Source organism: Bidens hawaiensis, unplaced genomic scaffold (assembly GCF_021521415.1).
Source record: "Bidens hawaiensis isolate Kalapana, Puna unplaced genomic scaffold, B.hawaiensis_p1.1 tig00020931_1, whole genome shotgun sequence".
NCBI classification, from domain to species: domain Eukaryota; kingdom Viridiplantae; phylum Streptophyta; class Magnoliopsida; order Asterales; family Asteraceae; genus Bidens; species Bidens hawaiensis.
In genome coordinates, this window is record NW_027493235.1 from 51,779 (window position 1) to 123,867 (window position 72,089).

The window sequence follows — 72,089 nt, forward strand, 5'->3', positions numbered from 1 at the left end:
AAAACTACAAGTCCAGGCGAAAACTTTGAGTAAACATCAAGATAAGCGAAAACTATCAAGTTGTTGGGTTGAAAGCAAATATTAAGAAGCAGAGGGAAAACTACCTTTAGTATGCGGAAACGGTTGGTATACATAAGCAGTTTTATTCATTTTGTGTGCTGGCCTTGTAATCTTTCGTAGCCAATTTCTCTGTAATCGCTTTTTGAGTAGCAACAAAAGCCAAAACTTTCATTTAGTGTGTATGTTCATTTCATGCTTGTGTGCTGAACAACGACCAACCCAGCCGACCACCACTGTTGGTTCGTTGTTAACCACTAGGCTACTTCACGGTTGACCAAGCTAGCCAACAAGGACCAAGCCAATTTTTTTTCAATGTTAGGACTTAGGAGAGTTTCACGAATCATTGTTTAATCGTTAATTATTACGGTATTTGATTTTAATTATATATTTTTCTATGTTTATTGTTATAACATTAAGTCTCGTTTAAAAAAATTAGTTTATATATTTCGTTACTCGTTAAGGCCATGGGCCTCTTTTTTCCGGCTCAGCCGAGGTATTTAAATTCTCGAAGACGGCCCTGAATGTAATGAGCCGTGATTTTCCCTTTTTTATTTCTCACGAAACCCATCAACCCAAATTATATGTGTTTATGAGGTTGGTGCGGATGGTTTTTTTTTCGCTTATTTTGCATTTCCTTTTCACTTAAGCGGGTTTTTCTTTTCTTTTTCCCTATCTTAATAAAAGGGAATTATATGCACCTTAAAAAGGCTTTTAAGAAAAAGTTGGTAGGGGTTGTGGGTAGTTGTAAAGATACATTACAAACACTACCCGGCCCTGACGATACACAAAGACTGATTTTTCGACAGCTGCAGAACTGCATGACAGCGACGTTAATATCTTATTCACCTGAGACCTCTAACACGCATTGTGACATACTTGGGTCGGGTTTTTTTGGTACCAAAAACCTTATTAGGTACTATCTTTTTGTTGTTGTCTGGTTCATTGTTGTTTGGTTCATCGAAGGTGGTGACCAGGAGGAGTTGGACGGCAAAGTGAGATGGTGACCGGTGGTGGTATGATTGTTAGGCTGAGGGGTGTGGGGCTTCAACGGGGGCGCTAGAGCCCCTCCGCTCGCGCCCCCAGGCGCTAACACCACACCACCGGGGCGCTAACGGGGGCGCTAACGGAAAAAAAAAGAGAGGCGTGAGCTGGTTAGCGGCTGAAGAGAGTGAGAATCTTGCATTGGTTTAGAAAAGAGCCGTTGGGCTCTTAAATATTAAAAAAAAAATATTTTCCTATATAATTATACTCTATTTCACCCATTTTTATACCAAAACTTCAAACCTTTACCCAAAATCAATTCATCTTCTCAACTTTTTTTTTAAAAAAAATGGCTGGAAATTGGTTCCCAAACCTTGATTCAGATTATCTTGACGACGATTTATGGTCGTCACCGCACCAACCGATGTTTTATTCGGAGCCGCAAGAATCATCCGGCTTTCAACCATCCAACACACAACCGTCTCCTAGAGACTTCAGTAACTTAAATCCGGTCGATCAAATGCTAATGGAAAAGCAAAAGGAACGTATCCGAAAGAGGTTGATCGAATAAGACCAAGCCGAAGAATAAGAAGAATGTTTTTTTAGTACTTTAATTTTTATTTTATTTTTAGATATTAATGTGTGTTTTTTAATAATTTATGAGTTTTTTTAATAATACGTTGTTTGAATATATTTATAAAAAAATAAAAATAAAATCGCTGGAGCCCCTCCACACCAGGGCCAGGGGCTCCAACGAGGGCTCCAACACCCCCCTTATCCAGTTTCTCTCTCTGCCACACGTCATAATATTATTGGTTGGAGCCCCATTAAAGCCCCCACACCCCTCAGCCTTAGTTGGGTGTAAATTGTTTAGTTTTTGGTATTATTTTACTATTTTAATTAGTTTATTGCCTGAACTGTGGTACCTAGCGCAAGCTTTTGTATTTCCGTGTCTTGACCATTAAATATGCTTATTGGGACTAGTTACGAGCTTATATTGGCGACTCAAGATGATTGGGGTTGACACGCATACGTTTCAGAGCTTAAACGAGTAAAAAGAAAACAGATATCTTGAACTGCCTTCCCTCACGACACGTGGGCCATGTAAGATAGGTCCCTAGCAACACACGAGGGATCCCAGAATGTAAACCGACAATTTTGTTCTTCGTGCCATGCGAAACACCAGAAGGAGATCCCTCACGACACACGAGGGACCTAAAAATCGGAAAAAAAAATAATCTATTTCATTTCAACAGATAAACCTAATAGGCCCCCATTCAAATTCTCTCTTATTCCAACAGTCATAGAGGACCAAGAAGGTGATTTTGCACCATCCCGGAGTTCTCAGATCGTTAATTCACTAATGGTTTCAACCTTCCAACCCGTAGGCGAGCTACTCATCATGCAAAGGCAAGACTAAACCATTTGTGACCACTTTAGGTGTTGGGGTTTTTAGTGGTGGATCCATGAATTTTTTTCAGGTGGTGCACTACTTTTAGATGTTTCAATTTCATGGAATCATACATAAAAATTTATGGCCGTTTCGATGGTTCGGGTCGGTTCATTACATAATAAAATTATGATAAAATAATAAAAAAAAGGCACCATCATTCGAAATTAGAAAAACACATAATATAAATACAATGATTTTTGTAATTGTGGTATAGAGGGGAGAGAGTCGTAAAAATTTTTTTTGAAAAAAAGTGGTGCAAAACGGATTTGAACATGTGACCTTTAGTTAACCAACTCAAAGACTCATCCACTAGGTCAACAACTTATATTCCAATAAAAGTCGTTCCCTCTTAATTTATAAGGTGGTCCACCCTATTATTTTCTATATACTAATACACTATTATTTCGAAACCCGGATGGCTCCTGAGAATCACCCATTTCATAGGTGGATCCGCCCATGGGGGTTTTACGCAAACTGATTCTTTGTTGTGATTTCTATCTATGGTTGGATTTAGTTTTGATTAATTGTTTGGTTAGTTGAATCTTTACATTTATTTTATTTGATTAAACAGTTGTTTCTCCGTGATTTTTATTTACCATCAATTACTTAGTTTGAGTTCATCAACATTTAGGATTAAGTTCTCATAAACATCGACCAGTTATCATTAATCATTAATAAGTGTTAAAGTTTTATATTAACGAATTGACAATTAGGTAGACCGTTTTCAGTTGTGTTAAATCTTCGGATTATGTTCTGTGAATCATCACAACCAAATTACAGTGTATAGTAATTATTTATCAAACTTAATTCATGAGCCATTCTTATGTAACTAGCCAATTGATAGAAGTTATAATAAGTCAATTTATTATATAACCTAAACCTAAAGTGTTGTTACGTTTCTCTAATAGTTTTACAACTAAAAGCAATTTGTTATTTCTTAATCCTTTTAAAATAAAACAATTTATAAACTGCGTGACATTGTTTATCCGCCCTAGTTTAATTAATTATTAAGCAATGAACTTGATTAGCACTTTCCAATAGATTATTTGTGGATTCAACACTACCTTACTTGCCCTTGCTGGTAAAAGTAATTTTTATAAACTTTTTTGACTGACCTTTCGACATTGATCGTGGTAAGGGAACAATGTGGATGACTTTTTTCTTTAAAATATCTTTTAAATAAAATTGAATTGTTTGTCTGACTTATTAAGTATTTGAAAAATGCCATATCGAGAGCCGCCTTACATGTGCACGGACTCGATATCCGGTCTTACCTATACTTTACTATATCACGATCGGTACACTTGTCGTTGTGTGAGGTTTTGGTGGTAATTCCCTTTTTAAAACTTAACATGTGAATCGTTTTTAATAATTAATTTAAATATACTATTACACACATCAGTTAGTAACATATTTTATTTATATATCTAATATATAGCCGTTAGACTGTTAATGGTAAAGATATTAGCTTATTTACAACTTGTAACAAATGGTAAAGGTATCAGCTTATTTAAAACTTGCAATTAATTATGTATACAATGGTCATATTTTCAAAATGATTTCTTTAGAATAGTAACGAATTCTAGTTTGAATTTCTAGCATAAAGCCGTTGGTTAACGTTAAAGATGTTAACTTATTTAAACCTGCACTTCAACTTCTTTCCTCAATCCTCACATGGGTTGTCTATCTTCTTCCCTGGTTCATTTTTCTAATTGGCATAAGTTCCCCTTCGTTTCTACTTTAGTCATGCTTACATATTTTCTTTAATGGGAATATTTACATTATTCGACAACTATTTACTATTCTCTGATGATCTTACACCTCCAAGTGATTTATTTGTGGCCAAAAAAAGTCTTTAAAGAAAATTCGAATGTCATCGTTGTTCTACGTGAGAAAGCGATGAATAAGATCATCTGGCAAATTTCTGTTTACATCTTCCATTTATTCTCTTTCTTCTTCTTCTTTAATGATACTTGTTCTATCATGTATCAAAACCATCTGTCATGCGAGGTGTATAATCTGCAACCGTTTGATATAGTGCCAGAAGTTTATGCTTTCAGTTTGGTTTTATGTAGCTGCCAGATGAACTCAAACTCAAGATTTTAGAGTCGGTCCTAATTTGGCAAGGTTGAGCTGTGTTAGCTCAAAATTGACTAACAAAGATATATTTTTGTTAATTGTTAAGAGGGTTTGTTCAAACTGGAAAATGTGTGTGTGCTGATATTGCTACCTTGTGGAATGAGTAACCTGTGGCTTGTTGCATGTTGCTGGTGTCTGTTGGTTTTAAAAAATGTTTAAATCCTTGAGGTGTATGTCTGTGGTTTAAGGTTAATTTTATGTTGTTCTGCGTACATATTGTTAACTAAAGTTTCAACTAAGATAATTTACGATATCCTTAAAACTTTTTCGTTTTATTATAATATATTGCCACTCAAATAGACAAGTGAGCATGAGACGGCTTGGTTCATTGTTGGTTGAAATCAAACCTATTACTAATATTTTGGCTTTTCATTGTTACTGTAAAGATATCAGCATATTTAAAACTTGTAATTAATTATGTATACAACAGTCATATTTTGAATTGTTTTCTCTTAGAAATTGTAAACGTATTCAAATTTGAAATCCGAACATATATATAACGCCATTGGTAAATGTTTAAAAGATATTATCTTATTTAAACCGGCAATTCAGCTTCTCTCCTCACCTGGGTTGTCTATGTTCTCCCTAGTTCATTTTGTGTGATTTTCTTTTATGAAACTAGTAATTATTTAGGTATATATGCAACTGTCATATTTGAATATTTTATTTTTGAAACAGTAACATATTCTTGTTTGAATTCGTAAGTCATAGTTGTTACCCAATTAACAGTAATGATAACAACTTATTTAAAACATGTAATCAGTATTTTATATCAACGGTCATATTTTTAATTGTTTTTCTCTGAAATAGCAACTATATCAAGTTTGTAGTTCAAACATATAGTTGTTGGTTAACGTTAAGTTTATAACTTATATAACTGTCATTTTGAATATTATATCTTCAAAACCGTAACGTATTCTTGTTTGAATTTAAAACATAATTGGCTGATTATCGATTAAGATACCAACTTATTTAAAAGTTTTAATTAATTGTATATATATACAACAGATCATATTTTGCGTTATTTTTCTTTAAAACAATAACGTATTTAAGTTTGAATTTCAAGCATATAACCATTAGTGGACCAATACTGGACCATGTCTAACAGCTTATTAGTAGACCTTTTTTTGGTATCATTTTGTATGATTTCCTTCTTTTGAAATGGTTCCTGTTAATTAAGTTCATAAATATAGTTTTTGGTTAACAATAAGCTCATGAATGGATCCTATTAATGATAATGAAAAACATAATGGGCCTTTATCAAATTTAGTTTAGATTTAATATTGGATCTAAAATCTAACGGAGCCTATGCTTACGTTAAACATATGATGAACAAAAAAGATTGGAGAAAATAAATGAGTAACGCAAGAGTTGAATATGGGCAACTAACTTGATGGGAGAGTGTTATGACAGTCTAACTAGCTTGATGTTATTAAGCTAGGAGGGGTTGTATATAATATACATAAATATAAATGCTGCTTTTTCTTGCAAAAAAAGCGTTGAGGCCTGGGGCCCAAAATCGACGAATTTATTTATCAATACTATATATAATACATGAAATAATGACAAATTAAGATACTTGATTTTAAAACTTCTATACATTTTAATGCATATGGTACATGTATAAAAAGGAGTAAACTTGTCTTTTAAACACATATTACGCACGTTCATTTGAATTTTATAAAAATAATTACAAGTATAGTATAGAGATGGCCAAAAAAACCGGTTGGGGAACCGGTTTACCGGTTTAAACCGGAAACCGGTTTTTTAAAAACCGGTTTGACCGGTTTACAAACCGCCGGTTCGTCTTTCAGTTACAAGTTCTAGATCCAAAACCGGTTAACGAACCGGTTAATGGAAAAACCGGTTTTTTTTATTAACCGGTTATGGAAAAACCGGTTAACCGGTTTATAAAAAAAACCGGTTTTTGACCGTTGTGGAAAAATCGGTTAACCGGTTTCTCCATAACCGGTTAACCGGTTAAAAACCGGTTTTTGAACGTTGTATAACGGCTATATGCCCGTTTTTTTTTGTTTTTTGACCGTTTTTTTTTTTTTTTTTACCATTTTACCCCCACAAACATCTATATATAGTTTAGGTTGGGTATTGGTTAGATCACACTCGATTATACAACTCCAAACGCTCTAAACGTTTATTTCATACGCGATTATTTTGTTATCTCACGCTCAATTATACCACATTACCACTCCATACGCTCTTATTTCGTAGTCGTTTATTTCATACTCGAGTATACCACTCTTATTTCGTTCTCGATTATCATGGCCTCCCAAAGTGCTGCTTCATCCGTCAACATGGGTGCCTCGAACACGGGAGAAACGGTCGTTCGGGTCATCCCCACGAAACGAAACCATGATGTTTGGCAACATTTCGACCTATGCGAAATGTCTAACGGTAGCCAAAAAGCTCGATGCAAACATTGTTTGAAGTTTTATGGCAAAGATGCAAACTCCACTTTAAAAGCGCATGTACAAAGGCCCTTTTGCAAGGCCTTGAAGGACGAATCGGGAAGTAGTTCGCAGCCGGAGATGACGAATCAAGGAGCGGTGTTTACGTACGACTTTGAAGCGGTACGTCAACAGTTTTCAAACTTTGTGATTCAACAAACACTTCCTTTCAACCACTTCGACAACCCTCATTACCTAAGAAATAGCTCGGGATCGGGTAGCGAAGAAAATTAGTTAAAGAAACAGCAAACATGGAGGCAAATCATGAGTAAGAAACAGCAAGTTGTTCATGTAATCGTGTCTAAGCATTCTTTTTCCTAATATGTGCTCTTATTTACTTAGTACCTCAACTTAAGAAACAGCAAACATGGAGGCAAATTTAAGTAAAGTTGACGTACTATACTATAAGTTGAGGTACTATACTATAGTACCTCAACTTTACTTAAATTATGTTTATTTAATAAATAATTGCAATTTTGACCTCTCATGTTCAGTGTTCACCCACTTTTTACTCAACTTTTTTTTTTTTGGTTTTCTTCATATATGTTTTACAAAAATATGATAAAAAAAAACCTGAGCATACCTATTTAAACAAGCTTATTTTGTCGCCGTTGCAATATAGTCGTTGGTTAATGTTTAAAGACATTAATTTGTTTATTAAATGGGCACTTCAGCTTCTCTCGTCACTTCAGTTGCCTATGTTCTCCTTAGTTCATTTTGTATGATTTTCTTTTTTGAAACTAGTAATTATTTAGGTATATATGCAACAGTCATATTTGAATATTTTATTTTTGAAACGGTAACATATTCTTTTTTAAATTCCTAAGTCCTAACATATAGTTGTTACACGGTTAAGGGTAATGATATTAACTTATTGAAAACTTATAATTAATTATTTTATATCGAGGGTCTTTTGAATTGTTTTTCTCTTAAATAACAACTTTTTCTTGAAGTTCAAACATATAGTTGTTGGCTAACATTAAGTTTATTAACTTGTATAACCATCATTTTGAATATTATATTTTTAAAACAGCAGCGTATTATTGTTTGAATTTAAAACATATAGCGCTGATTATCGATTAAGACACACACTTATTAAAAAGGTTTAATTAATTAATTATATTTTTATAAAATAGGTCATATTTTAAATTATTTTTCTTTGAAACAATAACGTATAAGTTATTCAAATTTGAATTTCAAACATATAACCGTTGATGGGCCAATAGGAACCTTGCGACACCAAATTTACTATTTATCTTATATATATAATTGGTGGACCATGTATAATAGCGTATTAGTAAAACTTTTTTATTGTATCTATCATTTTGTATGCTTTCATTCCTTTAAGATGGTTCTTATTAATTAAGTTCAAACATATAGTCGACTAGTCGTTGGTTAAGAATAGACTCGTGAATGGAATCTATCTTATCTTACTATACTAATAAACAAAAATAATGATGCTCAGTTGTCCTAACGACATTCAATTCTAGCATAAAATTCCCTCCTTATCTTCTAATATCTCTTCTTCTTAATCTATACTATCCATGGGTCATTGGTGAAAATGGTTTGATCGATGAGTTACAACATTTTCAATACATTTCAAGATATTATTCACGCATTAATGACTATTTACAACAATTTAATATCTAAAATATAATTATGATCCATGTATTCCTTACTTTTTATTAAAGAAATTAACATTTTTTTAACAATAAGAACTAGTGAATTCAGTTTGAATTATGCAAAGCTTCTCACTTTATATATGTATGTATATATATATATATATGTATATAGTTTTAATTATGCTATTTAATTTGAATTTCCAATTAACGTGATTATTTAATTTTTGAATATTTAATTTACTTTTCTAAACATAATCATTCTAAAAAAATATTAAACATTAAAACCATGATTAATTATACATAAAAAATTTGGAGTCCTACCATTCATGTTTTTTGATGAAAAATTATAAATCCAAGTTTTTTGTTTTTTTGAAAACCGTCAATTCCGGTTTTTTTTTATTTCATAAACATTTATCATATAATGAATTTCAATGAAAGAAATAGGATCATATAAAAAAATCATTTCCTCATAGTATTGAACTCATATACATGTACCAAATCTTTCTATATGCTTCTATTTTTTTTTTATTTATTCTTGTTATGAATCCGAATCCATTTTTACTACTTCTTCGAACTCATTGCAATATTGAATTCATAGCAATATTTAATTTGTTTATAGGTTTTCCTTATGAATGTAAATTTAAGATTACAGACTTCTTCTTATATGTACTATATATTTAATTTCTTTTTTATCTTTAATCTTGTGTGTTTATTTCAAGTAATGGACTTTATTATTCTTCTTTTTTATTTGACAAATCCCGTGTAATATACGAGCACAAAAGCTAGTTAATGATAATGAAAAACATAATGGGCCTTTATCAAATTTAGTTTAGATTTAATATTGGACCTAAAATTCAGTGGGGCCTAGGCTTACGTTAAACATATGAAAAACAAAAAATTAAAGAAAATAAATGAGTGATGCAAAATCTGAATACGGGCAACTAACTTCATGGGAGAGTATTCCTGACAATCTAACTAGCTTCATGTTATTAAGCTAGGAGGGGTTGTATATAATATACATAAATATAAAGGCCATTTTTTTCTGGCAAAAAATAGTGCTGGGCCTTGGGAGGTCCATGCCCAACGAACTTTTTTATTTATACTATATATAATACAACATTGATAAATTAAAACACTTGATTTTAAGAGTTTTATACATTTTATTGCATATGGTATATGTATAAAAATGAGTAAACTTGTCTTTAAACGCATATTGTCCACGTTCATTTGAATTTTATAAAAATAATTACAAGTATGGTACATCAACTATACTTAAATTTTGTTAATTCAATAAATAGTTACAATTTTGACCCATCATGTTTACCCACCTTTTACTCAACTTTATTTTTTTTTGTTTTCTTCATACACACACACATATATATATATATATATATATATATTAAAATATGATTAAAAAACCCGAACATACCTATTTAAGCGAGCTTATTTTTGTCGATGTTTCAATATAATTTCTTTTTCAAAACAGACGAATGGTTAAAATGTACAAGTCATTAATGCATGGATATATGCTTGAATGTACAAGTTTGTTAAAAGATAAAAATTTACAAACTCATATTATAAATATACAATTTCATCTGAAATTGTGCATCATAAGTTGTAACTTCTGTTGTCTAAGTTGTACACATTCATCATTAGACCACTATATCCACTTATTGTCTCTCTCCCATTTGTTATCAGACCACCATCTCCATTTCATCTCCCGTCGTCACCGTTTCTCTGCTTCATCCCGTCATTGTTGCCGAGTTCGATTGTCGAACTCTTGGTGGCGGTGGTGTGGTGTGGGCTATTTTTTTCCTCCCCGCAACGTGGGGTTTCAAAAACTAGTTTAATATAAACAACTTTTAAATACAAGTGCATAGTGCTCATATAATTTTTATGATTTTCTATTAAAAAGTAATTTAAACTCAGCTTTAACTTATACTTTAAAATAAAAGAAATTAAAACCTGAAATAAGGGTTTGACACGCCAGCGATATGCACTTCAATGAAATATTTCTCGATATTCTTTGCATAACTTTAACTTCATCGCGTGTGCTATGTCCATCCTAAGCTATTCTCCAATAAAATATTTTAGGACATCCTAATTTATTGTCTAGTAGTGCATTTTAGGACTTTTGAGGTAATCTAAATTCTTCATCATTTGATTAATCTCTTCAATCCGTAGTCACAACATAAATACATAATCATCAAGAAGAAATATTTATGTGCACAAAATATATGTAAGAATAAATATAACATATATATATATACACATACATACATACATACTAGGATATAGCCTGTGTAATCTGTGTAATACACGGGTGGTTTAACAAAATACAACAAAAACGTTTTAATAATATACGTAATAACATACATTGCCGTCTCAAAAGCATAATAAAATATATTTATATGTCTAAATATATGTTTAATATAACATATTTTTATCTTATGGATTCATAATAACATATTTTATGAAAGAATGATTTTGTTTTAATAATATAAATAAGTAGATTAAAATTAAATAGCTTATTAGGTGTAAATTATAATTTTAGAAATTGATGAGATGGCATCTTATGTGGATAGCTTAACTAAAGGCTATGTGAAAACCATGTTGCTTTAATATAATAGTTAGACTAGATGATGATTGAGGCGGCAAACGACACGAGGAACATTAAATTTAACAGCCACGTAACAACCTCCATCTTTACAGCCATAATTGTCGGAAAACAAAGAGACAAAATCCAAATCCATATCCCTACCAGACCACTGCGACCACCACACCACCGCCACCTAGGGTTTCGAAATCGAACCCGACAACAGAAGGCGACGGAAACGATGATCGGCAAGGGATGAACCGAGAGCTGTACGCGCTAGTGGATTTGGACGAAGGAGAAGCCGATGAATTGGAGATCGTTAATATCAAGAGGAAGAGAGAGGAGAGAGAACATGAAGATGAGATGAATTTGTGTTGTTAATAAGCAGAGATATGTGTACATGTTAATCAGCAGAGATACGTGTGACCCAGCAAGGCATTGTACAAATAAAGATTCTTGATGTACAAACTGAAAAGCATTATCAAGTCATAAAGCAGTGTGTACAACCCTCTGATGCCAAAAGTCTCCCATAAATGTTTTATATCAAATATTTGATAAGATTAATTTTTAATATAATGGGATGTTATAACCTGTTTAAGAGCTATATGGGTTAGGTGAGACCTTTACCCGTGAATTCGAGTCAAATGTATGAGAAACCTTCATTTACAAATAGAGCAATCTGATGGCTTGAGAGAATGGTTGTTTTACCTTTTTCATTTTTTAATATTTACTTTTTGGATTTTAATTTTCTTTATTATAAGAAAGTTAATAATATACTTAGGGTTTGATGATGAAAGGGTTTCATAAAAAAATGATATGTTATAACCCGTTTAAAAGCAATCTGATTTGATGACCCATGACCCGCTTATGTTTTTACTATATCCATAGTTTTCGCCGCTTAATATTGTAAGTCATAGTTTGACCTTACAACACATAATCATAGTAATATATGTTGTGTAGTATGTATTTTTACGTGTTAATTTTTATTTCAAGCATGTTCTGTTTGATGCATGGGACAAACAAGAACATAATTAATAACATATATTAAGTTGATTTTGATATATGGCGTATTCCCAATTCAGTTGATAGAATCAAACTCTCAAATCATACACATACACATTAATCAAAAATTTAAATAAATAAAAAAAGCTAAGTTAATATAAATTAATATGTAACTCTTTATGAATTATTACCTGTCATATATAAAACAAACCATTTTTTACAAGTATACCCCTATCTATACATAAACATATAATAAAAGAATATATAATTACATATATAGCCCTTTATCTTTTTGATAAAAAGCATAAACAAACTTGTTACAATTCAAAATTTAAAATTTAATGAATACTTACAACTTTTGACCCATCATGTTTATTCAAATATGGCTCTGGCATAATTTTTTTTTCTCATACGTTTTACAAAAATACGATTAAAAGTATTCAAATTATATAAATATCAAAATAAACAAGGCGAACTTAAGTCGAGCTCGGTATGAAGTTCAAGTTGAGCTCGAGCTAGCCTTGGCTCGACTAGACTTGGCCGACTAACAACCATTAAGTATTGTTTCTTGTTGCATTGCGCGGACATATGACTAGTATCTATCTATCTATCTATCTATCTATCTATCTATATATGAGTGTTATGTTTAGGGTTTCAGTTGGTTGTTCAGTGGTATATTGGTTTTTAATGATCCCAACTATTGTCTTTTGGTCACTGTTGGTTCCAACTAATAAATTGGTTACTAATGGTCCTAACTTTTAATGTATTTGTTCCTAACGGTCCGCGACTAACAGAATCCTAACGTCGTTAGTTTCAGGTCGCCGGAAAAACGGTTTTGGCCAGAAAGCTCAATTTTTTTTCTCGAAAACTCAACATTTTCGTCCCAAAAATCTTGGTAACTTCGTATCGGACCTTTAGGAACCCTTTTCTAGTAAAAGACCCCGTTATCGAGGTCGCCAGAAACCTTAGAACCATCATCGGAATCGGTTGATGGTGCTTAAGTGGTGGTAGTTGGTTAGCAATGAGTCAATAGGTGGTGTTTTCCGGCAACAAATTTGAATTTTCCGGCCAAAAACGTTTTTTTCGACGACCTGAAACTAACGGCGTTAGGATTCTGTTAGTCGCGGACCATTAGGAACAAATACTTTAAAAGTTGGGACTATTAGTAGCCAATTCATGGGATTTTTACATATTTCTCCTTTCTAACATTTGAAATTACATATTTCCCCAAAATACAAGTTTTTAATGCAAAATGTACAATACACTTTAAGCATGGTTTGGGGAAATATGTAATTTCAAAGTTTAGAAAGGGGAAATATGTAAATGCCCCCAATTTATTAGTTGGAACTAGCAGTGACCAAAAGACAATAACTTGGACCATTAAAAACCCCTTGTTCAATTGTTCAATCCTCAAGAAAGAAGTAGATAGGACTTGTGTTTGTGCTCGTGTTTCGAATATTATATCTTTAGACTAGTAACATATTTTGTTTATATTTCTAATATACAGTCGTTAGCCTATTAATGGTAAAGATATCACCTTAATTATTTAAAACTTGCAATTAATTATGTGTACAACGTTCATATTTTCAAAATGCTTTTCTTTGAAATAGTAACGTATTCTTGTTTGAATTTCAAAAATATAGTTGTTAGTTAACGTTAAAGATGTTAACTTATTTAAAGCAGCACTTTAGCTTATGTCCTCACCTCTGTTTATCTTCTTCCATAGTTCATTTTCCTTAACATAAGTTCCCGTTCATTTCTACTCTAATCATGCTTACACATTTCTCTTTAATGGGAATATGTGTTGTACTTGACAACTGTTTACTGTTGCCGGATGATCTTACACCTCCAAATGATCTATCTGTGGCCAATAAAGTCCCTAAAGAAAATTGCAATGTCATTCCTTTTCTTCTTTGGTTGTCCATTTCTGAAGAAAGTTTCACCAGCCAAGTGCTTCGGATATCAGGGACTGACATAATTCTGGTGATTTTTCTAAACTCTTTTTACTCCTGTACTCTTAATATTATATAGATGTTTGTGATGGTATTTAAATTTTAAATATATATGTTTGTGATAGTATATTATATAGAGGTTTGTATTGGTATTTAAATGGTACTGCAACTATTGTATACAGCCGTTGGAGGTCAATGGTAAAGGTTCTAATTCTTTGGCTGCTGGACGGGCTATGGGCGATGACCCGATGGAACAGATTAAGGCCCAGGGCATTCGTATGAAGCCCTCGGTAAACATTGATCTTGGTGCATGTGTTTTATGCAGGTAACACTTTTTATAATTTTGGGTCAAAGTTTAGGCCCACATTTTATGAATAGATGACGTGCTATGATGCTATGCTAGATATGATTATAAAAACTTTATTCTTACAATAGTTATTTGAATTTGTAAAATATGTATATTTCATAAGTTCTCTCTAATTATCAGTTTGGAAAGTTGTAAAATGGCTAAAAGCCCCTATTTTTAAAGCTTTGTCATACGAGTATTCATAGGTCCATGGACGTTTATGTCATTTTACAACTTTTGGCAAGTTTCTTTTTTTCTTTTTCCTATTTCCTGAATTGTATAATAGAAACAAATCGATACTTGGTGGCCTATAAAATTGTTCTTTCATTAGAGTGTGTAATATGTATGCATTATCACTTAATTCCTAAATTTTGGCATATTTTACCGTTACACAACCTAAAAAGTCAACTTTGTTTATGATGTTCAGGCCCAAATTAAAACACACAAGTATGTATATGCAGAGATAAAGTATATGTTGCAGAAAATATTAAAGAAAGAAGAAAGATGAAAGTATAGGTTGTCTTATTCAACAAGAGAACATGCCTTTATAATATAGGCAAATACATAACGTAAACAAAAGAACCATTCATCACCTAACACCACTTTCTCTTATTTGACCGGTTAAAACTAACCACTATTGACCAAGCCTTTTAACTCTAGTAACAATAAAATAAACAAAACAAAAGGCAACAAACTCTTTAAAACCTAACAAATAAACGTGGGTTAAACCCTTTATTCTAGCTTGACTTAATCCAACCACTACTTGACCCATTAACTACTGAACTTGACTGACTTGGCCCGTACTCGACCCGAAACATCCAACAGATGTATCATGAATGTTGACTAAAAAGTTTTGATGAATGCAGATGCCATGAGTTTAGCAAAATTGGTTTCAATGACCAGACAGTTATACTTTGTGATCAATGCGAAAAGGAATGTCATATCGGCTGTATGAGAGAACACAATATGGCTGATTTAAAGGTACTCATTAGTGTGTGATGGTATTTAAATTTCAAATATATATGTTTATGATAACATATAGATGCTTGTATTGGTATTTAAAATTTTAAACCCGTTACGATATTCATTTTGTTCATGGTTTTATGTAGGTACAGTGCTATGCATTTGACGGGACCCGAAACGTAAGTTCAGAAAAGGAAAAACGGTTGATTCCAGCAACTCTCGTTTAGAAGAAGATCATGACAGCCGCAAGGTATAGTAGAGTGTACGGCTGTTTGGTTGGATGGGGCACAGTGCATTAATTGTGTGCTGTTAGACATAGCCAGACTAGCGTTGTTGTCAACCGTGGCGTGGGCTAACTGCAAATAAGTGATTGTAGATATGAAGACAACTAATAGGAAAATTAATAGGAAAATCTGTGCGAGTTAGGCTTGTTGCATGTAGCCGATGTCTGTTGGTCTTTGAAAATGTTTAAATCCTTATGGTGTATGTTTGTGGTTTGAAGTATTATGTTGATTTATATGTTGGAATTTTGGGTATATTTGTGTGTGAATGAATGTCTTAAAAATGGAAGTGGTAAAACTTGTCCCACATCGGTTTGGGATCAAAGTGAAGAGTGGTTTATAAGGTGTAATATTTATCACTTATTAGAAGCTTTGTGATATGTTTAACTACAACTCCTACTCGTGTGCGGGGAGCGGGGCACCCAAAATTGGGTTTGTGGACTTAAATTCTTTGAGGCGGGCACGTCTTTGAGACAACCAGGACGAGATGCAGCATTATTACGGTTTCGTTTTAGACAAGTGATAAGTCCGGTTGTTTTCTATTTTATTATTTCCGGTTCTAAAACAAGAATACATTTTATTACTTATTAGAAGCTTTGTGATATGTTTTATACTACAACTCCTACTCGTGCGCAGGGAGCGGGGCACCCAAAATTGGGTTTGTGGACTTAAATTCTTTGAGGCGGGCACGTCTTTGAGACAACCAGGACTTAAATGCTTCAAACTCATGCGACTACCCACCGAGAAAACACACAGCTCTCTCATCATCTCCGCTGCAACATTATTACGGTTTCGTTTTAGACAAGTGATAAGTCCGGTTGTTTTCTATTTTATTATTTCCGGTTCTAACACAGGAATACCAACATTATATACATTTTGTTAACTTGTATAAAAGCTAATTTATAAATGTGGGTTTGATACAAACATATCACCAGTCAAATAGGAAAGTGAGCATGAGTTGATTTGGTTCATTTATTTCTGGACTTAAATTCTTTGAGGCGGGCACGTCTTTGAGACAACCAGGACTTAAATGCTTCAAACTCATGCGTGCCCGCACTTGTTTGAGACTACCCACCGAGAAAACACACAGCTCTCTCATCATCTCCTCTGCAGCATTATTACGGTTTCGTTTTAGACAAGTGATAAGTCCGGTTGTTTTCTATTTTATTATTTCCGGTTCTAACACAGGAATACCAACATTATATACATTTTGTTAACTTGTATAAAAGCTAATTTATAAATGTGGGTTTGATACAAACATATCACCAGTCAAATAGGAAAGTGAGCATGAGTTGATTTGGTTCATTTATTGGTTGAGATCGAACCTGTTACTTGTATTTTGGCTTTTTGGTGCAGCTGGCATAGATATTAAGGGATATGCGTAACATAGAAAACACGTGTTTGAATGAACAGACTTATGAATAATCAACAACTAAGCATCGAAAAAATGTGAGCAACTTTGTTCTGTGTTTTGGATCAAAATTTATAAATCTGAAACAAGAATGTGAAGAAAATACTATTGCGATGGTATGTCAAATATAGATGGAAAAAAAAAAAACTATTGCGATGGACAAATTAACTTCTCAATATTGTGAAACTGAATTTTACAATCACATTTTTTGGGATTTCTGAAACACCCGTATATTATGAATCGAAAATAATAAAGAGTTATCTATTAAGAAGTGTTTAAAAGAATTATCTACGCGTTTATTAGATAATAATGGGCTTGATTATGTGCTTAACCAAACCATAGTTATAAACAACCTACTTATATGTTATAACAAGCAGTCAAGCACACTAACAAAGGGACACATACAAATACTCATCTCCAAAATTTTTAAAAACTTGACATCTTACAGACATTTAAACTTGTGTTATTATCATCTCTAGCACTAGCATCAAATCCCTTCTTCAGTTGGTCTCAAATCCAACTCTATGGTGAATTTGAAAAGCTAAAAACCTTTATTTTTTCGTGAATCGATATAATCTGCCTAGTGCTATGTCCAAATTGTAATGAACAAAGTGGCATGAGTGTAGAAATAGATATGTTTTTGATAGAGCCTGCTTTGAGAGAGAGAGAGAGAGGAGGGGGGGGGCAAATATTTTTTTATAAAAACAAATATTTATAATCACTTAAATACCTATAACTAGTATGGGTAAGGAAGGTCGTCTCCATAGAGAATCAATGGTAAGTGCAAGTAGAACACATGACTAATTAATTATTATATTAGGCGGACAGACGATGTCAAGCAATTTTGAAAGATGGTTTTAATACAACACACGATTACTTTTAACTTCTGTAAACAATTATGAGAAAGGTGATTCACTTCAGGTTTTGGTAATGCACATGCGATAACAAACTAGTCACAGATTCTGTTAAATCAATTGTGCAGTAATTATTAAACCTAGCAATTTGGTTGTGATGACAAGCGAAACCCTATCTGAATTGTTGACACAACTAAGCATGATCTACCCAATTACCAATTTTATATTATGAAAACCAATTATGCTGCAATGACTAATGATTACTTGTTCAATAACATAAGAACTGATCCTAAATGTTGATGAACACAACCGAATAGTTATGCAAGTTTTGAAAATAAAAAACACAAACGGTTTAAACAATTGATTGTCAAAGCAAACAAGATCAATTAACAAATTCAGTCAAGTTCATAATCATTAAAGCTCATAGAATTTGATCAAAGTGAGTTTACACAAAACCCTAGCCTAAAGTGAACACAATGGTTTTAGCCTGACATCGGCATCATGAAGAATTCGTTTATCTGATGATGGACGGAAGCATGCGATGATTAGACGAACCGAGGGCTCCGGGATGATGCATATTCGTCCTAGGGTTCTTCTCTGGCTGCTGGAATGAATGATATCTCGAAAAGGGGCTCAAAACTGATTATATCAAATTAGGTTTAATTTTCCCGTTTTTAACTGGTTCGTGTAGGGCAAATTGTTGATGGCTTGGTCCTTCACGTATCGCGAAGGACAAAATAGTCGGGCTCACTTTTGGTTTACTTCGCGTAGCGGAAAGTCTTCACTCTCAATCCCTTCACGTAGTGCTAAGGATAAACATGGTAGGGAATTCTTTGGCATTTTCCTAATTTCTGGCATCGGGAAGCGTGCCATTCCAATTCCACTCTTCTTAGTCATCATTCTAACCTCGTAAATCACCCCGATACGCATCCTTAGTGTCCAATGACCTGAAACACTTAAACACGCTTGAAGTACCAATATTCACACTATATTTAAACTAAAACAATACAATTAATATAATAATACACACAACTAATACCCAACCATCGTATTATATGCATGTATCCTTAATGTTTAAACCCTTACTTAATTCATTTAAGCCATGTATATATTTGCACAACGCAAATCATAACCAATAAATAAGCCTATTTAAACATTTAATTCTTTTAAGCCCAATAAAATAATTTTACTTAATGCCAAATTTTGTCTCACCTTCAGTCAAAAAAAATAAAAAATGAACGATTCTTAGAGGCGGTCGTAGTTTTGGAAACCAACCTTACTCTCTGTGTACAATATCGAGTTTCTTGCATAATGATATAACTAATCTCATACCCTCTTTACCTCTTATGTGCTTCATGCTCTCTCACACTGTATCTTTCATATGCCTCGTACTTACTGATTTATAAGGGTCTTTGGTTGCCTTATATTACCCCGTCACTGGCCTAGTAACATTATTTTATTGGGTAGGTCCCAGCAGAGCCCAGTTGGACCCGCAACACTCACCTTAAACAGGGACGTCTGCGCAGAGACCAACTGGATCCGCAGGACCAACCATGCTCAGAGACGTGACGTCCTTACGCGCAGTACGCAAGCTGGTCCCGCAGGAAATGCCTCCCAATGGTGAAGGACTCCGCCTGTCCCCGAAGCCTCGGATACAAGCCATTAGGGAAGGCCACCCGCGCAGCATGGCTACACGCACAAGGCACTTAGCTCTCGATCATTCAGTGTCACCTGAAGGAATGAGCAAAGCCGGGAGCAATCCCGCACAGAGGCGGGAGGGGGAATACTCCCGCCCAAATAAGCCAGTCTGTATACTGAAGGATCTTTTACTGTACCTGACGAGGTATGGGCGAAAGATCTGATCAGGGATACGACAGCTCACTGATACAGTATGGCGAGCAGCATGCTCCTATACTGTGTCACTATTAGCCGCTGCCTACTCACCAACTACTGTCATACCACGTACGTAGCCGGCAGTTGGTGGAAAGGGAATAGTATACAGCAAGCCTGGTCACTATCAGCCGCTGCCTACCCACCAACTACCAGCAGGGCACGTGCGTAGGCTACTGTTGATGAACAGGAACACTGTTGCAGCCGGCCATACCTCCTTGGAAACCTACCTTCGGCTATAAATACCCCAAATGGTATGATCATCTCAACACATTACATTATCTTATATCATCATAATATACCTGATATCTGCTCTAGCAATCTCTTAATATATTTTTATATTTAAAGAGCACTCTAGTCTGATTCTCACGCCGGAGGGTGGTCACAAGGAGGAACCCCCCCTTCTCAGTGACGAGCTCACGGTGTCTGTTTTGCAGGTTATCAGAAGAACCATCTTCCTAGGGTCTAACCCCTCGTGGGAAACAGCTATCCAACCCCCCAGGTTACCAGTAATCTGTCTGGGGTCCGGTTAGTGTTTCTTCATTGGCGCCATCCGTGGGAAAAGCTAGAACTACAATTTTCTCCAGTTTTTTCAAACTTCTACAAAGATGGTTAGAGAAATTCCGGTAACCACAACCCCAGCTACTGGGGGAAATACCGGCAACACAGTTTTTACGAACACTACCCCGGCTACCGAAGCCGGGGCAAGTGAAGTAAATTTTACGAACACTACCCCACTTACCAAAGCTGGGGCAGGTGCAGTAAATGATCGACTACTGGGATCCACCGATACCCAATTTGAGAAACGAAGACTCCCCCGCCAGACTCTCGATGAAGTTAAGGCATGGGCGGAGGCACGACAAAAGGAATTCAGGCTGAGTTGGACGAACGCTTGCGTTCCGTGCAACAGGCCGACGAATTCGAATACTGGGAGGATGACTCGGAGGAATCCGACTCCGACGCGAACCCTCGCCATAGGGCAAAAGGGAAGCGTAGGGAAACGGAATCCCAACCGAAAAGGCATTTTGGACAAGCCTTCAAACCAAAAAGCACAGGTGGAAGTCCACGAGACTTCTCCAAAACGTTCAGACCAAACGTTGCGAATGCAGGAACGTCCAAGTTTGCAAGGGACATTGCGGAAGTAATCGCCCCAAAGAGTGCCAAACAAATGCCTAACATAGGCACATATGACGGTTTATCTGATCCTGACGATCATTTGAACAGGTTCATAGCGGGGGCAACCGTCAGCAATTGGACGGAACCCACGTGGTGCTACATGTTCCAAATGACGCTTGTTGGGGCTGCTAGAGCTTGGTTTGATCGTCTACCGGTCAACCACATCTACGACTGGGCAGACTTCCAACAGAAGTTAGCCAACACTTCAGCCAACAACGGAAGTATACCGAGGAGCAATGGACAATCCTCAAATGCATACGAGAGGAAGATGAATCTCTGCCAAACTTCATCACTCGCTTCAACTCAAAGAAGCTAAGTTTGGGCAATATCAGCGAAGATCTTGTTCGCGCTGCCTTCATCCAGGGCGCACATGACCCAGAGCTCATCCGCACCCTAACGGGTAAAGATGGCATGCCATCCACATGGGATGGCATCATGACAGCAGCAAAACGCTATGCGGAAACGGAGAAGCAACTGGGTAAAGATCTCCCACAGAGCACAAACCTCTACACCCAGAGGACGAGAGAGGACAACGTCCTCACCGCCCGACTAAATAAAAAACGAAAGCTAGGCATTTGGCAGTCAAGGGTAAACTTTGACACCTCATCCGGCTTGCAACATCGGTTGGGCGGAAGGGATAATGTACAGTCGCACCGAAACTCCAGATGGACGCCACTCACCAAAAGCGTCACTGAGATATTCGCCACTGAAGAGCTCCCATGGCCAAAACCTCCAATAATCCGACATCGTCACGATGCTGATCGGAGCAAATACTGTGACTTCCACAAGACAAAAGGCCACAACACTGAAGAATGCATAGACGTAAAGGACATGGTCGAAGCATTTGTCAGGGATGGGACGCTCGCGCACCTAGTGGCCCAATAAAGGCTGAGCAGGCGGATGCGTGTAGAACCCCAGCTGGGGAAAACACGAATAAAAATTCCAGCTTCAATGTTGAAACTACATGCTGCGTAAAGAACGAGATCCCGAACCAGGTGCGTATCGGCTCGATGGCACTCCCATCCCAACAACATGGGAGTTCATTTACACAGTTTGCATGTAATCAATTCCAATTTGTAAAGAAAAGGCCAAGAGCCACTTCTAATGGAAATGATTCTCTTTAGAACATCGAAGCTGATGATTTTACGTTTATACTTTTATGAACACTAATATGCCGGTTTTCACCGCATAATTACGTGAAAAGTCGTTGCGTGGGGAAGGCGGCAAAATCCGCATAAACCCAAAAAACGACAAAACCTTCACGCAGGTCAGTTGAAGGGGAAAAGTTCAGCCATCCCAATAATGAAAGTGCCGGTCTATCCGCACGAATCATAATGAGGAAACTGAACAATAACCTATTAACAACCGCGCGTCGAACGGTTAAACTATGCAACACTGGTGACGGCATTCACATTACATGAAGTCGTTGCGTGGGAAGGCGGTCCTACCCGCACGAACCCAAAAACGTGACAAACCTTCACGCAGGTCAGTCATTGGTAAACATTGTCTATCCCACTAAATGAGAGTGCCGGTCTTAACCGCACAAATCATGAAAGGAAACCAAACCTATTGACAACCGTGCGTTGAACGGTTAATCTAAACTTAAAAAAAAAAAAGGATGAGAAAAACCTACACGCAGGTCAGATATGGGTAAAGTTTTGCCATCCTGCTAAGTGCAAGTGACGGTTCTACCCGCACAATCACGAAAGAGGAAGCAAGACTTCCTGTTATCAACCACGTTCAAAGGTTAACTTATCCTCAAAAGATGAGGAAAACCTACACGCAGGTCAGATATAGGTTTAAAGTTAAGCCATCCTACTAAGTGCAAGTGACGGTCCTATCCGCACAATCACGAAAGAGGAAGCGAAACTTTAATCCATTATCAACCACGTTCAAAGGTTAACTTATCCTAATGCCTTAGAAATTTCGAAGAAAGATAAGGAAAACCTACACGCAGGTCAGATGAAGGTTAAAGTTTAGCCATCCTACCAAGTGCAAGTGACGGTTCTACCCGCACAATCACGAAGGAGGAAGCGAAACTTTAACCCATTATCAACCACGTTCAAAGGTTAACTTATTCCAAACACTTGGAAAATTGCTAATTTAAACTAAGTATGCAAGTCATAAGTTTATAAAGCAAGGAACCCAGAGAAGGAAATAACAATCTTAGCAAAAAGATTAATATTTCAATAATATATTACAAGAATGGCCGGGTAACTACCCGCCGAAAAGAAAAAAAAAATCAATACAAGCTAAAACTATCCTAGCAGTGGGAAGGGATCTTCAGGATCAGGCTTCAGGGCCACTTCCACTTGGACCAGCCCCATCGGTAGAGCGTGGCAGTTCGAGGAACGCTTTGAGGACAGCTAACCCATCATCAGCAGCAGCTACTTCGTCCACCTTCTCCATCACTGGATGCGGGAAGGCGGCGTATTGGTTCACTGCTTGGTCATAAATGGCTTCGGTATCCACATCGAACAAAGGGAAGTTGGAAGGCGGGACGCCTTTCTCAACAAACCCTAGACCAAGCAGGAAGCCGGCCTTTTCCCCATCCTCATGAGAAGCGTTGAGGGCTGCGCTCATAGCATCATCGTAAGAGGTCTCTGAAAAGACCCGACGCACAACCTACAAAGAAAATACAAGTATTAGAACCTTTTCTTACAAAAGAAAAGCGTGAAGATAAAGCTAAACATACCTGAGGCAACGCTTCTCGAAGAAGCCATTGGAGGGCAGCTTGAGCTTCGTTATGGGCGCGTTCGGCTTCGCTCTTGTTAAGGTTGGCAAGTAAAATTCCTTTGCGGCAGCCTCTTCGACGCCCTTAAGCTTCCACTCGGTGTGGTCAAGCACCCCCCTCTGGTCCAAGATTTCCTGGAGTTTCTTGGCATCTTCCATTGCCAAGGCATCATGAGCGCGTTGGAGAGCCTCTAATTTGGCCTTGAGCTCCTCATTCTCCACACGCAAAGGCTCAGCAACGGCTTCAGCCTTGGCAGCCCTCTCGGTTGCGTTTCGCGCAGTCTCCCTGGCCAGCCGAAGCTGTTCATTCACAGCTTGGGCAGCCTTGGAGCGGGCCTCGAGTCGCGCCTGAACTTCAACCTCGAGGGCTTTGAAGGCCTTCTCCTTGTCGGCGGCAGCGGCCGCCAGCTGTTGGTTCTCCTCCCGAAGAGCCCGCGTTTCAGATACTTCCTTTGCGCGAGCTGCTTTTAACTTGTCATTTTCACGACAAAGCAGCTCGACGCGTGGCTGCATCCGGGCCAGGAGAACCCGAAGCTCATTGGTTAGCCTACCCTCCTGGTAGCTAGCCATGGCTTCCCCCAACGCACCATGAGGAGCAGCGTGGCGAGCCCAGTCCACGCACTCCACAGGTGTGCGAAGGGTTGTTCCTCGGCGGATGTTCCATCGTGGAACATACACTTCATTGGAATCCGACACTGCAAAAGAAACAAAGGCAGTAAGGAAAAGATGATAAAAAACATAAGGGAAAAAGAAAGGAACCCTACGCACCTGTAGGGTCAATGACAGGCCGATAGCCTCCAAACCCATCACCTGAACCTAAAGGAAATCCATCCAACAGGTCAGGCAGACGGGAAGGTGGCAAAGATCGGCGGGAAGCCCTGCGCGTACCTGATGGTCCGGCCGTCGGGGCCGGTGGCGCGGGCATGGTGGCAGCCGTTGTGGTCGCCGCCGTGGTCGCCGCCTCGTAGTCAGCAGCAGCAGTAACCGCCGGCTCTGTGAAGGATGCTGTAAAAATCGCACTCACGGCCGGCGGTGACGTCATCCCGGCTGGAACAGCCTGCTCAGAGGGAGCAACTGAACCAGCGGAAGCAGGCGCAGGCACCTGGGTCGACGCCTCAGGTAGGCTGACCAAGCCTACCGTCATTGGCGGACGGGTACTCCTCTGCGCTTCACCTCGGAATGCGTCAACATCCACGCCTGCACAAAGAAGTGTTAGATAAATTTATAGTGATAAATCTACAAAGACAAAAATTATGATTGTACTTACGGGTTTTCTTGCGCCTGAACGTACGGACGGGCGGGGAGGAACCCGATGGAGCCGGCCTCTTGGTACCTGTCACCGTTGTCTTCGTTGGTTCTCCGGAGGTAACGGTCGTAGCCTCCGGAGCAGTGGTCTTCTCACCACCGGGGTTCCCCGCCACCTCTTCACTATCTGACTCCGAGTCAGATAGAACCACCGGATCAGCTGTGGAGGCCTTCTCCTTCCCTTTCCCGCCGGCAGCAGCCTTCTTCTTCCGCACCAACGGAGGAGCATCTGAGGATTCCTCAGAAGACAGGTCAGGAATTCCAGCAGCGGGTACAGCATTGAGAGATTGAGGAAAGAATATCGCCTTACCTGGCCGCCGGTGGCTCAGGATCTCGTGGCCCAGCGGATAGACCTCCACAAACCGATCCGCCGTTTGCTCCAGGATGGGCAACTCGCCCTCGTCCAGAGCACGAGTACCCATCCGCGCGGGACCGTCGGTTTCCCGCGGGTACAGAAGCGACTCCAAATTATTTCCCTCTGAAAGAAAAGAAACAGTTAGAAGACAAACTCGTATCAAAAAGAAAGACAAGACATACCATAGGGAATAGAGTTCAAACCGTATTCGAGAAGGATGGGAACCTGAGACGCATCCTTCCACACCCGGCTCATCCCTAACATGACCATCCCGGACTCCGCAAACCGGTAAACCGGAGATTGGACCCGGGATATCTTCGAAAACCATTCCGCCTCCTGGTAATTGGGGGCGTGAAGGCTCGGTATCGCTTGGCCATTTTTAAACTTCATGGCAAGGGGGATGGCGCGGGCAGAAATGTAGAAGAATTCCTGCTTCCACGCGCGAAGACTGCGCTCGGTGTCGCAAATCTTCAGACCCTTAATACGGGTCGTCAGGGTGTACCACCCCTGGATGCACCTCCAGGTATAGAAGGTCATCAGGCGGTCCACATGGGGCTCGATGCCCAAAATCCGGCACACCCACTCAAAATGGCGAATCTTGGCGATCGCCATGGGGTGCAGCTCGGTCAAATGAACACCGTGCCTCTCAAGGACACGGTAAACAAATTTTGTCAATGGGAATCTAAGATTCCCATAGACAAAAAATGCAGCATAAACCCCGATCTTGCCTCTGGGGGCATCGTACACGGTCTGGTGGGATTCAGGAAACTCTGGCTCGAGATGATCGAGCATGAACTTCCTGACAACATACCGATACTGATCGCCGGGCAGAGCACACTGGCACTCGCCAGCAGTACCCCTGTCGTCAGCTATAGCTTCAGCATCACGAGAAGACATCTTGCAGAGGAAGAAGAGAACGATTTCGAGAGAATGCTCGATTGAATAAAGGAGTATTCGCCGGAAATCGCCTTAAAGATGAAGAGAAGAGTGAAAAGTGTGGATTACAAAGAACCCTCCCCCCCTTTATATAATAATCGCAATTAATGCGGTGAATTTAATGCGGAGGAGAGAGAAATCGAATGTGCAATGAAACTATGACACGTGACAAAAAGCAAGCTGGCAACAGCTGTTGACAGGACGCGTGCCAGTAATTTCGCGGCCACGCGCCCGAAAAATCGCGCCCACGCGCCTGAAAAAGCGACTGGAATGACCATGTACTGTCACGTCACCATAACTTCCTGCACGTCCTGACACAGTCAGAAGAAACCGTCGCACGACGTTTCAGAGGTTTGGACTGTTCTTATCTTTTCACCAACTCTTCGAATTTCAAAATTCAAAATTCGAAAATATTAAAAAGTAAGCGGGAAAATACCCCTTACCCCTTGGCAAACAAGTAACCGTAAGACGGATGCGGGTACAGTGTAAAGGCAAAACCCTTCACATACCTAGCACCCGCAGGGAATTGAAGCCAAGTAAACCTTGGCGAACAAGTAACCATAAGACGGATGCGGGTACAGTGTAAAGGCAAAACCCTTCACATACCTAGCACCCGCAGGGAATTGAAGCCAAATATTCCTCGGCAACCAAGTAACTATAAGACAGGTGCGGGTACAGTGTAAAGGCAAAACCCTTCACATACCTAGCACCCGCAGGGAATTGACGCCATGAATACCTTGGAAGTAAAGTAACCGTAAGACGAGCGCTGGTACAGTGTTAAGGCAAAACCCTTCACATACCTAGCGCTCCGCTGGGAATTGAAACCAGGAAGGATCTTCTGGGCAATGCTTGCGGAAACGGAAATAACATCCCCGCATAGCAGGAACGTCGAGAACTACGTTGTTTGAAGCTCCAGAATGGAATTGGTGGTTTTAACATAATTGATCAATATGTTCAAAACTACCAAAACCTCATGGAAAATCCATACAACTGGGACTCAATGCTCCTGACTTGCGAGGAAGTTACAGACCTACCCGCATCATACCCAAAGACCAAGCAGGAAACTCGGGAATTTCTGCAAAGTGACAAGGACTTCCGCGGGAGGAATCCCCATGGAAAACCTTAAAAAACCCTTTTCAAAACCCTTTGCTTAAGTCCAAAAGTTCACCTTACTTTATTAAACACGCATGAGAAGAACATTGGACTGGGGGGACTTGAAGAGGTAGGTCCCAGCAGAGCCCAGTTGGACCCGCAACACTCACCTTAAACAGGGACGTCTGCGCAGAGACCAACTGGATCCGCAGGACCAACCATGCTCAGAGACGTGACGTCCTTACGCGCAGTACGCAAGCTGGTCCCGCAGGAAATGCCTCCCAATGGTGAAGGACTCCGCCTGTCCCCGCAGCCTCGGATACAAGCCATTAGGGAAGGCCACCCGCGCAGCATGGCTACACGCACAAGGCACTTAGCTCTCGATCATTCAGTGTCACCTGAAGGAATGAGCAAAGCCGGGAGCAATCCCGCACAGAGGCGGGAGGGGGAATACTCCCGCCCAAATAAGCCAGTCTGTATACTGAAGGATCTTTTACTGTACCTGACGAGGTATGGGCGAAAGATCTGATCAGGGATACGACAGCTCACTGATACAGTATGGCGAGCAGCATGCTCCTATACTGTGTCACTATTAGCCGCTGCCTACTCACCAACTACTGTCATACCACGTACGTAGCCGGCAGTTGGTGGAAAGGGAATAGTATACAGCAAGCCTGGTCACTATCAGCCGCTGCCTACCCACCAACTACCAGCAGGGCACGTGCGTAGGCTACTGTTGATGAACAGGAACACTGTTGCAGCCGGCCATACCTCCTTGGAAACCTACCTTCGGCTATAAATACCCCAAATGGTATGATCATCTCAACACATTACATTATCTTATATCATCATAATATACCTGATATCTGCTCTAGCAATCTCTTAATATATTTTTATATTTAAAGAGCACTCTAGTCTGATTCTCACGCCGGAGGGTGGTCACAAGGAGGAACCCCCCCTTCTCAGTGACGAGCTCACGGTGTCTGTTTTGCAGGTTATCAGAAGAACCATCTTCCTAGGGTCTAACCCCTCGTGGGAAACAGCTATCCAACCCCTAGGTTACCAGTAATCTGTCTGGGGTCCGGTTAGTGTTTCTTCAATGCTCTCTCACACTGTATCTTTCATATGCCTCGTACTTACTGATTTATGAGGGTCTTTGGTTGCCTTATATTACCCCGTCACTGGCCTAGTAACATGCATCCATGAATACACATATTGGTCTTTAGAGCATTCCAAGCTCATCTCTAAATTTAAATTTATGTGACGGGATTTTGCAAATTATAGAATGAGGTTGTGAATTGTTATGAGCAGAAGTGAAAGAAAAGTTAGTGATTTTTTAGTAAATTTGGGGATAGTTTGTTAGCCCATATTTATTTTTTAATATTTGTTGAAAATGGTTGTGAGTAGAGGAGGAAGAACCGTAATAACAAATGTATAAAATAAATTTTATTTAATTGAACAAGAGGAGAAAATGTAGTGATTTCTAATGTTATTATACAGATGGGGATGAGGGATGGGCAGGGAGTGCTCTTGTATCAAAGTTCTAAAATAATACGTTGAAGTATGATTAGCGGTAATGTTTCGAATATTATATATTATAGTCATTTTTAGTGTAATCAATTACTAGATTTTCCTTTCTCAAAACCAGTAAATATCTTAATCTTAAATATATATAAACGAAACCTTTAAAAGCTCTCTGTTTGCTTCCTACATCCTCTCAAGCCACCAGATTACTTTATTGCAAATGAAAGCTTCTCATGCATTTGACCATAATTCACGTGTATGGGTCTCACCAAACCTAGATAGCCCTTAAGCAGGTTATAACATCTCATTAAATTAAAAACTAATCCTATTAAATACTTGATATGAAAATCCTATAAAATAGGGATATATTAAAATTAATATCCCATCTTTTTTAACAAGATATTATCTATAATTAAGAAACAATGTTATAATAAAAATAAATAAATAAGCGGATCATGGGTCTTAGCAAACCCGGATAGCTTTTAAACCAGGCTATAACATCTTATTTATTTATAAAGAAAACTGAGCAATTACAACAATTAGGGAGCAAACTACAACAGAGTTGACGGCCAGGTACATATCGCCTTTCATATACAAACCGACGACGTTATAAAAACCTTCAATTGAAACTAACATCTTCATTTGGGGTATCAATTGGAGCAATTAATAATTAAAGGAGTAACCAAATGATTGAATTGAATTGATGGGAAGGTGTTTAACTGAAGGATTGAAGAACCCTAAACCTTGATCGATTATGTAATTGAAGAACTCAAGTGAATTGAAATTGAATAAGATCCATTAATTGAACTTGTACAAGATAGACATGGATTACCTGGAATCGATTGGAGAATAGACGGCGTGTGTCACGCACCATCGAGGAGTAATTTATTGGAGTGCCATCGTTGGTATAACTAAATAGAGATTGGAATTATTGATTTTTACCAACATTTAAGCGGTGTTTAATTGACGATGAAACCGACGAATGAATGTAGCAATTAATTAGTTAAAGAGGTCGCCGGAGGATGGTACAAGTGAAGGAATAAGGTCGTCTACCGGTGTATGTAATCAATTTTAGGGGCGTCTCCTTTAACAACGTCTAAAATATAGTTAAATTACTACTAGGTCCATCTAAATTGTTTTATATGTAATATATATATATATATATATATATATATATATATATATATATATATATATATATATATATATATTACAGCGGGTTTTTTTTAGAATGAAGGTTAACCAGGTTGCTCCTTTTCAAAATGGTGATCTCTCATTGATTTAAACCTATAAAGTTCGCGGGTTATGGGTATTACCCACGGGTCTCGGTACCCATATTAGAAAACGGGTTATAACCTTTCGTCTCTAGTTATCACCTACCCTTGTGTTGTTGAACCAAACCCTAACCTTCTCCATCCACCCGTCACCTCTACTCTTTCTCTCTTCCTTCCAAGTATAGACACATGTATATTTAACGGCAGACTCCATTATTCATTCTCAATCTCTCTGGCCACAATTCACACAGATAATTTTCAAAAAAAAAAAAAAGAAAAAAAAAAGAAAATATAAGAATAATAGCAAAAACAGAATTTTAAAAATATTTTTTTATTTTTAATGAAAAATAATTCTTTAAGAGTTTTTAAGTTTTCTCTTAATTCTCTTTCTATATATATATATATATATATATATGTCATATTTTGAATATATTTTCTATGAAACAATAAATTATTCTTGTTTGAATTCCTAAGTCCAAGTCACTCTAAACATACAGCCATTTGGCCTATAAACAGTAATGATATCAACTTATCTGAAACCAGCATTTAGTTATTTTTTGTACAACAGTCATATTTTAATTTTTTTTAATTTGAAATAGTAATTTTTTCAAGTTTGAAGTTCAAGCATATAACCGCTGGTTTGAAGTTAAGTTTAAGTTTATTAACTTATTCAACCATTAAATTTTGAATATTGTATCTTCGAAATAGTTACGTATTCTTGTTAGAATTCATAACATATAGTTGTTGGCCAATTAACGGTAAAGATACCAACTTATTTGAAAATTTTGATCAATTATATTTATATACAACCCATGTTTTGAATTGTATTTCTTTGAAAAGTAATGTAATCTAGTTTAATTTTAAACATATAGCCGTTAGCGGATCAATAGGAGCCTTGTGGCATCAAATTTGCTTATTGTCTTGTGTATATAGTTTGTGGATCATGTCTAATAACGTAGTAGTGGATTTTCCTTATTATTATTTTGTATGATTTATTCTTTTAAAATGGATCTTATTAATGAAGTTCAAACATATATTCATTCGTTAACGTTAAGTTCATGAAATGGATCCTAACATATACATTTAGTGATGCAGGATTTGAACCTAGGCAACTTATTTGAAGCAAGAGTGTTCTACAATTTAGCTAGCTTCATGTTATTAAATTAAGAGGGTTTGAATACTATATACACAAATATAAACAAAACTTTTTATGGGCCAAAAATATGTTGGGCCTTTTTCTGTCACCCTCCCTAGTCCATGCTCACGCCTATGGGTTGAGGCTGCTTTTTAGGCGTATTTTATTTGTATTTGTGAATGAACTTGAACAGTTATGGTGTGTAACTTTTTTATAAGCTCTTATATAAAACAAACTATGAAAGGTACCTAAGGATTATTTTCATATTCAATAGCGTATCAATGGGCCATGTGTAATAGCTTATTAGGTGCCTCGTATCATTTTCTTTTTTCAAACTAGTAACTATTCATGTATATATAAAAAGGTTATATCTTATGTATTTTATCTTTGAAACAATAACATATTCTTATTTGAATTTCGAAATTCTAGCATATAGGTGTTGGCCAGTTAAGGTGATAATATCAACTTTTTTGAAATATGTTTTTTTGTATATACAACAATTATATTTAAATTGTTTTTCTTTGAAAGTGTAACTTTTTCAAGTTTGAAATTCAAACATATAGCTGTTAGTTAACGTTAAGTTTATTAACGTATACAACAGTCATAATTTGAATATCATGTCTTTGAAAGAGTTATGTATTCTTGCTTGATTTACCACATGTAGTCATTGGCCAATTAAATGGTAAAGATACCAACTTATTTAAACCTTGTAATTAATTATGTCTATACACAACATTTATAAAGTAATGTATTCTTGTTTGAATTTTAAACATATATAGCCATTGGTTAATGTTAAACATATAGCCGTTGGCCGATTTAATGGTAAAGATACCAACTTATTTAATACTTGCAATTAATTATGCTTATATACAACATTCATTAAGTAACGTATTCTTGTTTGAATTTCAAACATATATAGCCGTTAGTTAATGTTAAAGATATTAACCTATTTAAACACGCGGATCAGCATAAATCCTCACTGAGTTGTCTGTGTTCTTTCCCGTTTCACTTTCTTAACAAAAGTTTCTTTATCATTTGGTCAAACATAAACACAAGTTCCCCTTCATTTCTGCATAAGATGCTTACATATTTCTCTTTAATGGGAATATTCACAGTATTTGACAACTATTTACTAGTCTCGAATGATCTTGCACCTCCAAATGATCTACATATGGCCTGCAAAGTCTTTAAAGAAGATTCTAATGTCAATCCCTGTGGGAAAATGGTGCCAATTTTGGAAGGAAGTCGCGCCGGCCAAGTGTTTCTGATATTTGGGCTGGAAGACATTCTTCAATAACGTTATTGGTGAATCGGTGCTCCAACATAAGGTATCGCCTTTTAACATTGTTTGAGATGGTACTGATGTTGGTTTTCAAGCATTGTTAGATCCTAGTACCGGAAATCACCAAGTGGATGGTTTCTCGGCATCGTTCTAAGTGAATTTACCGAAGAACAACCAGAATTACCTCTAGTGGTGTCATGGCGGAACCCTAATCTGGTGTCCGGAGGAAAATTGATTACTTGCATAGCATATGCTGCCACGCTATGGTCAATTATTAAAACCAGCTAATACCTTTTAAGTTGATAGCCTCGTCCATCCATGGATGGCTCATTTGTGTTATTAAAACTACTTATTTTTTAGACTTTGTTTGACCAAGGACAAAATTGTAATTTCTCAATTGTGTATTTGTAATAAAAATAGTTGGTGATACGTCTTTATTGTATAAGAAGATTTCAAGAAAATATTATACATTATTTGCTAAGGAATTCCATACGTAAATGTACCTTCAAGGAAGATAAGGAATTTTACGAAAGGGGCCATTTGGAAAATTTACTAATCAGTCACAGTTTTGAGTTTGTTTGTGATCAAGGATGAATTTACCCTTATGATACGTGTTTGGTTAATCGATCTCTTCATGAGTCGTGGGTCAGCAGGTCAGATGAGTCAGCAGATTACGGTACGGGAGACTAACTGGTCCAGTGATAATCAAACCCGAACTAAAAGACTAACTCTTGTTTATATTAATAGAAAATATAACTAAAAAACTGATTACAATTCTATCAAACTCTAACTCGGTTGCATCTAGAAGAAACATAACTCGGTTACATCTCACACTTTCTATAATATCTAACTATAACTTGGTTTATATAGACTAGCCTAACTTACTAGTCAAACATTACCTATAATAATTACAAAACAATTAGGAAACATAACCAACTATAACCCACTTGTCATTATTGGTCCTCAAGTTCACCGACTTGTGACTTGGAGTCCGAAATTACGTCCAACAATCACCCGTAATTTCTGACTCGAAATAGGTAGATCTTTGTTTCCAAAATTGTCTTCTTTGGCGTGTCTGATTTGACCGACGATCTTGACCATCTTGGCTTTCACAGCCATCTTGGTCTTCATCTTATTGTTCATCATATCGGTCTTGACCTCCCAGAACTCTTCTTGATCCATGGCTATGTTCTTTCGGCTCTATCGAACTCGACTATTTCCGTGACCACGTCCCCGATCATTCCCTCAGTCGTAGAACTTGCTGTAACATCTCGGATTTTTCGTATTTGTATTCGTTTATGTTTAAATCGATTCGGGAATGTAATTAGGATCTTTCGAACTACTTAAAACTTGTATTTATTGGTATTTAACTTGGTTTAACCTATTTTATAATTTCATAACTTTTAATCATGCCAAATAGTCCTTAACAACTCTCAAAACCGCTTAAAACGGCTAAAAAATCACGTTTATGGAAGTACATGGACTAATTTTGCCATATCTTTCATATTTTTGATTAAATTAACGAAACTTAAACTCAAAGAAATGTTATTGCAGGTCCAATTTTGTTTTATTATTGTCCAAGCCGAATTTTGTTAGTTATTATATCCGGTTTTCTCATTTATAGCTTATTTCGTTTCTTAATCGAGTGGATTACTTCATAAACAAGTTATAGTCCATTATACTTAATCAAAACACATCTCTAAACCCTAAAAACTACTGATTTCCAGCCATCCTTCCCATATCCCACGAAATTCCCATTCTCCTTTATCAATTTCACAAGTTTGTTCAAGTTCTTTCGTCTACGGTTTGACACTGATGTTCAAAACCACTTTACCCTCGATTATCTCTTGTTCCATTCATCATTTAGGTAAAATGTTGGTTTTTATCTAAATAACAAAAGCCCTCAATCCATTTTATAGATTGATGGGGCTTTGTCGGTCAATTGCTTTTCGACCCGTTTAAGGGCAAATTGGTTAACAAAGTTGACTAATCGATTTCTATCACTTCTGGTCGGAACTAGCTTTTGATCCCAAAAACTTTTAGTTTTACCTTGAAATTTTAAGTGTACTGACCAAAACCAGACTTCCGAATCGTTGTTCAGATTCTGGTCGGTGCCAACTCGCTTATTTACTGAAAATCTCATAACCGGAGTTCTGGATATCCGTTTGGGTTGATTTCAGCGACTATGTTCTCGGTTTTAATTTTATTTTATTGTCTCTAAGTTTCAGGTCTTTTCAGATTAACTCAGTCAGCGCGTTAAAAGTTCGGTTTCTTATTTTATTCTTATTATCTTGCAAACTCGTCTTAGTAATAAGGTGAAAAGTCATTCCCCATTTTTTTTTACATCTTTTAAATGTTTTGGGGAGACTTGCATACTTATCAATATTTACATATTATATATTATTCGCACTAGCAAACTGTGAGTGTTGTGTGTTATCAATTAAATGCTAATTGCTTAATTGTTTAATTGTTTACTTTATCGCATTCGGATAGGTCCATCATAATCACATTAAAGTATGATCATACGCTGTCCTAGTAGCCAAAACCCGATTCGCAAGGCAATGGTCAACCGACACCCTTATTCACAATTGTTTTGTCATAGTAGCCATAGCCCGTGTTTGAGAGACATGGTCAATTGACACCTTTTATTTGCTCATGGTTTGATTGATTTATACTCACAATATCAGTTTTGCTTATTTTATTTATATATTATTATTAGTGTTAAAACTGGTGGCTTTTCTCACTCAAGTTAACAAATCTATATTATTTTGTACGCATTTGTAGGTTATCATTTGGCTTGAAGCTAAGATGAATAAACACTTAGAGAGACCTTAGTTAATGAAATAAAGGATATTTGTGTACTATTTTAATTTTGGTAATTTTTTAAACTTTGTGTACTTGATTGAAATTTTGAAATAAATAAATAATTAGATATTATCATATTTAAATTGTATGATAGTACCTTGTAAGCCGTGAACCAACGGTTCGCACCCCAGCATTTCCGCTTTAGGTTGGTGTGTGACACTCGCAAAACCACTCCTTTAGTTGCGATTCTAGAAATCTACTTGAGCGAACATAAGTCTTCCTTGATCTTCTCTTGTTCCTAAATCAAAATATGAGCACATTATTCAAATAAAAACCTCACTCAGAATATAACTAGTTTAAATTCAGTCCCACCTACCAGGTTAGCGGAGAGTGACTCACCTACCAGGTTACCTGTCCTTATGAAGGAAGGTGCGCATGAAAGTCTTTACTGAAGACCATCAAATTACTGATTAGGAAGCCATCTATTCTGCTAATACCGGTCATATCCTCTCCTTTCTCTGATTCCCAGTGAGGGGTCCAAATGAGCTCGTGAAAATAGGAACTCGTCTTTCCGCCCTGGTCCCGCGAAATAAGTAAGACTTCAAAAGTCCAGCACGAAATCAATGTTGAGTCAACAATAATCCAGAGGGGCACCACCAAGCGGGATCGAGACCAGCCCCTTGTATATAGGGTTCCAAACCTGCGCTTCTTCAAATATCCCATCCCAGTAGGGGCTTCAAAGCTTGACTAAGAGAAAGTGGAAAGAAAAGGGGCGCGCTAGCTGCGATCAAACTAAAGCGCTAACGAGCAAGAATGCCTATAGATAGCGCTTTAGTAATAAGATAGGGCTTTTTCAGGAATCGATTCTTTGACACTACAAGAAAGATATACTCCTTTTCAAATCGCCCCGCGAAGACAGACGTTCAGAAAGGTTCTCGAGATTCTCAATCGCTCTTTTTTTAGTGGGGAGGAATAGTACGGGAAGGGAGCGAGACCAAGCTGAGCCACTAGTAGAGTAAGCCCTTCCCACGTGTCAAAATGAATTGCAGCCTCAACCAGAGAGATCAACCTGCGCCTTTGATGTTAGGCAGCGAAAAACCAGATCAGAGACAGCCCTACCGAGAATTCGTCTCAATTAGGCGCTTGTAGGAGACTAGGAGGGGGCCAGCCGTCAAGTAGAAAGGAGAGATGAGGGCACATAAGTTTACCAAAAGACAGTCGACTTATACGATTTGTAAACTAGTACCTGAAACTTACAATCTCGAGCTCTAGGGCTTACTGCTTAATAAATACTACTTGCAGGCTTACTCCTAGTACCTGCGGCAGTTTACTATAGCACCAGCCCCGGGACTTCAAGTCTTGAACAACTTTTGAAAATCGAGTCCGCTTGAAAAAAAACAAACTCTTAATTGACATCTTGTTCAACCCAAACAGAAGCACAAAAATAATGATTAAACCTTCTTATTTAACTAATTATTATGCCAAATTGCTTATTTCCTTTTCTTTGAATGCTCTTGAACAACAAAAACGAATTGTTTGCAAAGCAATTGCAAAAATAATTATTCCTTATTTTTATTCCTTGTAACTTGTGCAAGCCTTGATAATCAAAAGCAATTACTTTGACTTTTGTAATACCTTTGTAATCTCTGATCACAAAAACGAACCACGGATTATATATCCGTGCGTCGGCTACAAAATTAAAACCCTCGCAAATCTGATTGTTACCTCTGAACAACCTGCTTGCTACCACGTACCTACGCAGCTACTCCGACGCCGCTGTCTTTTGATCATGACATCTCAGCCCGTCACCGACCCTTGTCTCAATCACCGACCCTCACAACCCGTTTGAACTTGGTTGTAATTATGATCACGACTTGACTGAACCCTCCTTATAGATCTCTTGAGCTTGGCTCTGATACCAATTCAAGTCCCAGATTGATAATCAAACAAAAACTAAACGACTAACTCTCGTTTAAAAAATACAACTCAAAAAACTAATTACAATTCTATCAAACCCTAACTCAGTTGCATCTAAATGAACCCTAACTCGGTTGAATCTCGCAATTTCTATAATGTCTTACCATAGCTTGGTTTATACTAACTTGCTAGCCAAGACATTACCTATTATAATTATAAAGCAATTAGGAACAGAACAGCTATAACCGACTAGTCATTGTTGGTCCCTCAAGTTCAACGAATTGTGACTTAGAGTTCGAAATTACGTCAAACAAAGTTTTTGAAGTCAATTTGCTACAACTAGTTTATGCTATGTTTTGTTAGAGCATTCCTAGCAGGTTCTCAATAATACTGTGAGTGGATTCCGTATATTATATAGAGTAGTTGTAAGTGATTGTGAGTGGAGGAGATAAAGAAACTTTTGTTAATGAGTAAATTTGAAGAAACATTGTTCACCCTCCATAAATTTTTAATATTTTTTTAAGTAGTTATGAATAGAGGAGAGATAAAAGATAATGATAAAAGTATAAAATAATATTATTTTATTTAAAAGGAAAGAGAAAATATAATGTTTTTTTAGGTAATTATAAAAATGAAGATAGAGATACTGTTAGGAATGCTCTTATTTTATTAAGATTAAGATTAAGATTCATGTTGATTTGTTATTTTATGTATGGAGAAAGTCTTTAAAGAAAATATTTACATATCTGGCAAATATTTAATGTTCCCGGATGATCTTACACCTCCTAGTGATCTATCTATGGCCAAAAAAGTCATTAAAGAAAGTATTTACATATCTGGCAAATATTTAATCTTCCCGGATGATCTTACACCTCCTAGTGATCTATCTATGGCCAAAAAAAAGTCTTTAAAGAAAATTCTAATGTCAATCCTTGTGGGTAATTCGTCGCCCATTTTTGGAAGAAGTCGCGCTGGCCAAGTGTTTCTGATATCTGGGCTGGAACACATTCGGCATTCCTTCAATAACGGTGTTGGTGAATCTATGCCCCAACTTTAGTTATCATCCTATATCACATTGTTTGAGATAGCACTAATGTTCGTTTTCCATCCTTTTGCTAAAAATGGCAGAATTACCTCTTGTGGATGGTCTCTGAAGAGGTAGGTCCCAGCAGAGCCCAGTTGGACCCGCAAGACTCACCTTAAACAGGGACGTCTGCGCAGAGACCAACTGGATCCGCAGGACCAACCATGCTCAGAGACGTGACGTCCTTACGCGCAGTACGCAAGCTGGTCCCGCAGGAAATGCCTCCCAATGGTGAAGGACTCCGCCTGTCCCCGCAGCCTCGGATACAAGCCATTAGGGAAGGCCACCCGCGCAGCATGGCTACAAGCACAAGGCACTTAGCTCTCGATCATTCAGTGTCACCTGAAGGAATGAGCCAAGCCGGGAGCAATCCCGCACAGAGGCGGGAGGGGGAATACTCCCGCCCAAATAAGCCAGTCCGTATACTGAAGGATCTTTTACTGTACCTGACGAGGTATGGGCGAAAGATCTGATCAGGGATACGACAGCTCACTGATACAGTATGGCGAGCAGCATGCTCCTGTACTGTATCACTATTAGCCGCTGCCTACTCACCAACTACTGTCATACCACGTGCGTAGCCGGCAGTTGGTGGAAAGGGAATAGTATACAGCAAGCCTGGTCACTATCAGCCGCTGCCTACCCACCAACTACCAGCAGGGCACGTGCGTAGGCTACTGTTGATGAACAGGAACACTGTAGCAGCCGGCCATACCTCCTTGGAAACCTACCTTCGGCTATAAATACCCCAAATGGTATGATCATCTCAACATTACATTATCTTATATCATCATAATATACCTGATATCTGCTCTAGCAATCTCTTAATATACTTTTATATTTAAAGAGCAATCTAGTCTGATTCTCACGCCGGAGGGTGGTCACAAGGAGGAACCCCCCCCCTTCTCAGTGACGAGCTCACGGTGTCTGTTTTGCAGGTTATCAGAAGAACCATCTTCCAAGGGTCTAACCCCTCGTGGGAAACAGCTATCCAACCCCCAGGTTACCAGTAATCTGTCCGGGGTCCGGTTAGTGTTTCTTCATTGGCGCCATCCGTGCATAAAGCTAGAACTACAATTTTCTCCAGTTTTTTCAAACTTTTACAAAGATGGTTAGAGAAATTCCGGTAACCACAACCCCAGCTACTGGGGGGAATACCGGCAACACAGTTTTTATGAACACTACCCCGGCTACCGAAGCCGGGGCAAGTGAAGTAAATTTTACGAACACTACCCCACTTACCAAAGCTGGGGCAAGTGCAGTAAATGATCGCCTACTGGGATCCACCGATACCCAGTTTGAGAAACGAAGACTCCCCCGCCAGACTCTCGATGAAGTTAAGGCATGGGCGGAGGCACGACAAAAGGAATTCCAGGCTGAGTTGGACGAACGCTTGCGTTCCGTGCAACAGGCCGACGAATTCGAATACAAGGAGGATGACTCGGAGGAATCCGACTCCGACGCGAACCCTCGCCATAGGGCAAAAGGGAAGCGTAAGGAAACGGAATCCCAACCGAAAAGGCATTTTGGACAAGCCTTCAAACCAAAAAGCACAGGTGGAAGTCCACGAGACTTCTCCAAAACGTTCAGACCAAACGTTGCGAATGCAGGAACGTCCAAGTTTGCAAGGGACATTGCGGAAGCAATCGCCCCAAAGAGTGCTAAACAAATGCCTAACATAGGCACATATGACGGTTTATCTGATCCTGACGATCATTTGAACAGGTTCATAGCGGGGGCAACCGTCAGCAATTGGACGGAACCCACGTGGTGCTACATGTTCCAAATGACGCTTGTTGGGGCTGCTAGAGCTTGGTTTGATCGTCTACCGGTCAACCACATCTACGACTGGGCAGACTTCCAACAGAAGTTTAGCCAACACTTCAGCCAACAACGGAAGTATACCGAGGAGCAATGGACAATCCTCAAATGCATACGAGAGGAAGATGAATCTCTGCCAAACTTCATCACTCGCTTCAACTCAAAGAAGCTAAGTTTGGGCAATATCAGCGAAGATCTTGTTCGCGCTGCCTTCATCCAGGGCGCACATGACCCAGAGCTCATCCGCACCCTAACGGGTAAAGATGGCATGTGGATGGCATCATGACAGCAGCAAAACGCTATGCGGAAACAGAGAAGCAACTGGGTAGAGATCTCCCACAGAGCACAAACCTCTACACTCAGAAGACGAGAGAAGACAACGTCCTCACCGCCAGACTAAATAAAAAGCGAAAGCTAGGCATTTGGCAGTCAAGGGTAAACTTTGACACCTCATCCGGCTTGCAACATCGAGTGGGCGGAAGGGATAATGTACAGTCGCACCGGAACTCCAGATGGACGCCACTCACCAAAAGCGTCACTGAGATATTCGCCACTGAAGAGCTCCCATGGCCAAAGCCTCCAATAATCCGACATCGTCACGATGCTGATCGGAGCAAATACTGTGACTTCCACAAGACAAAAGGCCACAACACTGAAGAATGCATAGACGTAAAGGACATGGTCGAAGCATTTGTCAGAGATGGGACGCTCGCGCACCTCGTGGCACAATAAAGGCTGAGCAGGCGGGTGCGTATAGAACCTCAGCTGGGGAAAACACGAATCAATTCCAGCTTCAAAATCGAGACTACATGCTGCGTAAAGAACGAGATCCCGAACCAGGTTCGTATCGGCTCGATGGCACTCCCATCCCAACAACATGGAAGGGAGCTCATTTACACAGTCTGCATGTAAATCAATTCCAATTTGTAAAGAAAAGGCCAAGAGCCACTTCTAATGGAAATGATTCTCTTTAAGAACATCGAAGCTGATGATTTTACATTTATACTTTTCTGAACACTAATATGCCGGTTTTCACCGCATAATTACGTGAAGTCATTGCATGGGAAGGCGGTCCTACCCGCACGAACCCAATAACTTGACAAACCTTCACGCAGGTCAGTTTGGGAAAAAGTTCAGCACCCAAAAATGAAAGTGCCGGTCTATCCGCATGAATCATTAAAGGAAACTGAGTAATAACCTATCAACAACCGCGCGTCGAACGGTTAAACTATGCAACACTGGTGACGGCGTTCACATTACGTGAAGTCGTTGCGTGGGAAGGCGGTCCTACCCGCACGAACCCAATAACTTGACAAACCTTCACGCAGGTCAGTTGAAGGGGAAGAGTTCAATTATCCTATTAAATGAAAGTGCCAGTCTATCCGCATGAATCATGAAAGGAAACCGATCACTAACCTATCGACAACCGCGCGTCGAACGGTTCAAAACAAAATTCTTAAAAAGGATAAGGAAAACCTACACGCAGGTCAGATAAGGGTAAAGTTTTGCCATCCTACTAAGTGCAAGTGACGGTTCTACCCGCACAATCACGAAAGAGGAAGCAAGACTTCCTGTTATCAACCACGTTCAAAGGTTAACTTATCCTCAAAAGGTGAGAAAAACCTACACGTAGGTCAGATAAGGGTAAAGTTTTGCCATCCTACTAAGTGCAAGTGACGGTTCTACCCGCACAATCACGAAAGAGGAAGCAAGACTTCCTGTTATCAACCACGTTCAAAGGTTAACTTATCCTCAAAAGGTGAGAAAAACCTACACGCAGGTCAGATAAGGGTAAAGTTTTGCCATCCTACTAAGTGCAAGTGACGGTTCTACCCGCACAATCACGAAAGAGGAAGCAAGACTTCCTATTATCAACCACGTTCAAAGGTTAACTTATCTTAATGCCTTAGAAATTTCGAAAAGGAAAACCTACACGCAGGCTAGATGAAGGTTAAAGTTTAGCCATCTTACCAAGTGCAAGTGACGGTTCTACCCGCACAATCACGAAGGAGGAAGCGAAACTTTAACCCATTATCAACCACGTTCAAAGGTTCTTATTCTAAACACTTGGAAAATTGCTAATTTAAACTAAGTATGCAAGTCATAAGTTTATAAAGCAAGGAACCCAAAGAAGGAAATAACAATCTTATACGCAAAAAGATTAATATTTCAAGAATATATTACAAGAATGGCCGGGTAACTACCCGCCTAAAAGAATAAAACTATACAAGTCTTAGCAATGGGAAGGGATCTTCAGGATCAAGCTTCAGGGCCGCTTCCACTTGGACCCGCTCCGTCAGAAGAACGGGGTGGTTCGAGGAACGCTTTGAGGACAGCTAACCCATCATCAGCAGCAGCTACTTCGTCCACCTTTTCCACCACTGGATGCGGGAAGGCGGCGTATTGGTTCAATGCTTGGTCATAAATGGCTTCGGTATCCACATCGAACAAAGGGAAGTTGGAAGGCGGGACGCCTTTCTCAACAAACCCTAGACCAAGCAGGAAGCCGGCCTTTTCCCCATCCTCATGAGAAGCGTTGAGGGCTGCGGTCATAGCATCATCGTAAGAGGTCTCTGAAAAGACCCGACGCACAACCTACAAAGAAAAAATACAAGTATTAGAACCTTTTCTTACAAAAGAAAAGCGAGAAGATAAAGCTAAACATACCTGAGGCAACGCTTCTCGAAGAAGCCATTGGAGGGCAGCTTGAGCTTCGTTATGGGCGCGTTCGGCTTCGCTCTTGTTAAGGTTGGCAAGTAAAACTTCCTTTGCGGCAGCCTCTTCGACGCCCTTAAGCTTCCGCTCGGTGTGGTCAAGCACCCCTCTTTGGTCCAAGATTTCCTGGAGTTTCTTGGCATCTTCCATTGCCAAGGCATCATGAGCGCGTTGGAGAGCCTCTAATTTGGCCTTGAGCTCCTCATTCTCCACACGCAAAGGCTCAGCAACGGCTTCAGCCTTGGCAGCCATCTCGGTTGCGTTTCGCGCAGTCTCCCTGGCCAGCCGAAGCTGTTCATTCACAGCTTGGGCAGCCTTGGAGCGGGCCTCGAGTCGCGCTTGAACTTCAACCTCGAGGGCCTTGAAGGCCTTCTCCTTGTCGGCTGCAGCTGCCGCCAGCTGTTGGTTCTCCTCCCGGAGAGCACGCGCCTCAGATACGTCCTTGGCGCGAGCTGCTTTCAACTTGTTGTTTTCACGACAAAGCAGCTCGACGCGCGGCTGCATCCGGGCTTGGAGAACCCGAAGCTCATTGGTTAGCCTACCCTGCTGGTAGCTAGCCATGGCTTCCCCCAACGCACCATGAGGAGCAGCGTGGCGAGCCCAGTCCACGCACTCCACAGGGGTACGAAGGGTTGTTCCTCGGCGTATGTTCCATCGCGGAACATACACTTCATTGGAATCCAACACTGCAAAAGAAACAAAGGCAGTAAGGAAAAGATGATAAAAAACATAAGGGAAAAAGAAAGGAACCCTACGCACCTGTAGGGTCAATGACAGGCCGATAGCCGCCAAACCCATCACCTGAACCTAAAGGAAATCCATCCAACAGGTCAGGCAGACGGGAAGGGGGCAAAGATCGGCGGGAAGCCCTGCGCGTACCTGATGGTCCGGCCGTAGGTGCCGGTGGCGCGGGCAGGGTGGCAGCCGCCGTGGTCGCCGTTGTGGTCGCCGCCGCGGTCGCCGCCTCCTCAGCAGCAGCAGTAACCGCCGGCTCCGTGAAGGATGCTGTAAAAATCGCACTCACGGCCGGCGGTGACGTCATCTCGGCCGGAACAGTTGGCTCAAAGGAACGAGCAACTGGACCAGCGGATGCAGGCGCAGGCGCCTGGGTCGACGCCTCAGGAAGGCTGACCGAGCCTACCGTCATTGGCGGGGAGGTACTCCCCTGCGCTTCACCCCGGAATGCGTCAACATCCACGCCTGCACAAAGAAGAAAGTGTTAGATAAATTTAAGAAGTAATAAATCTGTAAAGACATTATGATAGTACTTACGGGTTTTCTTGACCCTGAACGTACGGACGGGCGGGGAGGAACCCGATGGAGCCGGCCTCTTGGTACCGGTCACCGTCGTCTTCGTTGGTTCTCCGGAGGTAACGGTCGTAGCCTCCGGAACAGTGGTCTTCTCACCACCGGGCTTCCCCGCCACCTCTTCACTATCTGACTCCGAGTCAGATAGAACCACCGGACCAGCCGTGGAGGCCTTCTCCTTCCCTTTCCCGCCGGCAGCAGCTTTCTTCTTCCGCACCAATGGAGGAGCATCTGAGGATTCCTCAGAAGAAGACAGGTCAAGAATTCCAACAGCGGGTACAGCATTGAGAAATTGAGGAAAGAATATCGCCTTACCTGGCCGCCGGTGGCTCAGGATCTCGTGGCCCAGCGGATAGACCTCCACAAAACGATCCGCCGTTTGCTCCAGGATGGGCAACTCGCCCTCGTCCAGAGCACGAGTACCCATCCGCGCGGGACCGTCGGTTTCCCGCGGGAACAGAAGCGACTCCAAATTATTTCCCTCTGAAAGAAAAGAAACAGTTAGAAGACAAACTTGTATCAAAAAGAAAGACAAGACATACCATAGGGAATAGAGTTCAAACCGTATTCGAGAAGGATGGGAACCTGGGACGCATCCTTCCACACCCGGCTCATCCCTAACATGACCATCCCGGACTCCGCAAACCGGTAAACCGGAGATTGGATCCAGGATATCTTCGAAAACCATTCCGCCTCCTGGTAGTTGGGGGCGTGAAGGCTCGGTATCGCTTGGCCATTTTTAAACTTCATGGCAAGGGGGATGGCGCGGGCAGAAATGTAGAAGAATTCCTGCTTCCACGCGCGAAGACTGCGCTCGGTGTCGCAAATCTTCAGACCCTTAATACGGGTCGTCAAGGTGTACCACCCCTGGATGCACCTCCAGGTATAGAAGGTCATCAGGCGGTCCACATGGGGCTCGATGCCCAAAATCCGGCACACCCACTCAAAATGGCGAATCTTGGCGATCGCCATGGGGTGCAGCTCGGTCAAATGAACACCGTGCCTCTCAAGGACACGGTAAACAAATTTTGTCAACGGGAATCTAAGATTCCCATAGACAAAAAATGCAGCATAAACCCCGATCTTGCCTCTGGGGGCATCATACACGGTCTGGTGGGATTCAGGAAACTCAGGCTCGAGATGATCGAGCATGAACTTCCTGACAACATACCGGTACTGATCGCCGGGCAGAGCACACTGGCACTCGCCAGCAGTACCCCTGTCGTCAGCTATAGCTTCAGCATCACGAGAAGACATCTTGCAGAGAAAGAAGAGAACGATTTCGAGAGAATGCTCGATTGAATAAAGGAGTATTCGCCGGAAATCGCCTTAAAGATGAAGAGAAGAGTGAAAAGTGTGAATTGCAAAGTAACCCTCTCCCCCTTTATATAGTAATCGCAATTAATGCGGTGAATTTAATGCGGAGGAGAGAGAAATCGAAGGTGCAATGAAACTATGACACGTGGCAAAAAGCAAGCTGGCAACAGCTGTCGACAGGACGCGTGCCAGTAATTTCGCGGCCACGCGCCCGAAAAATCGTGCCCACCCGCCAGAAAAAGCGACTGGAATGACCATGTTCTGTCACGTCACCATAACTTCCTGCACGTCCTGACAGTCAAAAGAAACCGTCGCACGACGTTTCAGAGGTTTGGACTGTTCTTATCTTTTCACCAACTCTTCGAATTTCAAAATTCAAAATTCGAAAATATTAAAAAATAAGCGGGAAAATACCCCTTACCCCTTGGCAAACAAGTAACCGTAAGACGGATGCGGGTACAGTGTAAAGGCAAAACCCTTCACATACCTAGCACCCGCAGGGAATTGAAGTCAAGAACCTTGGCAAATAAGTAACCATAAGACGGATGCGGGTACAGTGTAAAGGCAAAACCCTTCACATACCTAGCACCCGCAGGGAATTGACGCCAAGTAAACCTTGGTGAACAAGTAACCGAAAAACGGATGCGGGTACAGTGTTAAGGCAAAACCCTTCACATACCTAGCACCCGCAGGGAATTGAAGCCAAGTACCTCGGCAACCAAGTAACTATAAGACGGCTGCGGGTACAGTGTTAAGGCAAAACCCTTCACATACCTAGCACCCGCAGGGAATTGACGCCAGGAATACCTTGGAAGTAAAGTAACCGTAAGACGAGCGCTGGTACAGTGTTAAGGCAAAACCCTTCACATACCTAGCGCTCCGCTGGGAATTGAAACCAGGAAGGATCTTCTGGGCAATGCTTGCGGAAACGGAAATAACATCCCCGCATAGCAGGAACGTCGAGAACTACGTTGTTTGAAGCTCCAGAATGGAATTGGTGGTTTTAACATAATTGATCACTATGTTCAAAACTACCAAAACCTCATGGAAAATCCATACAACTGGGACTCAATGCTCCTGACTTGCGAGGAGGTTACAGACCTACCCGCATCATACTCAAAGACCAAGCAGGAAACTCGGGAATTTCTGCAAAGTGACAAGGACTTCCGCGGGAGGAATCCCCATGGAAAACCTTAAAAAACCCTTTTCAAAACCCTTTGCTTAAGTCCAAAAGTTCACCTTACTTTATTAAACACGCATGAGAAGAACATTGGACTGGGGGGACTTGAAGAGGTAGGTCCCAGCAGAGCCCAGTTGGACCCGCAACACTCACCTTAAACAGGGACGTCTGCGCAGAGACCAACTGGATCCGCAGGACCAACCATGCTCAGAGACGTGACGTCCTTACGCGCAGTACGCAAGCTGGTCCCGCAGGAAATGCCTCCCAATGGTGAAGGACTCCGCCTGTCCCCGCAGCCTCGGATACAAGCCATTAGGGAAGGCCACCCGCGCAGCATGGCTACACGCACAAGGCACTTAGCTCTCGATCATTCAGTGTCACCTGAAGGAATGAGCCAAGCCGGGAGCAATCCCGCAGAGAGGCGGGAGGGGGAATACTCCCGCCCAAATAAGCCAGTCCGTATACTGAAGGATCTTTTACTGTACCTGACAAGGTATGGGCGAAAGATCTGATCAGGGATACGACAGCTCACTGATACAGTATGGCGAGCAGCATGCTCCTGTACTGTATCACTATTAGCCGCTGCCTACTCACCAACTACTGTCATACCACGTGCGTAGCCGGCAGTTGGTGGAAAGGGAATAGTACACAGCAGGCCTGGTCACTATCAGCCGCTGCCTACCCACCAACTACCAGCAGGGCACGTGCGTAGGCTACTGTTGATGAACAGGAACACTGTAGCAGCCGGCCATACCTCCTTGGAAACCTACCTTCGGCTATAAATACCCCAAATGGTATGATCATCTCAACATTACATTATCTTATATCATCATAATATACCTGATATCTGCTCTAGCAATCTCTTAATATACTTTTATATTTAAAGAGCAATCTAGTCTGATTCTCACGCCGGAGGGTGGTCACAAGGAGGAACCCCCCCCCCCCCTTCTCAGTGACGAGCTCACGGTGTCTGTTTTGCAGGTTATCAGAAGAACCATCTTCCAAGGGTCTAACCCCTCGTGGGAAACAGCTATCCAACCCCCAGGTTACCAGTAATCTGTCCGGGGTCCGGTTAGTGTTTCTTCAGTCTCCTAACATCGTTCTTAGCAAATTTACTTAAGAACAACCAGAATTACCTCTTGTGGTGTTATGGCGAAACCCTAATCTGATGTCCAGAAGAAAATTGGTTACTTGCGTAGCATATGCTTCCACACTATGGTCAATTATTAAAACCAGCTAATAACTTTTAAGTCTTTGATACCGTCGTCCACCCATGGATGGCTATCTATATTTATAGGATATAATAAATAAAGGTTTCTCAATGACACATGACATCACACAAGATATATTCTTGCAAAATTTCCTACCTCCCTCTCTTATTAAATACAGTTCTCTTTTTTATTAATAGTGTAACTACATTTAACTTTTTGTCTTTTTAATCTATTATTTCTCTTTTTAATATTACTTTTTGATTTAAAAAATTTAATACCAACATAATATATTATTTAGTTTTATATAAATATATTGTATAGTTGTTAATATTAAGTTTTTATAAGTAACATTTTTCACGGTGATTTAGATAAAATAATTACTTTCAAATTTCAAACAAGAAACTTTTCACTTTATGTTTGTTAGGAAAATTTAAAACGCGAAAGGAGACAAAATGAGAAATGTGAGAAGGATTAGTGGCAAAAAAAAAAACCTAAAAAAATTGAAAAAAGTAAAAATAAAATCATAAATCAAAATATAAATAAGAAATGAAAAAAATTTAAAAAACCAAAATGTTTCCGGTCATTAAAAAAACGCCGAAAAGACACAATGCCGAGAAAAAAGACGGAATGCCGAAAATGAACAAATAACACAATTATAAATAAAAAAAATAATATGTCGCAAAATATAACACAATCCGTACAAAATATAATACAATATTGAATAGTTAACACATTGTTAAGAAAAAAAGACACAATCAATGATGAAAATAAACAAAAAACATAATGATTTTTTTTCTTTAGTATTTTGTCTTTTTTAAGGGTTTTTTTTATAACTAGGTTTTTTCTAACATGTGGGTTATCATTTAAACAAATTTATTTATTGTAACATGTGGGTTTCTTGATGCCATATGCCATTTTGATGTTTTTGGTTCTATGTTTGTTATAAAATTAAGCTGATTTTCATTGTTAGATATATATGTCATTCTTTTTTTAATATTTGGTATTAATATTATGAATTATATATTTTGTTAGATTATGTAATGTGGTTTTTTTTTGTAATAAGTGGTACCAATATCGAGTTTCTTGCATAATGATATAATCAATCTCATGCCCTCTTATGGGCTTCATGCTCTCTCATGCAGTGTATCTTTCACTTGCTATAATTTATGAGGGTCTTTGGTTGCCTTTGATTACCCATCACTATATGGGTCTTTATATCAAAATCCAAAATATATAAGTTGGAAGTATGTTAGAATGTATGCGTACATTTAATTAAGTGTATATATTTGTATATTTTATTAGTATACGTTAATAAACTTGGGTTTTATGGTGTGTAATTTTTTGGAAGCTTATATATGAAACAAACTATGAAAAAGTAAGATTATTTCCGTGTTTAATAGCATAAAAGTGAACTACGTGTAATAGCTTATAATAGCTTATTACTATATTTTCCTTTTTTTAAAACAAAAAAAATTATTTATGTACATATACATATATATAACGGTCATTTTATGAATATTATATCTTTGAATTAGTAATGTATTTTGTTTATATTTCTAACGCCCTGCTTGCAGTGTGCCCATATAATGTATATATGTATGAACCCTCGGGTGGACAAAAGTGAAATTGCACTAATTTTGACGTTATTTTACTAATCTCGTGAAAATAACGTTAAAAGTGACGGAAGATTAATCAGGCATCATGTGGTGGCGCTGATAGCCGAAAGACAAGGGTACACGCACCAATCGGCCGATGTCTCGGTGGTTGAGTGTTATGTGCCTTATGTCCAAGGCTTGATGCAAAACTACTATCGAGCCGGGGGTCTCACCGAAAGCAGCCTCTTTATTCCTTCGGGGTAGAGGTAAGGCTGTCTACATCTTACCCTCCTCAGACCCTACCATAGCTTTGCTATCGGTGGGATTTACTGGGTACGATGATGATGATTTGTTTATATTTCTAATATATAGCCGTTGGCCTATTAATGGTAAAGATATCACCTTATTTAAAACTTGCAATTAATTATGTGTACAACGGTTATATTTTCAAAATGTTTGTTCTTTGGAATAGTAACGTATTCTAGTTTGATTTTCAAAAAGATAGCCGTTGGTTAACGTTAAAGATTTTAACTTACTTAAACCAGCACTTCAGCTTATGTCCTCGTCTCGGTTATCTATCTTCTTCCCTGGTTTATTTTTCTAACACAATTTCCCGTTCATTTCTACTCTAGTCATGCTTACACATTTCTCTTTAATGGGAATATGTATTGTATTCGATAACTATTTACTGTTGCGGGATGATCTTACACCTCAAAGTGATCTATCTGTGGCCAATAAAGTCTTTAAAGAAAATTCCAATGTTATTCCTTTTGTTCACTGCAAAAAGGAATATCATATTGGCGGTATGAGAGAACATGGTATGACTGATTTAAAGGTACTCATTAGTTTGTGTGTGTATACATAATATCTAGTTTTTATTGCATTTATTTTGAATTTACTGTCATAATCCACAACTTACAGAAATTGCCAAAAGGAGAGTGGTTCTGTCGCAATGATTGTCAGAGAATTAATTCTCTTTTAAAAAAGCTGTTAACTCATGAGATGCTGGCTTTTTGGAGGGAGAAGCAAAGAAATGATAATAAAAATAATAATAATTCAGCAACTCCCGTTTAGAAGAAGATCATGGCAGTCGTAAGGCCAAGCTTTTCGGACTAACAGTCCGTGCTGCTTTACTAGACTCCGGTTATGGGTGGTACAGAAACGGAAACAGTGAAGATACTGCCTTGCCCAGAATGGCTCGTTCCCCCGGGGGGTCGTCATACGGTAGGTCGTTGTATGGTTTGGAAGTTCGATTGATAGCTTGAAGACTAATGGGCGCCTGTCGGTGTAGGTCTCCTCCCAGGCCCTAGCATTGGCATGATTCAGTTGAGGTGACCTCCTGATGAAGTGCCACATATGAAAGACGAAGCCTATACGCATGATTCAGTTGAGGTGACCTCCTGATGAAGTGCCACATATGACTTCGCCTTGGCCTGTCTTAGCCATAACTAGTGTGGATCGTTGCTTGCTGTTTTTAACAGCGTTGTTGTTGCCACAGTGGGATAATTTCGTTCGGTTCGATCTTGATGAGTTTCTAGGACGGACACGGGGTTGGGTAGGTTAGGTTTCGCATCGCCCGGTGCTTTTTGGGAAACGCCATGGCCTTTGGCTGTCCACATTGCCTTTATGCCTTGTGGGTGGTCACTGGTTGAGCGGTTCTTGGGAAGGTCCATCGTAAAGGTGCATGAGTTGTGTTTGGTTTGTTATGGGTGGTTGGCTCTTTGCTTGTGCAACAACTTCCTCCTGGCATACCTCTTCAGTTGCTTGTTTAGGCGTGTATTGCCTAGCCAAAATTGTTGGTTTCTGTGTTGCCTACCTAAGCTATGGTATTGTCTTGGTTGATTAAAGTTGATTTCGTCTTGTGCCATTCTTGTGGCATCGGATGAACCACGAAGCGGCTCTTTGATCTGCATCGTTGACGCATGCGTTGATGTTGTTGCCCATTGAACGTTGCTTGGTAACTTGGATATGGAAAACGATGTGGGCATGGGGTCCCATAGGATCCTTGTTTTGCTCTCATTTAGCGTTTGCGCCACTCATAACATGACTTGCTGTCTTGCCTGATTTGGCTTTGCCATCGGGAGGGTTTGTCCATGTTAACCGGGAGGGTTTGTGAACGTTAAAATGACTTGTTGTCTTGCCTGAATTGGTTTTGTCACCGGGAGGGTTTGTCAACGTTAACAAGACTTGCTGTCTTGCCTGAATTGGCTCTGCCACCGGGAGGGTTTGTCAACGTTACCAAGACTTGCTGTCTTGCCTAAATTGGCTTTGCCATCGGGAGGGCTTGTCAATGTTAACATGACTTGCTGTCTCGCTTGGTGTGGCTTTGCCATCAGGAGGGTTTGTCAATGTTAACGTGACTTCAACACCTAGGACAAAGGTATTGTAGAGTTTACGGCTGTTTGGTTGGCTGGGCCACAGTGCATTTCGTGCTGTCAGACATAGCCAGACTAGCGTTGTTGTCAACCGTGGCGTTGGCTAACTGCAAACAAGTGATTGTAGATATGAAGGCAACTAATAGGAAAATTAATAGGAAAATCTGTGCGGGTTAGGCTTGTTGCATGTAGCCGATGTCTGCTGGTCGTTGAAAATGTTTAAATCCTTACTGTGTATGTTTGTGGTTTGAAGTTTTATGTTGTATTATATACATTTTGTTAACTTGTATAAAAGCTAATTTATAAATATGTGTTTTGTTATAAACATATCACTAGTCAAATAGGAAAGTGAGCATGAGTTGATTTGGCTCATTTATTGGTTGAGAACGAGCCTATTACTTATATTTTGGCTTTTTAGTGCAGCTGGCATAGATATTAAGAGATATGCATACCATAGAAAACAGGTGTTTGAATCAACAGAATTGTGAATAATCAACAACAAATAATCGAAGAAATGCGAGCAACTTTGTTTTGAGTTTTAAATCGAAATTTATATATCTGAAACAGGAATCTCAAGAAAATACTATATATATGTTGTTTATTTTTCTAAACAAAAGTCTCTTTGGTTGGGACGGGTGGATAAACAGTTTGATTTATCAACCGATAAATTTGGTGAGTAAAGAATGGACCTTTCAAATAATGTAATTTGAATAAACGAATCGTAAAGTTATCCTATCATTTTTTTTTATTTTTAAAATCAAAAGTTATTTTTTTCTTTAAATTAATATAAAGAATAAAATAATATGACTTACATATGTCTAATAAGAATTAGGCTCATAAAAATGGATACTATTAATGAAAATGAAAAACATAATGGGTCTTTATCAAATCTAGTTTAGATTTAATATTGGAACTAAAATTTGTTGGGGGACATTTTACCTCCTTAGGCAGCTTCATGTTATTAAAAGAGTTTGTACAAATAAATATTAAATGCGGAAAATTTTTTAGGCCCAAAAGAATGTTGTGCCTTTTTTTTTTGACAAGAAAATTTCTATAAACACAGCCCAAAAAAAAAGGCAAAACCACCCACAAACACCAATTACATAAACGTAAACCGACACCAATTACATAAAGAATGTTGAGCCTTGATCTGTCACCCTCCCAGCCCACCTCTATGGACAGACCTGCTTTATATGTTATTGATATTCATTAATTAACTTGAAAGGTTAATTATGGCGTGTAACTTTTTTAGAAGCTCATATATAAAAAATATGAAAAATAAGGATTATTTTCGTGTTTAACAACGTATTCGTAGGCATGTGTAATGTCATATTTGTTTGCCCTTTTTAAGGTATCTTTTTGTTTGATTTTCTTTTTTCAAACTAGTAATTCTTAATCTACACATATAACGGTTATATTTTGAATATATTTTCTTTGAAATAGTAACTTATTCTTGTTGGTTTCATAAGTCCAAGTCAATCTAAGCATACAACCATTTGGCCTATAGACAGTAATGATATTAACTTATTTGAAACTTGAATTTAGTTATTTTTTTTATACAAATGGCAATTTTTTTCATGTTTGAAGTTCAAGCATATAACTGTTGGTTAATGTTAAAGTTTAAGTTTACTAGCTTATTCACCCGTCAAATTTTGAATATTGTATCTTCGAAATAGTAGCGTATTAACATATAGTCTTTGGCCTATTAACGACAAATATACCAACTTATTTAAAATTTTTAATCAATTAATATATTATAAACAACACATGTTTTGCATTGTATTTCATTGAAAAGTTGTGTAATCTAGGTTAATTTCAAACATATAGCTATTAGCATAATAATAGAAGCCTTGCGACATCAAATTTGCTAATTATTTTGCGTATTTAGTTTGTGGACCATGTCTAATAACTTATTAGTGGATATGTTTTTATAATCATTTTGTATGATTTTCCTCTTTTAAAATGGGTCTTAATAATAAAGTTCAAACAAATAGTCATTCGTTAACGTTAGGCTCATGAAATGGATCCTAAGATATGAAGAACAAAATGTTAAGAGAAATTATTAATGAGTGATACAGGATTTGAACCTAGGCAACTCAATTGAAGAAAGAGTATTCTACAGTTTAGCTAGCTTCATGTTAAAAATACTGAAATTTTTCCTCGGCCAAAAAAATGAGGGGCCTTTGGCCATCACCCTCCCTAGTCCCTGCTCATGCCTATGGTTTGGGGCTACTTTATATGCATATTTTAATGGTATTTGTAAATGAACTTGAACAGCTATGACGTTTAACTTTTTTATAAGCTCTTAATAAATCAAACTATGAAAAGTAATAGCTTATTAGTTACCTCATATCATTTTCTTTTTTCAAACTAGTAACTATTCATGTATATATACAACGATTGTGTTTATGTATTTCATTTTCGAAACAATAACATATTCTTGTTTGAATTCCAAAGTTCTAACAATATCAACTTTTTTTAAATATGTTTTATTTTTATATACAACAATATTTTGAATTATTTTTCTTTGAAAGAGTGACTTTTTCAAGTTTGAAGTTTAAACATATAGCCGTTAGTTAACTAACGTTAAGTTTATTAACTTATACAACAGTCATATTTTGAATATCATAACTTCGAAAGAGTTATGTATTCTTGTTAGATCTATAACATATAGCCGTTGGCCAATTTAATGGTAAAGATACCAACTTATATCAAACTTGTAATTAATTATGTCCATATACAATTTTCAAAAAATGGCGTATTCTTGTTTGAATTTTAAACATATATAGCCGTTGGTTAACGTTAAACATATAGCCGTTGGCCGATTTAATGCTAAAGATACCAACTCATTTAAAACTTGTAATTAATTATGTTTATATTTAACATTCGTTAAGTAGCGTATTCTTGTTTGAATTTCAAACATATATAGCCGTTGCTTAATGTTAAAGATATTAACCTATTTAAATACGCGGATCAGCTTAAATCCTCATTGTGTTGTCAGTGTTCTTTCCTCTTTCTTGACAAAAGTTTCCTGATCATTAGGTCAAACATAAACACAAGTTACCCTTCATTTCTACATAAGATGCTTACATATTTCTATTTAATGGGAATATTCACAGTATTTGACAACTATTTACTAGTCTCAAATGATCTTGCACCTCCAAATGATCTACTACGGCCAACAAAGTCTTTAAAAAGATTCTAATGTCAAACCTTAAACCTAAAAAGAAGCACCTGCGTTGATGATAGGAAACATCAACAACGGTCTACAATTCATACGGTGTCCGGTCATCCGATCACGAGCTTGACATCCACGAGAACAGTAGTTCATCACGCCACACGCTGCACACCTTACGAACTCATGCACTGATCGGTCGTCGTCGGATCGGTCAAAGATAGAGAAAATGTGTGTTCTAGATACCTTAAACTAGTTAGGTTAAGAAGGGTGTCGAACCACGAAGAGTCTGTGGTCGGTGATAAAAATTTAGTTGATTAATAATTATGAAGCTTTGTGTAAAGTTATATAGACCAAATATGATTTAGATTGCAAATGATTGTAACTGTAAAACGAGTGTCAAATAATAATCAAGTAACTTTAGTTTATTGATGTAACAAGAATTGGGAAAAATGACCACCCCGGGCTTCGAGCTATGTAGCAAATTATATTTTAATTCGGTTTGTTAATTGGAAATTACTTAGAAATAATTTGGTAAATAAGTGTAACAAAGGATAATTACACAACAAGGGATTCCGGCCGTATTGACCTTTCGATGTATAGACGGGCAAGGAACACGCGCTAGGAATTTGTCTTAGTAAAAATCAAGTTATATAATATGAAATCCGTAAACCAATTGCGAGTATATGATTATCTAAACACCAAAAACGGACAATTGACATAGATTCAACAATAATAACTTTATTCTTCAAGCACAAAAATACCACATAAACCCTAAGGTCATGTTCGTTTCAAGGATTTGGAAGGAATTCTAAGGAATGAGATTTTAAATCCCATGAATTGATATGTTCGTTTCATTAAATGAAAGAATGGGATGGAAACTAAATCCCATCAAATCCCACATTTCATGGGATTTCAAAATTCCACATATTTTAAAGGATTATTATGGAAAATAAAAACCCACTACAAACAAAATGCCATACAGTGGCACACATTTTTAATGTCATTTAAATTTTGTATCACTATTTTAGGTTTGAATGACACTTTTCGTATGCCGCATTTGTTTGGCACACACTTTTAATAGCATTTAGCATATGTGCCACTAAAATAAGGTTTAATGGCACTTTATGTATGCCATAGTTGCTTGGCACACACTTTTAGTGGCATTTAATATTAATGTCACTACAATTTAGACATTTAACGACACTTTGCATATGCCATATTTTATTAGCAACATTTTTAGTGACATTTAGCATTCGTGTCTCATAAATTTAGGTTTTGAATGTAACTTTGAGAATTACATATTTTGGTTTTAAAAAAAAGTTCGTTTTAGATCAATAACCTTTACTAAAATTAGTACAACATTGGGTTAAGAAAAACTATAAATTTCGTACTCATATATGGTTAACATAAACTAAACAACGCTCTCTTGAACTTGAAACAAAATGAGGGCATTTTCTTAATTACTTGTAAACTGCACTCACGCACTTTCTCTAACTTTGGTAAAGGGGATGTTAACAGACAATATAACAAATCTACAACTTACCATTAGTAATAATGGACAGCCTATTTACATTAATAAACAATCAACCTATCTATATTAACCAGTTTTCCTAATCAAAATAACAAACATCACAAATCACCATACACAACACTATTAATCCGACATTATAGGAAAGGAGTTACCGAACGTAATCGGACGGACGTTCATGAACACTATTGAAAGAACACGGCCTGGGTCCATGTTCGTCCATTAAGCTTACCAAACAAATTTTTTTTGTTCGCTCTCGGTTCATTTATCAAACGGGCGAATGTAAGAAAAGTTCCTACCGAATGGGCAGCCGGACGTATAAATAAATATAAGTAATATAAGTATTCTTTGGGGGGGGGGGGGGTTTGACAATTGACATGATTAACCAATTTACTTGAGCAAGTCGTCACTAGTCAACCTTTTTAGTTACATGTATCGACCTACCAACCCGTTTAATCCATTTTTTACCAACTCAATTAACATGTTCACAACGTGGTTATCACTCACCAACTTATTTGACATCTTTAAATAAACGAGTGAAACAGACTGTGTTTGGTTGTTTACACAATTCAACCCGGTAAACCACAATGGGTATGTTTGGCAAAATTAGTTGGTGGCTGGTAGCTAGTTGCTGTACTTGGTAGCTGTTAGCTGCAGCCTTTTAGATATATTTAGGTGTTTGGAAGAGTAACTGGAGCTTTTAATAAAACCAGTTGGGTGCCCGCGCAGTGCGGGGTGTGTCTGCACAATCTGACATCAACCGCATAATCAGTGTCGGTACGTGATTCACTTGATAATAGTGCACACATAACCCGAATACGGACGTATAATTTATGCAAAGGCAGTAAGCGTGTGGCCGGTGGCGAAAATCAAGAAATAACGCTGAAATATACAGTAATTTCAAATAGATAATTTTTTAAACCAACCTCTTTTGATCTGAAACCCTTTCCAGCCCGGCACCGCTTTAATCTAAAACGTGTTCTGACCTGCCCCCTTTCGACTCAAAACCGTACTGACACAAACCGAACTAAATTAACCTTTTTGTATTGATTCGTTCCGACCCTAATTTGGTATTACACATGATCCGAGTTCGTCTGACTCGACTTGTTGGCAATCATAACTGGTAATCACGTAGTATACTAATTTTTTTAAAGTTAAAGAAGTATAGCAATATCATACTCAGATTAAAGAGAATAAAATGCTTTTTTTTTATGATGTAATTTGTTAAAAAAAATACTAAAGTGTGAAAAAGTTATGGTCTTTTAAAAATTCACGATGGTAGTTAGTTTTGAATAAGGGTAAAATATGTAATTATTATATAAATTAACAAACGTTGATGAAAGTTTAAGTACCAAACTTGTAAATTTAAATGTAAAAGCTTCTACCTTTTCTCAAACGCTAGTAACATTTAAATATGGAGTTTTTTCTTCAAATTTAAAAGCTAGAAGTTTCTACAACCAAACAAAACTTTTTATTGAGTTTGAGTTTTTTTTAGAGCTTGAAGTTAGAAGATTCTAAAAGCTGCTAAAAACTATTTGTCAAACATACTCAATATGATCAACCTCCACCTTTAACCTATTAACCAACTAACATGACATCCCTAAATGGGCTTAAAGCTGATCAACTTTAAGAATAACAATTTTAATTTTAAACATAAATATATATACTTTTTTGCGTTTAATTAATTTTCTATAATATAATTTTATATTAGTTAGTTTAGTTTTCAATCAGATACTCATCATTATCATCATTATCGTACTCAGTATATCCCACCAATAGCAATGCTATGGTAGGGTCTGAGGAGGGTAAGATGTAGACAGCCTTACCTCTATCCCATAGGGATAGAGAGGCTGCTTCCGGTGAGACCCCCGGCTCGATAGTAGTTTTGAATCAAGCCTTGGACATAAGACACATAAAACTCAATCATCGGGACACCGGCTGATTGGTGCATGTGCCCTTGTCTTTCGGCTATCAACGCCACCACATGATGCCTGATTAACCTTCCGCCACTTTTAACGTTATTTTCACGTGATTAGTAAAATATCGTCAAAATTAGTGCAATTTTACTTTTGCCCACCCAAGGGTTCACACATATATACATTATATGTGCGCACCGCAAGCATGGCGTTTTTCAATCAGATGCTAAGTAAAATAAATCAAAAGAAAATTGAATTTTCATAGAATGGAATATCGTAATTGATGCACAGTGTCATTTTCCCCTCTTTTCAATCCTAAACCAAAGCGTCATTGAATTAGGCATAATTAGCCACTTAGATCGATTGCTTAACCGATGCACGACGTAAAAAGGACATCAACGATTCTGTAAACCATACGAACATTATTCATAGAAACGCGCATATTTTAGGATGTCCGCTTATGTTATGTTAATTGTGATTTCTTTTATTATGGATTATTGATTGTAATTTCTTTTATCCATTGGAGAAACCTGTTGATTTGATGGCATTTAAACAATTATTGCTATATTGTGTTTCTTATGAAAGTTTTGTTGCATTTTCAGCAATGGATTGACCTGTGAGCTCTGATGCCGTTTGCCATGATAAAATTGTAAGAAGACAATATAGAGATATGCATTTGTATCCACCTTTTCCATTGTAGTTAATACCTTTAGTTCTTTAAATTAAAGTGATTTCACACGCATCTGCTACTTTCATCAAAAGAAGAACCATGAAAAAAGTAATCATTCCAGAAGACTCCCAGGTAATAATATTCATAGAATTATCTTCAGTTAACCGAAAAAAAGTGAGAATTTATTTTTTCAGGGATACATATGGCCTTCAGTGTTCCATTTCACAAGGAGAAGAAAAAAACACAAGATAGTATTGTTTTGAAATGTTGGGAACAAATGATGTGTATGGGTTTGATCTTGAGCAAATAAATTCAGTAAGAAAAAATTCATTTTATAAAAAAATATATCGACATTAGTTGTAGTTGATTATATCATATTTATGAATGCAGAATTTAGAACAGATGGTGCGGAACTCTAGTGATATTTGTCATTTGAACTTATACACTCTTGGGATTGTTCAACAGGTATAAACATTCAGAAACCATTAATATTTTGTTTTGGAATTAAATTTAGTTACTTTGACTTCAATATTAATTTCTAAGCCACTTTAGGTCCACAAGTTGGCATCAATTTATCGTTTTGAGAAAATGCAGTCAAGGTTAGTGCAAACCAAGGTAGCTATTTTGACCTTTAAAATAGTCAACGCTAGATCTTGATCTTTTAAGTTGAAAAATAACTATTCCTTCTTTCGTTTTGACTCAGGTGAGATTAACAATGCATTTAGATTTTAGAGATCCCGTCAATGAAAGGAAGTGGCTAAGACGGTGCTGGAGAGTGGTGAAACAACGTGGCAATTTGGTGACGAAAAAAGAGGATTAAGCAATCATAAAATAAAATCATTTGAGAAAATCTTTCAAGTTGATACCAACACTATTTTCCTTTTAGAATGCAAAAGAAAGATAGTTGATATTATGAATTTAAACTACTGGTGTATATAACTAGTTTGGGATATGTTTTCGGATTGAACTTGCTATTGAAGTTATAGTATTATGATTTCTGCATCTACAATTTCATCAAAACTTTACTTTATATTTTATATACTAAGTCGTTTGATATTTGGGGCAAAATTATATGCTAATAATAATAGTACATATATTTAAATAGAAATAACTTTTAATAACACAAAATTTGTGTCACAAAAAGTTTTTTTAGATTGTGGGGAAAAAGTGCCACTAAAATTAGTATGGATATGTAATTAAGATCAGTTTTTAAAGACACAAAAATTATGCCACTAAAAGCCAAAAAGCTTTGTGTGGCAGATCCAAAATGTGCCATTAAAAGGCTTTAGCGTCACCGCTTCTAGTGACGCTTTTTGTGTGTACCACACATTCTTATAGGGTCTTTAGTGGCATTTTTTTGTCGTTTAGTGGCACTTTTTGTATGTCACTATACGACATTTTTTTTGTAGTGACCCCTCCAAAAAAAAAATTCAAAAAAATTAATAAAAAATCATAACTCAAAATATAAATCAAAAACGAAAAATGTAAAAAAACTAAAACGTTTCCTTCATTGTCCTCGTTCTTCAAAAAAAAAAACCCGAGAATGAAGAAGATTCCAATTACAATACATATTAACAAACCAAACACATGAAAGGGATTCTCAAACATTCCATTCCAATTCCAATTCCAATTCCAATTCCAAATCCTTCAATTGATGATGAAGCATATAAAGTTTAAGTCCAACAAACACAAATCAAAATTGTCATATGCAAACATAAACCCTAGACCTGGGTTGATCAAAAGAAAGTTTAGCCTAGCATGCTAACCATAGTTCTTAAATTGGCAATAGTGAATTCTTCAATTGATGATGAACCTTGATGATGAAAGACCTCCCTCCTTGATTCTCCTCTTGATTCTTGATTAACAAAGATTCTGATGATCGAAAAGATTAATGAAAAGATCCTTAAAAGATTGAACAAAATCGGCTCTCATAACCCCCTAATCATATGGTCAAAGCTTTCCATCAATATGACAATAAACCTCATTAAAACTTGGTCAAAAACTTATTTTCACGTTTTTGAATCTGCAGGGGCCATAGGGTACGGCTGGTCAGCCATAGGGTACGGCCCTAGGCGTAGCCTACGGTCAGCTTCTTCTGTTTTGGCTCATCATACGGCCCAAACTCCAATTTTGTGATATGTAGGCCGTAAGGTACGCCCAAGTGAACGTAGGGTACGGTTGGGATCAACTTTACTTCCTTTTCCCGGTTTATGAACTTGCTTAAATCCCGTCCTTTGTGCATCATATCCGCAACACCTACAAACCACAAAAACATATCAATGTACCCATATTTGTTTATGAAACAAGATTGAATCATGTATTTTTAACTCACTTAATCTTCTAATATTATCCAACCCATCATGCACCATTGTCTCCACTCGCCCACAGCCAGCATAAGAACAACTACGCAACACTGGATCAGGCCGCTGCCAGACGAAGACCCGGGTGTGAAAACTGTTGGGTTAATCTTGACGGGTCAAACCGGGTCGGATATGGGTAAGCAGGAAATTCAAGTTTAGAGGGTCAAGTTATTAGGAAGTTATTTATTTAAGACGGACGATTGTTATGTTTAATTGTAAGTTAAAGTAGTGGGTCATGTTTTTCAGTTTGTTAGTCATGGGCTACTACAACACGTTTATGCTACGTGTGTGTGAATGGGCCTATTTATATATGCAGCTTGGGTTAGGAACGGCAGTAAGCATCTTCTTTGTTTTGTTCAGTATGCATTTCAATTAATCAAAGAAAAAGTCGATCATTAGTTTTGATCATTTGTTGTGTTTTATCATTTTGTATGACTTCCTTCTTTTAAAATGGGTCTTCATAATGAAGTTCAAACACATAGTCGTTCGTTAACGTTAGGCTCATGAAATGGATCCTAGCATATGAAGACCAAAAAAGTTAAAAGAAATTATTAAAGAGTGATACAGGATTTGAACCTAGGCAACTTCTACAGTTTAGCTAGTTTCGTGTTAAAAATTTTAAAATTTTTCCTAGGCCAAAAAAATGAGGGGCCTTTGGCCTTCCCTCCCTAGTACCTGATCACGCCTATGGTTCGGGGCTGATTTATATGCATATTTTATTGGTATTTGTAAATGAAATTGAGCACTATGACGTGTAACCTTTTTATAAGCCCTTAATAAAACAAACTATGAAAAGTAATAGCTTATTAGTTACCTTATATCATTTTCTTTTTTCAAACAAGTACCTATTCATGTATATACACAACGTTTATGTTTATGTATTTTATCTTCGAAACAGTAACATATTCTTGTTTGTATTCCTAAGTTCTAACAATAACAACTTTTTTTAAATATGTTTTATTTTTATATACAACAATCATATTTTGAATTATCTTTCTTTGAAAGAGTGACTTTTTCAAGTTTGAAGTTAAAACATATAGCCGTTAGTTAACGTTAAGTTTATTAACTTATACAACAGTCGTATTTTGAATATCATATCTTCGAAAGAGTTATGTATTCTTGTTTGATTTATAACATATAGACGTTGGCCAATTTAACGATAAAGATACACCAACTTATTTCAAACTTGTAATTAATTATGTCCATATACAACGTTCATAAAGTGGCGTATTCTTGTTTGAATTTTAAACATATATATCCGTTGGTTAATGGTAAAAATATAGCCGTTTGCCGATTTAATGCTAAAGATACGACTCGTTTAAAACTTGTAATTAATTATGTTTGTATATAACATTCGTTAAGTAACGTATTCTTGTTTGAATTTCAAACATATATGGCCGTTGGTTAATGTTAAAGATATTAACCTATTTAAACACGCGGATCAGCTTGAACCCTCACTGTGGTGTCTGTGTACTTTCCTCTTTCACTTTCTTGACAAAAGTTTCTTGATCATTTGGTCAAACATAAACACAAGTTGCCCTTCATTTCTACATAAGATGCTTACATATTTCTCTTTAATGGGAATATTCAGTGTATTCGACAACTATTTATTAGTCTCGAATGATCTTGCACCTCCAAATGATCTACCTATGGCCAACAAAGTCTTTAAAAAAGATTCTAATGTCAAACCTTAAACCTAAAAAAGAAGCACCTGCGTTGATGATCGGAAACATCAACAATGGTCTACAATTCATACGGTGTCCGGTCATCCAATCACGAGCTTGACATCCACGAGAACAGTAGTTCATAACGCCACTCGCTGCACACCTTCCGAACTCATGCACCATTGTCTCCACTCGCCCACAACCAGAATAAGAACAATTACGCAACACCGGATCAGGCATTAGACGGGAAATAAGAAAGCGGTTCACTGGACAACAATTCGGAGGCAGGAAACTAAGCGTGAGACCACTGCCAGATGAAGGCCCGGGTGTGAAAACTGTTGGGTTAATCTTGACGGGTCAAACCGGGTCGGATACGGTTAGAAGGAAATTCAAGTTTAGAGGGTCTAGTAAGTAGGAAGTAATTTATTTAAGTCGCATGTTTGTTATATTTAATTGTAAGTTAAAGTAGTGGGTCATGTTTTTCAGTTTTTTAGTCATGGGCTACTTCAACATGTTTATGCTACATGTGTGTGAATGAGCTATTTCTATCTGCGGCTTGGGTTAGGAACAGCAGTAGGCGTCTTCTTTGTTTTTTTCAGTATGCATTTCAATTATTCAAAGAAAAACTTTATCATTAGTTTTGATCATTTGTTGTGTTTTATCATTTTGTATGACTTCCTTTTATTAAAATGGCTTAATAATGAAGTTCAAACACATAGTCGTTCGTTAACGTTAGACTCACGAAATGGATCCTAGCATATGAAGACCAAAAAGTTAAGAGAAATTATTAATGAGTGATGCAGGATTTGAACCTAGGCAACTCAATTGAAAGAAGAGTATTCTACCATTTATCTAGCATCATGTTAAAAATGTTGTAACTTTTCATGGACCAAAAAAATGAGGGGCGTTTGGCCATCCCTCCCTAGTACATGCTCACGCCTATGGTTTCTGGCTGATTTATATGCATAATTTATTGGTATTTGTAAATGAACTTGAACAGCTATGACGAGTAACTTTTTTATAAGCTCTTAATAAAACAAACTATGAAAAGTAATAGCTTATTAGTTACCTCATATCATTTTCTTTTTTCAAACAAGTACCTATTCATGTATATATACAACGGCTATGTTTATGTATTTTATCTTCGAACAATAATATATTCTTGTTTGAATTCCAAAGTTCTAACAATATCAACCTCTTTTAAATATGTTTTATTTTTATATACAACAATCATATTTTGAAATATTTTTCTTTAAAAGAGACTTTTTCAAGTTTGAAGTTTAAACATATAGCCGTTAGTTAACGTTAAGTTTATTGATGTTCAGTTTATTTGTACATATTTAATTGTGTTAACGTACTTGTTTTACGTGTTTAGTTTAGGAACTTTGGTACTTCATACGTGTTTGTTGTGTTTCAGGTCACAGGTACTTAACGCGTTTAATTTGGACCTGTACAAGCATGGAATGAAGACCCAGGATGTCCAGCATGCTTACCGAGGCAATCATGTGAAGTTGCTGAGAAAGGAGACCCATCGCGTAGCGCGATGGGTGTTGAAGGTGGGGCATCGCGCTACGCGATGCCCTGTAAGTTCCTGCGTTGACATTGGTCCATCGCGCTGGTCCATCGCGTAGCGCGATGGACCAGGAGAGGAGGCCATCACGCTAAGCGATTATCCCCCAGAATCGTGAAAGTTAGGGTTTTGTTTTATATTACGTTTTGACGACCTAAGACGCAATTCTTCACCTTCGAGGCGATTTCCAGAGCAGAAGAGCAAGTCCCGATCATCCCCAATCATCTCTAAGTGTCCTACATGGCCTACCAGATCATAACCGAGGCCCGAGAGATGCCGATGCGCGGCTAGTTTCTTCGAGTCATACCCGGGATGTAGAGTATTGCATCTTTCAGTTTTTCTCATGTATTTAGAACGAATTGATTGTAATGATCTTTGATTAATCTATGAGTATTGATGTCTAGTATTATTGTGCACTCAGTCGGTTTAGGTTTATTTCGATCAGAACGATTATTGTGCCAGTTACTATGATAATTGCTTATAGGATTGTTTTGACTAGTTGAATGTGATGACGCATACGCTTTCCCTTAGTTGAGTCACACTGGCAGGGACTGTTTGATAACCAGTGCCGTGTGTTAGTAAGCGTTGATGCATAAGGTTTGTCTGGTTAGTCAATCGGTGTTAATCAGTGATTGTTAATCTGCTAAGTTGCATGAGTTTGCTGTTAGGTTAATTACTTGGATTCCCGGGTGTGATTTGTCTTTGTTAATTGATTGAACACGTGATTACTTGCTTGCTTGTTACAACATATAAACCATTTGCTAGTGTGATCAGCACTTTAACTGAATTACTTCATAAGTTTAGAAATTGATTTCACTTCAAACTGACCACATACTCCTGGTGGATACGATACCTGACTTACCCTAGCTGCTTAGGTTAATTAGGTTTTTGCATGACTCAAACGACGGTCATAAAAATGGCGCCATTGTCGGGGAGTTAGTGCTCTTAGTGTTTTTGTGATTAATTGATTTCTTTGTTTAATTTAGTTTAATTTAGTTTTTGTTTTTATTTTCAGTTTAGTTTTATTTTCCCATTTTACGCGGGGTGTGTTATTTGTGCGGGTAACAGGTTTATGCACACCCGCCATTCAGGAAGAAATTCTCCACTGATTTACGAGCCAGAAATCGAACGGTTAGCTCGGCAAAACCGAGCTCAGATCAGACATCCAGACATGGATGGTCAGAATATGAACCAAAACCAAGACCCACCACCCGAAATTAACGTTTTCCAACCCGAACTGAATCCACCAAACAATGATCCACCACCACCAATAAACACCAATCAACAACCCCAAAATTCAACCCGACACTCCAGAAACCAAAACCGAAACCGTGACAGACCCGGGCCATCAACCCTGAACAATACCCCTCATCACCGACAGACGATTATTCAAGAGTTTGACCATGTCAGTATTCACACGGAAGATGAAGAAGAGGGAGATGAGGAGGAATTTGGCCCGAGAAATGAAAATGTGGGTTTGCATGTTGGAGAGGTTGATGAGGTTGAGGAACCAGTTAGGGTGAGAGGCAACAGATGGAGGAACAAAAATCTTGATCAAGATGGTATAGGCAGGTATCGGGAGGAACAGAGACAGCCGATTCAAGTTAATCGGGGAGGTTTTGAGGAACCGAGGGCTAGACAAAGGAATTACAGGCCTCCGGTTCAGGGTGTTAACAGTCGGTCCAGACCGGCTATTTCAGATGGTGCATCACCGATTGTCCCTCAGGTGCGTGTTCAGGGACAACCGACATTTAAATCTCGTCCGTCCTACATCAACATAGTTCCCCATTTTCACGGACTGGGATCAGAAGACCCGTATTCACACTTGTCAGATTTTTCAGCGATTTACGGGTCTATTGGTGATGGTACATACGATCAGGATGAGGTGCGATTGCGATTGTTCCAGTTTTCATTAAAAGACAAAGCAAAACACTGGTTCAACTCGCTACCGATGCACAGTATTGATAGTTGAGCCGAGATGCAGCAGGTTTTCCTTAACGAGAACTATTCACATTCGAAGACTATCGAGGGCCGAATGGAGATTAGACATTTTTCACAGTTACCGGGTGAGTTGTTTCACGAGGCTTTTATTCGTTACAAGGAAATGATTCGGAAGTGCCCGCACCATCAGATTGAGTTGTGGGAGTTGGTTAAGTGTTTCGTTGATGGGTTGACGTATGAAGACAGAAAGCATTTGAAGGCTTCGTGTAATAGTCAGTTGTTGAATCAACTCGAGGAAGATGATTGGGAATTTTTGGAATTTATGTGTGAAGATTCCAAAGCAGAGGCAGCAGCAGATCGAAGACGAAAAGTCAGGGTCACCTGAACAGTTAAATCAACCTCGAGCGAGTCAGTCAGAATTGCAGAGTTGGAATGGGAACTCGCGAGTTATCAGAAAGAGAAAAAGAAGGAGGTTGGTAAAGTCGGGGTGAAATTCCCAATTTGTTCAGATTGTGGTAGATTGGGGCATAAGGTTGAAGATTGCCCCGGGTTTGATGATGACGAGTATACCGATGAGGAGGAAGTCAGTTATGCGTACGGGGAGTCCTAGGGCCAAGGGTTCAATTCGAACACTTATTACCTGGGCCTGAGGAATCACCCGAATTTAAAGTGCGGGAACGCGTCGAATCAGTCGAACCCGAACTTTCAGGGGTCCAGTCAGAACCGACAGCAGAGCAACTACTGACAGGGTGGTTCGAACAGTAAGTATAACAATCGGGGATATAACAGAGATGGTTATCGGGATAACAGTTCGTCGGGTAATCAGAATCAGGAACAGCAGAAGGGTAGTTCGGGAAATTCAGACGAGTCGATACATTCAAAGTTAGATGCGTTGTTGAAAGTCGTGACTGATAATTAGAAGGAAACGCAGAGACAGTTCGAGTTGAGAGATAAGTCAGCAGAAGTGATGTCAAAACAGATTGGTCAGCTCGCAGCAGACGTGGCGAGATTTCAGAAGAACGCGGGTCAGCTACTGAGCGATACCACAGTAAACCCGCAACATGCCAGCTCAAGCTCAAAGAAAGGTAATAGTGTGCACATTAACGCGTAAGTCTTGTACCTCATTTCGAAATTAATTGTGTTGAAGTTGAGTCACCACCGCAAGTTGTTGAGGCGGTGGTGAATGACGTTAGTGATGATGATGTACGTGTTGGTCAAAATGAAATGGTTTTCCAAAATGAAGTGAAATTAAAAACAGATGAATTAACTTTTTGTGAAAACTGCACTTGTGAAAATTGTCTAAACGCCAAATTGACCAACACGGGAGATGAGGAGGTGAAGGATAATACCACCTCAAGTAAACTCCAAGACCCGGGAGTGCCACTCTTGTCAATTTAAATTAGAAATTTCAAAACTGATCGGGCACTTCTAGATCTTGGAGCTTGCGTTAGTGTCATGCCAGGCAATTTATATGATCAGTATGAGTTTGGCCCGTTAGAAAATGTAAACACCACCGTGGTGTTAGCGAATCAAACTCATACACAAGCCCGGGGCATGGTCATTAATGTAATGGTTCAAGTGGACGATTTTTGCTACCCAGTTGATTTCCTTGTACTTGACTATGCTAAGAGTAATATTAAGCAATATGAAATCATACTGGGCAGACCATTCCTTGCTACAGCACATGTGGTCATTGATTGTGCTGAGGGATTTTTGGGCATTAAGTGTGGGAACCGTGTTAAGCGGTTATTACTGTTTGAAAATGCTACTAACCCTCTTGTTGATAAGTGTGTACCATCGTGCACAAATCATACAAGAGATGGGTGTTTTGTAACTGACAGGAACGAGCTGAAAGGTAGCAGTGAGAAGAGAGGTTGGAATGAGAGAGGCGTTAAGATGAAAGATTGAGAGAAACCGACAGCAAGGAAAGGAAAGAGATGAAATCAGTGAGTTCTACGATGACCTCACCGTTTTATGAAAATACTTGAAACATTCGAGCCATTGTCGAGCTGTAGACACGCAATTCAGCGCTGACCGGGAGGCAACCTGGGGTTTGTAACTATGTTCCATTTTATTTTCTGTTTGTTGAGTTGTTGTTTGACTTTCGTCTCTCGAGTTTTGTGCAGCAAATCCCAAGTGTGGGGAGGCTTTTGATGCAGTGTGCGTCTTGGAGGTTCGGTAAGTAATTGGTTAATTTCACGGCTTTCCAGGTAAGTATTGCAAATTCCGACTTCGGAGGCATGTTCAGGGTGTTGTCGGGATGTCGAAAAGTGACTGGGTCGGAAAATGCCCGACCCCAATTCGGCAAAAAATTTCTGTTCACTGGGGACCATTGCACTACGTGATGGCCCTAAACAGCTCATCATCGCGCTACGCGATGGTGGCTGGGACTTCCCAGACATCTGACGTCATCGCGTAGCGCGATGACGCCATGACCAACCCCATCGCGCTACGTGATGGGGTCCAAACCCTAATTTGAATTAATTGGGTCGCGTAGCGCGACGTGTGCTTACCTGACCCATCGCGCTACGTAATGGTTCCTCGGATCTCTAAAAAAATATATTTAAAATAAATAAGTAAAAATAATATAATAATAATTATATATAACAGTCCTCCCACTTTGTCTGTTGTATTTGATATGTATATTTGTATATAATTGTATTTTTGTTTGTGTTACTTTGGAACTTTGTGGGTGTGTTCACTATAAACCCTCACGAGACCTCACTCGTCCACCCGGGCTACCGGGGGGGTTTAAAGGGCTTGTTGCATACGCTAAATGCAATCGTGATTCCTACGAAAGTGAGTTAGGTTTTTTATTATTTTTAAATAATTAACAAAAAAAATTTTATGAAATTGACTAACTTGGCTCGGTAATGATTTTATAATATAATAATAATTTTAACTCTCGTAAGACCTAAGTCTTATACTTGTGAGTGGTTGCTTATACATGTCTCCAGAGTTGTGCAGATTTGGTTAGACAGAATTGGTCAGTGATGGAGACATGTGTCATGAGTGTGTTGTGAGTTGTGGGCCGAGTTTCGCATCACATTGTCTTTATTATCAGGTGATTTCGGTTTCATAAACTATTTTGTTATTTTTATTTTAGTTTTTAGAATTGTAATTGTATATTTGCACTAGTTCATCACAATTGTTCCCCGGGTTTTTAAGTAGTAAAACTGTCAGTTCATACCCGTCCCCCAAATGATTATTAATTGTTTTATTATTATTTTAACATTGAGGACAATGTCAACCTCAAGTGTGGGGATGGGGGAAAATTGAAAATTTTTAGCCCAATAGTATCTCGAAGAGTATTCAAAAACTTAAGTTGTTAACTGCCACTTATTGCTATTAATGCCAAGTTAGAGGTTTTTGGTCATGGTTGGTTTTTCAGCTTCTCGATAGTTTTCCTGACAAATATTTTTAAAATGAGAAGTTGGAAAATGGAATCGTTTAGGCCAGGATAACGAGACAAGGGGACGGGTATACATGTTTCATATCGGCAGCCTATATTTCTAGACATATTGTGAGATTGGCCCCTATACTTAATACACATATTATATAATAGATATAAAACATGTCTTACCATTTATTGAGGGAAACCGGTATGTTTTATAGAATTAGAACTTGCTTGTCACATGCTTTTCGAGATCTTAATACCACCACCTGTATGGAGATTGGGACTTTAGAAAACCCATTCCGTACATATTTTCCTCACTAAATAAATTCCTTACCCGACATTATCCCCTAGGAGCCCGTTTGGACCTTATTCCTTTTCGTTTGTTAAACTGAACATTACACTCCATTTCAGCCTTGGCCTTTATTTTATTTTTACCCGTGTGATGAAATCCAGTTCGTTATCGAGTTGTATATATATCGAGTTGTACTTAGTCAGACGAGTTGTAAAGTTGTTAAGTTATGAGTTGTAATTATCAGTCATTTCAGTTAGTATTGATGCAAAAAAAAAATTGAAAAATCAGGAAAAAGACAAAAAGAAGTTATCAGTTAGTATTTCAGTTGTAAATAGCAGTTGATTATGTAATTAGTTCGTTTGTATTCGTGAGTCTGTATATTGGTTTGTTTAACTAGGTTTCATCCACCTGAGCCACTAAATAAGCCTAATCCGCACCCAAACCCAAGCCTCAGCAAAACCCTAGTCCGAGTCTTTATGCAACTGGTGGTTAATGGGTGGAGATAAGACTGACCTGCAAGCATATTAAGTTGTAACTCATATTAGGTATATTAAGGGCAGAGACATATACTGTCAGTTCAGATATTAAACCGAGAGGAGTGTTGATAGTGTGAGGGGTGTGAACCTGTATGCTCTAATCGGAAACAAAGTACACTTGTCTGGGCGATTCTATAGTTTTATGGTAGCATTAACTTAATTTGTGGGTTGTCAATCTAGAAAGTGCCAGTCTGGGAAACTGGGTATGACTTTAAACCTTGCTAGTATTAATGGTGATAATTAGTTGACCTATGATGGCGGTTAATGTTTACTTTAGAGTTTTGCTTGAGGGCAAGCAAAAGATAAGTGTGGGGATGTGATGTTCAGTTTATTTGTACATATTTAATTGTGTTAACGTACTTGTTTTACGTGTTTAGTTTATGAACTTTGGTACTTCATACGTGTTTGTTGTGTTTCAGGTCACAGGTACTTAACGCGTTTAATATGGACCTGTACGAGCATGGAATGAAGACCCAAGATGTCCAGCATGCTTATCGAGGCAATCATGTGAAGTTGCTGAGAAAGGAGACCCATCGCGTAGCGCGATGGGTGTTGAAGGTGGGGCATCGCGCTACGCGATGCCCTGTAAGTTCCTGCTTTGACTTTGGTCCATCGCGTAGCGCGATGGACCAGGAGAGGAGGCCATCACGCTAAGCGATGGTCCCCCAGAATTGTGAAAGTTAGGGTTTTGTTTTATATTACGTTTTGACGACCTAAGACGCAATTCTTCACCTTCGAGGCGATTTCCAGAGCAGAAGAGCAAGTCCCGATCATCCCCAATCATCTTTAAGTGTCCTACATGGCCTACCAGATCATAACCAAGGCCCGAGAGATGCCGATGCGCGGCTAGTTTCTTCGAGTCATACCCGGGATGTAGAGTAT

At 38.5% G+C, this 72,089-nt stretch overlaps 1 protein-coding gene across 1 annotated transcript; it reads left to right on the forward strand.

Annotated features, from left to right (window-relative positions):
- The first annotated feature begins 14,109 nt into the window (after positions 1-14,109).
- LOC143562343 (uncharacterized) lies at positions 14,110-50,854 on the forward strand. Its single transcript, XM_077050169.1, has 4 exons — positions 14,110-14,301; positions 14,408-14,595; positions 15,483-15,597; positions 50,702-50,854. The coding sequence occupies exons 1-4, from the start codon at positions 14,110-14,112 to the stop codon at positions 50,852-50,854; spliced, it is 648 nt and encodes a 215-aa protein (XP_076906284.1).
- Positions 50,855-72,089: the final 21,235 nt, after the last annotated feature.

Bases quoted from the DNA above. Each gene is read 5' to 3' on its own strand.
- LOC143562343 (XM_077050169.1), top strand. From the start codon at position 14,110: ATGGGAATATGTGTTGTACTTGACAACTGTTTACTGTTGCCGGATGAT. The intron at 14,302-14,407 runs GTGATTTTTCTA...TATATTATATAG, and splicing joins CAGGGACTGACATAATTCTG to AGGTTTGTATTGGTATTTAA. The intron at 14,596-15,482 runs GTAACACTTTTT...TGATGAATGCAG, and splicing joins GGTGCATGTGTTTTATGCAG to ATGCCATGAGTTTAGCAAAA.